General features: G+C 40.1%; 2 protein-coding genes across 2 annotated transcripts; both read left to right on the top strand.

Moving 5' to 3' along the window:
- Positions 1 to 20,385: 20,385 nt before the first annotated feature.
- On the top strand, positions 20,386 to 24,025 carry LOC114648967 (zona pellucida sperm-binding protein 3-like). The gene is made up of 9 exons (XM_028798329.2): positions 20,386 to 20,771; positions 22,357 to 22,475; positions 22,612 to 22,715; positions 22,799 to 22,973; positions 23,047 to 23,167; positions 23,252 to 23,343; positions 23,418 to 23,533; positions 23,616 to 23,741; positions 23,893 to 24,025. Exons 1-9 carry the CDS (start codon positions 20,427 to 20,429, stop codon positions 24,006 to 24,008), a joined length of 1,314 nt encoding a protein of 437 aa, XP_028654162.1. The 5' UTR covers positions 20,386 to 20,426; the 3' UTR covers positions 24,009 to 24,025.
- Positions 24,026 to 31,744: 7,719 nt separating this feature from the next.
- Positions 31,745 to 51,681, top strand: LOC114648965 (uncharacterized). The gene is made up of 9 exons (XM_028798326.2): positions 31,745 to 32,594; positions 36,648 to 36,751; positions 37,431 to 37,534; positions 39,946 to 40,123; positions 42,679 to 42,796; positions 44,349 to 44,440; positions 47,850 to 47,944; positions 50,003 to 50,143; positions 51,326 to 51,681. Exons 1-9 carry the CDS (start codon positions 31,806 to 31,808, stop codon positions 51,448 to 51,450), a joined length of 1,746 nt encoding a protein of 581 aa, XP_028654159.1. The 5' UTR covers positions 31,745 to 31,805; the 3' UTR covers positions 51,451 to 51,681.
- The last annotated feature ends 20,408 nt before the right edge of the window (positions 51,682 to 72,089 follow it).

Below are 72,089 nucleotides of genomic sequence, written 5' to 3'. Positions count from 1 at the left end.
ATACTTCCAGGTAAGTTGGGAGCCCTATACACAAGGGTTCAACAATCCTTGCAGCAGCCCCTGGCAGTCCCCATGGACCTCAACCGGGCTGTAGTGTACTTCAACTCCCAGCATTCCCTCTGGGAATCAATGGAGCCTGTTGCCAGCTAATGGTTCTGGGGGACTGGGTGGGGGTTTGGGTGGGTGAGGGGGAGCATAAGCTACCTCCCCCTGTCCTTCCATTTGGGAGGTGTCCCTTCCAGGCAAAAATGCTGACTGCCTCTTACAATATACTGTATATATATATATATACACACAAACATGCACACACACACGTATACACACATCTATACAAAAACCTGCCCCCTTGCATGGGACCCTTCATAGATAAGGGAGTGTTGGCTTTGTTTATGTGAGAAATTAGGCAGTGGCTGCTCCTGGTCACTTTTGTTTTTTGACTAATCTCTCCCCAAAATTATAATGTATGACAGCCTGAATAGAACCACCACCTGGACAGTGGTGGGATATTTCCAGGTCTTGCTGTGTACATAAGAAAGACCATCCTCATTAGTATTGTACTGTTGCAACAGGATTTAGCGGTCAGCAACAATGAACATGTTACTCCTGATTTCATACTAGGCCTCCACAGTGTGTCCAGTTAATTGTGCACTACCTGAAAAGAGAAAGGCTAGAGGATTACATGTGTTGGCATTACAAAACTGTTTTGTAATGTTAACTACAAAGAGGACTATTTCATTTATGTTAGGTAGAATGCCCAAAGGGGACTGGGCGGTCTCGTGGCCTGGAACCCCTACAGATTTTATTTTTTTCTCCAGCCTTCTGGAGTTTTTTTTTTGTTTTTTCTGTCCACCCTGGCCATCGGACCTTACTCCTTTTTATGTTAACTAAGGTTGTCTTATTTTAATTTCTTATTTGTCTTTTATTCTTCTTTTCTTCATTATGTAAAGCACTTTGAGCTACTTTTTGTATGAAAATGTGCTATATAAATAAATGTTGTTGTTGTTGTTGTATCCACAGTCTATAGAAACCCCCAGAAGTGGGCAGTTAGACATTAAATGCCCCTTGCTCCCTGAACTTCTAGCACTGTATTGGTGCTGGTGACTGATCCCAGTTCCTGGTCCTTGGGTGTTTTCAGCTTGGTGGGCTGTTGCGGTTTTGGTAATTTTTGCTTGTCTGACCTCTCATACTGATGGGCCACTTGGTGATGCTTCAGTGTCTCTATCAGACCCTCCATTTTCTCCCAGGAGTGTTGACACACCGGCCTGTCCAGATAGTCTGGGAGGGTGTATACAAGGCAATTTCAGACAACCAACTCGCTCACCTGCTCCATGGTATTCTCCCCAATCTGGAGCCAGTGTACCATCTTAGCCCACAGGTTGAACACCTGTGCTCAAGCAGGCTGGTCTGGGCCAAACTGCATCTGTGGGCCAGGGACCTGCTCATCATCCAATATCAGGCCAATATCTCCCCCTTCAAAACAGGGAAATTTTTGGTAGCATGCTCATCCATGTCGTATATGCACACTGCACATTGCCTGTCAAAAATGGGGCCAATATCTGAGCCCATTCTTCAGGTTGCCACCTCTGTCTTGTGGTGGTGTGCTCAAAGAACACAAGATTGGCCTCACAATCATTGCAGGGCTAAAGGAGCAATGGCACCTAGAAAGGACCCTGGGCATGCTGTTCATGAGGTGCCAACCTCTGTAATCTCTTCTCATTGGGCCACAACTAGCATTCAGAGTAGAGCAACATTGTCTGCTAACTACAGCACCATAGCCCCGAGGTCCAGCTGATGTGCCTTGTCTCTAGGCAGTCCTACTGGCTATGCCAATGTGGAATAATCTCCAGACTTGGGTGAAAATTTCTGAGATGCTAGACGAGTGGTTCTCCATTTTGGTGCTGGGGGCCCAAAGTGGCAACAGGTTTTTATTCCATCCAGAATCGTAATTGGAATTAGTCATTTAACTTGATGAAAAGCACAGCAGTATGATCTTAAGACCTTAGGGAGCTTCTGTCTTTGCTATTGCTTCGACTGTTTCTCTTGGGTTTTATGTGTAGTTTCCTCTTATTGTATCATAAAGCAAATTTAATAAATGTGGAGATGCCCTGAAAGATCAATGCAGCAACTACTTCAGCAGAAGACCCACTAATAATGGACTAAAATGGAGCACATGCAGGAGGAAAATATTAACATTAGTACAATATACTGTAATAAGCAGTTTTATGGGGATAAACATTTACATTGAGAACATTTCATTAACTATACTCAAACCCCCAAAACCCACCCCCCCCACCCCCCACATTCTGCAACCACAGTGGTTCCCCAGGATGGAGTATGGGAACCACTGAGCTTGGCGTTAAGACTTAGCTTAAATGCGAAAAGTCAACACTTTTTGTTAATTGACAATAGTGTCACTCAGCTGTGTATGCTATTAAAATTCATAGCCCATGGTGAAACTCTTGTCATACTGTAACATTAATAATCTGAAATAGAGAACAGTATAGTTCCTATTGTGGGTGTTGCATAATCGAGTGGGAATAGCAGAACTAAAGAGCTGTTGCCCAAGATGTACACAAATCAGCCTTCACTTTCTTAGGCAATTATGTTAATGAAGGCACAATTGGTGCAATAAACAAAATGAAGCTTCATTATAACAAGGAAAACAGGTGTATATCAACCACTAAGCTGGACTGGACTTTTTTCTCCCCATCTGTTATACTGTAAAGAAGGTACAAATGTTGGATTTCTTTTGTTGCTTAAATTTCTCAAGAAGGCTCATTCCAGATTTGCATTTAGGTGATTGGAGGTATAACAAGCAAACAAACTGCAACAACTTGCATTACAAACTATCTTGGAACCAAAAGAACATCTGGTCTACTTCTTTCTGTCCACTTAGTGGAAGGTAGGGACTGGGCAAAGCATCACCTCCTTTCTTGGAACTCAGGATGATTGTGTCTTGCCTTTGTTGAGGGGTTCTTTTGTGTAGTGTGTTTTAATTTTTGCTCATCCTTGTGGTTCCTGGTTGTACCGCAGTTACATTCCTCAAGGTTTCCCATCTAATAGTTCTCTTATGCTAGTTAAAGTTTTCTGGGAGTAAGAATTGCTTTCATTTATTTATTTATTTACTTTTTGGTGCTCCTTATTGAGTCTGGAATCAACTTGATGCCATCATCTTGAAATTCAAGTTCAAGTAAGGGTCTCTCTAGCCTTTTGATAGAAGCCAAATCCTGGAAAAGAGCAAAAGTTAAAGCCAGATTTTCAACAAAACAAAAAACACAGGACTAATGCTGGAGGTGGGTTATAAAGAAGTAGTTGACATTGGTGTCTTGGGTGCATAGGTCTAGCTTTTTGTTCCATAATTGGTACACAGGTAGTGTTATGCTTTTTTCCTCACTGATCATTGTGATAAATGATACAAGATCCAGATATCTCTGGCCTGTGGATATGCCTTAATCAGTGTGACTGACCCTGTAAACTGCCATCTGCAGGTCTCTCTACAGATGTTCTAAGGGGTTTAAGTCGGGACTTTGTTACTGGGCCACTCAGGAATATTCAGACTTGTACCAAACTAACTTCAGTGTTGTCTGGGCTGTACTGCATGTTTTGGGTCATTGTCATGCTGAAAGGTGAATCATCACCTCCGCCTGAGGTTGGATACCTGCTTGAGCAGGTTTTCTTCAAAGATCTCTCTATTTGGCTGCATCCTGCCCCTGAGAAGCATGCCTACAGTCTGATACTGCCACTATCATGCTTCAGCATAGAAATGTTATTAGAGTAGGATGACCAGTCCCTGGTGTTTTCCAGCCAGAGTGCTTGAAGTTCTGCCAAAAGTGTTTTTCTCATCAGACTAGATAATCTTTTCCTTCATGCACTCAATGTTCTAAAAGTCATTTGGCAAGTTTTAAGTCTGAGGTAACCACTCTCCATAAATGCCTGATTGATGGAATGCTGCTGAGATGGTTGTTCTTCCAACAAGTTCTGCCATTTCAGCAGAGGGCTTCTTAAGCTCTGTTAGAGTGACTGTTGGGTTCTTGTTCTCCTCCTAAACTAAGGTCTTTCTTACCTGGTCATTGGTTTGGCTGGACAGTCAACTCTATGAAGAGTCCTGGTGGTTCTAAACTTCTTCCATTTCAGTTATTGAAGCCATTTCACTCTAAGGGAATGCTTAAAAATGTCTTCATCCTCTTGCCCTGATCTGTACCTCACAACAGTTTAATCATGGAAGTCTACAGAGAGTTCCTTAGATTTCATGGCTTGGTTTTTGTCCTGACATGTAGAGGGAATTATTGGACTTTATATGCACATCACATTAGTTTGTCATAGCTGTACTCCAATCAACTTCTAGAAATATCTCAAGGAGAATTAAACTAAACAGCACAGCCTCCTCCATTATCACAATTTTGAGTGCCACAGCAAAGGGTCTACATATTTACGGTATATAAATGAGAGTTTTCACATTTTGATTTTTAATCAATTTGCAATCCTGTCTGAAGACATGTTTTCACTTTGTCATTATGATTTATTGAGTTTGAAATGAAGGGCAAAAATTTATCTGTTTCAATAAAACCAACATAAAGTGTGCAGAAAGTGAAGCGTCTGAATACTTTTGTATCCAATGAATATTTAAGTTACAAAAATGTCTATTCATTTAGATATTATAGTGTTTGGGTATTTAAAATGTGTGTCTTAAAAAGTGGCAAGCTGGGGCAAACATCTAGAAGGGTCAATACTCACAAAGCCACTATTTAATTCTCATTAACACATGAGCTGATGTGATTATTTTGCACTGTTTTTTTTTATTTCCTCCTTTAAAAACTTGCCATAAGATTTTTAACATTTGTATTCTTTGACCAATATGATCTGATAGTCAATATGATTTACAGTATAGCCCTTGCACTAATTAAACAGCGCAAAGGGCACAACATGATAATGATTAAAATGAAAAATTACTTTCATTTTACACAGCATGGTTTTATTGCATTTCAAATTTGCTTGTAAGTTTTCTTGCTAAACAGATCACGACCCTTTCTCATTAGTAGTGTACATAGCTGGCTTCCCTCAGATCACTAGTGTCACAGATAGCCGGGGTCCTTGTCCGGCCAGGATGCCTCTTCACTGTATGGACTGGAGGAACAAGCCAGGCCAGGCCAGGACAGTACCTCCCCTGGAATGCTAGATGGCAGCCCACCTGGGTTGCAATGGTGCCTAGGACTCCCGCAGGGCTTCATGGGAGTTGGAGTTTGGTGAAGCCCTGTTGGGATCTGTGAGCGCCGCCAGGGGATGCTGTAGTTGCTGCTGAACCCTACAGAGCAGCTCTTCCACCACACCTGGAAGTGCTGCCAGAATTAGGTCTTAAAGCACCTGGAGCACTTCCGGATGCGTTTTAAAAGAAGCCAGCAGCCACTACTCTGGGAGCCAGAGTAGGGAGGAGGAGGACAAAGATTCCTGAGGAGGAGTGGAGGAGAAAACAAAAGGACTGAGAGAAAAAGAAAGAATAAGAAAGTAAAGAAAGAAAAGTGTGTGATTGGGTTGTTGGGGATACTTTATATAAATAAATTCACATGTGCTTTTTGGACTTGTGCCTCTAGCACCTGTCTGTGTCGGGTTAGCGTGTTATAGTGCCATCTATCTTCCACACTAGTTACGGAATCTGCCTTCTCTTCTCAAAGCTTGGAAGTTGGCTGAATTTGAAGTGGGCTTCACCATGATGTCTTACAGCCTTCTAGCTGTCAAGAGAAATTTGCATCCGAGAATTCTGCCTATTATTAATAGTAGGCTAGGGACCAGAGTATCCCAACTAGATACTGGAGTTAAATTGAATCATGAGCTCCTTTCAATCAGGCCAGCTCCAGCCAGACTGGGGCTCTTAGCAGACTTATCTTCTCCACTATAGTAGTATTTCTTACAACAGATTTAATATAAACAATAAATAAATAATAAAGAAACAAAGAAATACAAATCACAGACTTAAGTGTAACTTTTAAAATCACATACAAATACTTTTTTTTTCAAATAATAACTTTGAAAGTGAATATTTAGGGGTTTCTTTGGGCTCTTTGTTGTATATCACAACAGCACATGTCATCACATGACAGCTTCTGCACGAGGTCTGAGGTGCTGGTAAAGACAGCCAAGCTGTTTGTACATCGTTGTGCCATGGATGACCTCAAATATTTAGTTTGGATATACTAATAACTGGAAAGGTTACTGCAATCTGGAGGGCAAACCAAAAATTTAGATTTCAGTGTATTTAATAGCAATGATATGCCAATTGATTTGCTTCCATTATAAATGAAGGCTTAATTACTAGTGATGATGATGATAATAATAATAATAATAATAATAATAATAATAATAATAATAATAATAATAATAATAATAATGGTTTACGTTATCAGTGTGTTGTAACTCTTTGTTACTTGATAAATTATCACTTGTAACATGTGATGCAACAACAAACAAAATTTTAAAACTACTACTACCACTACCACTACTACTACTACTAATAAAAATAATATAATAAAATACAATTATCACTACTACCAATATATAAAATACTACTACTATTAATAGTAAAATAAAAACTACTGCTACTGAACCTGATTAATAAACTTACTTAACGCAGTAAATACAGGGTCAAACTAAAGCTGAATATTTAGATATTAAAAAATCAACATGTGGGCAGCACGGTGGCACAGTGGTAGCGCTGCTGCCTCGCAGTTAGGAGACCTGGGTTCGCTTCCCGGGTCCTCCCTGCGTGGAGTTTGCATGTTCTCCCCGTGCCTGCGTGGGTTTCCTCCGGGCGCTCCGGTTTCCTCCCACAGTCCAAAGACATGCAGGTTAGGTGGATTGGCGATTCTAAATTGGCCCTAGTGTGTGCTTGGTGTGTGGGTGTGTTTGTGTGTGTCCTGCGGTGGGTTGGCACCCTGCCCAGGATTGGTTCCTGCCTTGTGCCCTGTGTTGGCTGGGATTGGCTCCAGCAGACCCCCGTGACCCTGTGTTCGGATTCAGCGGGTTAGAAAATGGATGGATGGATGGATGTGAATATATCACCTACACTTACGAATTTATCTGTACTTCATTTTGTCTTTCCAATGACAGCAGATAGCAATAAAGCTTTGACTGAATTAGTGATGTTAGCTGCCCATTAAATTAACCAACAATTGAAGTTAATTGGAGCTAACTGCTGTTTTTGTTGATCAAAGGTGCTTGTGTGGTGTTATCCCACAATTCGTCCAATAAGTAAATAGTAAATAAGAGAGCTGCCTGTGTGTTGGGGAAATTTTCAGATGTGTCCTCTATTGAACAACACTCATAGCACTTCATATGTCCTCTAAACTTAGCATTCTTTAACAATGTGTAGAGGTCCTGAGGTCTGCATGGTGGTAAAAAATAATCCTCAGCCATGTGTCAGCTAGGCACTGTAACATCAGATAATATCTGTTAAACACTCAAGATCAAGACTATTACACATAATGCTATTCCAAGGAAAACGATCACAGCAGGCGACTGTCAATGACGTTAATTTACTGTAATGATTAATGGAACAGCAATAACCCCAACAGTGGGTCAAGCTGCCAACCTCCAGAATTCTTTGCAGAGGTTGTTGCCTTCCTCAGTGATGTTATGTGATGAGCCCAGTTACACTATTCTTCTATTACCGTATATCTGATTTTAAAACCATATTCTCTAGTCTTGATGTACATGTCCAATATGATGGTATCGATGATTCTGTCTTAGAATTTAATTCTTCTTGTAAAACGGTTTTAAACTCAATTGCTCCACTCAAGATACGCTTTAATAAAGGAAGACCTGCTCTCTGGCTAAATGAAACTACGCGACCACTACGCCGCACCTGTCGAACTGCAGAACGGCATTGGAAAAAAGATGGACAGATTGTTTCTAAACAGATTTTTAGGACTTCTCTATTCAACTTCCAGGTTGCAGTTAAGAAAGTTAAACATGATTTCTTTGCTGATTTAGTATCCCATCATTCTAAGAATCCTAGGATCTTATTTAATTCAATTAATGCAGCCATTCACCTTCATTTTGTGATGGGATTAAATAGTACTGTTCTTTCAAGTGAGCAGTTTCTTTCATTCTTTGTCAGTAAAATTGATAGAATCCGCTGTGGTATTGTTCCAAGTGGCTACCAGTCCATGGTCATGAAGCTGGAACTGAGTCTAAAGACAAAGCTCTTAAAGCTCTTAGAACTTAATGAATGTGATTGAAAGGAAGAGTGATAGAACCTAATATGCTTTTAATATTAGTAACAGGAAATGTTTTATAATTGCCCTTTGTTTCCTTGCTTGTGTCACAGGTGTCTGGTCACACTTATAGGTAATCTAACTTAGACACCATTAAAATATCCGACTACGCCACCCAGTTTTATTAAGAGGCTGGGAACTCCTGAAATTTACCAGTAATAGCACACAGGTTTCTTTAAATTGGGCGGTGAGTAAACACACAATGAAAGACACAACAGTAATTTAGAAAAAAGCAATAGTAAGTTCTATTACACAAAACAATATAAGGTACATTAAAAAGATAAACGAACATAACAAAAACTAAACATATCAGAAATCAATTTCCCTTTTTTTAAAAAGGAAAATACACAGTCCACCCTCTAAAAGTCCGTTAAAAACAAGAATTGGAGGATACAACCTTTAGTGGTGCAGAGTCCAGTTTGTGCACTGTGTTACCCCAACACTTAATTGTTCAACTGTCCATGGATGCACTCTGTTCCCCGGATACTCGTTCCCCTACAGAAGTTGTGTCAGATTGTTGAATCCCTGTCAGTGTCTCTTCGTTGTTCCTTTTTCTTCCACTCTGGGCTCCTTGTGTTGCTGGGACCTAGGCACGCCTCATTTCTCGTCTGTTAGCTTCGCTTGGTCCTCTCGTGCGGCTTCCCTCTTTCGCTGGACCCACAACTGGCGTCTCCTTGTGGAGCTGTCTCTTCCTCCCTGGAAGTAAATGTTGCCGTCCTTGTGCCTCACATCGTGCCAGCCAGGTACACTCGTCTGCCTGCAAGCCCCTGTGCTCTGTCCGAGTGCCTTGGCAGCATTTTCTGTGGACTGTTCCCTCTGCCTTCTGCTGCCAGGAGTTTTTATCTACTTCAGTCCCTGCCATTATCAGTTCTGGACAATCAGATTAAACAATGATACATCTGCATTTCACAAACAATCCTGACACAATCAGTAACTGGATTATCCAGGATCCTCCAAGGAAGCAGCAGTTCTGTTATCACACGTGGTATTGCTTGTAAATCTCAACCAGCCATAAACTTCAAAGTGGTAAGTCCTTTGCAGTACAGCAAATAAATACACCCTGCAGACAGCCTTTTAACTTCTCACCCCCAAGTCCCAACAATGGGTGCCTAATGGAACCACCCAGTGCACAAAAAAAAATGTCCCCCTCTGACATCTGTGTTAGACATATATCAGTCTTTTTATTCGCTTAATATAATCAAGATCTACCAGACAGAAGAAAGTTGATTAGAAATGATGACTTGAGCAGAGACATTTGAGTAATTACAAGTCTGTCTGCCTCCTTTAACTACATACCTAGCATTTATCAGGTTGTATGGTTGCCAATATTCACATGTACTTTGCTTCATTATTATTATTTTATGAATATTATCAATAATACATCATTTAAAGTTGTAAATTAACTCCTGCTTGTCCTTTTATTCTGTGTAATTGCATGAGGTTACAGATGTAGAAGGGAAGGTGGGGAGAAGTTATGAAGTACAATACCTTATAAACAGTGGTAAGTCTAAGGGATATGAGGCATTCTGATAAAGTCTATAAAATAAGGAATACAAAGGGGAAAATAGAGTAATATAAGACTCCCTCAACCCCCCATCTCAAAACTAAACATTTTGTCCATTAGTTCATGCAGCAAAAACTGGTTGAATTATTCTTGATATCTTCAAGCAGTACTGGACCTGTCAACCCATGCACAAGGAAGATAGCAACACAAAAATAAGAACAAAATAATGCCCAGAATGAAACCTACATATCTTTCTATGGCATGATACCTTTTAATTTTGGATAAGGATAGAAATCTACAAACTAAGTTGGAAGATTGTGGTGAAAGTGTGACAACAACCAAGCTAAAAGCCATTCAAACAGAACTTGTCCTCCACAATTCATCTCTGCTGCAAAAAATAAATAAATAAATAAATAAAATAAATAAATAAATAAAAATAAAAGTCATCATAAAAGAAAATGAAAATTATAAAACTACTGAAGCTAATTTTTATCACACACACATAAATGAAAAAATATTGTGTTATTACTGCTGCCTCCTGTGACCCCAAACTGGGCGGATTAAATTTACCCCATCAGCACATGCAGAATTACTTACTTTTCTTCAGTTCTTGTCTCTTGATTGCATGTGTTCACATCCTTAAACTGTCCCTCACTTAGTTGCTACAGGATGCCCGTAGCATGAGCATGCATGGTGATACCGAGTACAACAGGCAATATCTTTTATATAGTAATGCATTATTTTTTGCCGAATAACTTTTTTAATGACCTAAATAAGTTACTAAAAAAAGTGAGAAACAGAAAATACAATCTGTCTTTTAATAATCAACTCCCTCTGTGGAGTTATTCACTCTACAGCCTACAGGACAATTGATTACACTTTCAACATTTGAGAAAATGAGTGCCTCTGATTAGACCTTGGTTATGGATACATGGATGTTATGTAGTTTCTCTTGTTAGCAGCTTAAAACAAGTTAGGAAATGTAGACATGACATAACATTCGGGTGCATTTGGCAACTAAGCTAACTCTTATGAAAGTTCGAAGCATTTCACATTTTATGTTTACTTCATTCAAGAGTTAATTATTAACTTTTTGTTTATTAAATAGTTTTGCAATAGTGAGTGATATTCAGAAATAATAGTGATAGTAGATTAGTGTTAGTAGCACCTCAGTAACCTGTAACTCAAGGCAAGGCATTGGCCCATAGAACCAAAACACTGGCCTGTGACACTGTGCCACTGTCTTGTGCATGCGTGACACTGTCTAATATGTGTGTGCCAGTGGCCAATATGTGAGTGAGACTGGCTCTGGAAAAGTAACAGTACAGCACAATTATTGCTCTAACTGCTGCTGCAGCTCTCCGTGCCACTCTCTGCCCTCCACACTACAATAAACAGTTCCTCAGCCTCCAGGATTCACCCCAGCCAGAATACTACAATACCATTATTGCTTCTGTGTTGTGTGTTTATTGCATCATACACAAACATATTTGAAATATGGCGGTGTCCCACTGGTTAAATTTCATTGGCCACAAAGTCCCTTTGTAATGGTTCAACACATTCTAGATTATATGCCAGTCACACCTAGCTTGGTATCATCTGCAAACTTAACCTGCCTGTTACTTAAATTCCTAACCAAATCATTTATATATATCAAAAACAGCAGTAGCCCTAGCACTGATGCCTGTGTGACACCTGTTATATCTATAGGCAGTAATATTGCATTCACAAAGAAGAGAAAGATGGAGAAAGGTTTAAAGTGATACATTTTAGCAGGTTCTTTTTACTAAGGTCATTGCTGAGTACATGTTACACAATATTAGCATTTGTTACAAAAGCCACAGCAAGCAGCCCAACTCTGTGAGCCCCTCCCGCACACTCCCTGGCCTCCCTAGGTTGCCTAGGTAAGCATGCCAGGAGCGAAGCCTGTACTGGGTCTCGCCGAACCACGGGACACCCTCCCCGCTTGAAAACTCGGCCCCGGTACGCTCCCACCTGGGTACATTGCAGGTCCTGTCCCCTTCTCTTCCGGGACGTTTCCATCCTGCTGACTATGCCACTGTCACAAAAGCCACAAAGAGCCATAGCAAGGTTTGGGACAGCCACCCGTATAATTGGTATCGTGGCTGCAAAGTCGTGAGTATATTACACAGCACTGATGTGCACAAAACCAAGTCCAAAACAGAACTGAGGGAATAGGGAAAAGGTGGAGGCTTTTAAAGGGGAAGACAGGAAGTGAGGTCAAAGGGATCAGGCTCATGAGGGTCTTCAACCATAGGCTCGAGCCCGGATGTGACATCACAGGGGCTGGAGCCGGCAAGGTCTTCTTCCATAGGCTCGGACCCGGAAGAGACGTCAAGGGGGCCAGGAGGAATCTCCCATGAATGGTCTGCAGGAAAGGGAGAAAAAGAGTCAGTGCACTCTGCCACATCCTGGTCTGATTCGCATGTGTGTGACACATTATAATCTACTTCATACTAGCTCCCCTATACCCATAATCCCTTATTACTATGGAACCCTCAATTGTTCAACAGACTTACAATATAAAACATAATCCCCCCCCCACCTAAAAATTGTGAATGTGGCTAACAAGTAACAAAAAACATCTATTATGAGGAACAGGAATATCAAAATGAAACAGAACACATACTGTTGTGAATGCAGCTTCCATTATAACAAAGGATAGAGGGCAAGCTACCTCTAAATCCCACTAACACAGTTAGCTCCTTCCTCTGTTAAAGGTAAGGCTGAACCTCAGACAGTTCAGGAAGGGTGCTAAGGTTCCTGCCCTCTGACAATCCAATCGAGTAGTTTTGAAAGTGTTGGATTGCCCTTGGTTTCCTGCTTAATCTGATGGGAGATTACAGGTGTATTTTCCACCATCTGTAAGCAGAAAATTGTTTGCCCTTGTTTTCTGTGTTGTTCAGGTAGGGGGAATCTTGACAGACTATCAGCTTTTCTGTGTGCCTCAGAATGCCTATATCTGATCTCATAATTGTGAGCCCCAAGGAGCAATCCCCAGTGCTCAAGTCTGCTTGCTGCCATAGACGGCACACCATTATGTGAGCAAAAAATAGATGTCAGGGGTCGGTGGACTGTTAGCAAAGTAAATTTTCAATCAAACAGGTAAGTGCGGCATTTTTTTTATTCCAAAAATTATGCTTAAGGCTTCTTTTTCAATCTGAGGAAATTTTGTTTCACTTTTACTCAATGTTCTTGAGGCAAATGCAATTGGTTGCTTCTCACCTATTGACATAATATGTGACATAAAAGCACCAACACTGTAAAGGGGAGGCATCACGTGCTAGCTGAATTAATAAGGGTTGGCCAAAATGTGTTATAACTCTCTTAAGGCGCTATATAAATAAAATGTATTATTCTTATTATTGGTGGCATGGTGGCGCAGTGGGTAGCGCTGTTGCCTCGCAGTTAGAAGACCCAGGTTCGCTTCCTGGGTCCTCACTGCATGGAGCTTGCATGTTCTCCCTGTGTCTGCGTGGGTTTCTTCTGGGTGCTCCGGTTTCCTCCCAAAGACATGCAGGTTAGGTGGATTGGCGATTCTAAATTGTCCCTAGTGTGTGCTTGTGTGTGTGTGCGTGCCCTGCAGTGGGCTGGCACCCTGTTCGGGGTTTGTTTCCTGCCTTGCGCCCTGTGTTGGCTGGGATTGGCTCCTGCAGACCCCCGTGACTCTGTAGTTAGGATATAGCAGGTTGGATAATGGATGGATGGATTATTATTACCAACCAGTGCAGCTTTGGCTTTGCTGAATGCCATTTCACACTCCTGTGAACATTTCCAGGGTCTACTTTCACAAAGCAACTCGTGTAGTGATTTCAGCAATGTTTCTAGCTGTGGTATGAAAAACCCATAACAGTTCAGGAGACTCAAGAATGATCTAAGTTGGCTGATGTTGCTTAGCACAGGGACATCCACTATTGCTTTCACTTTTGAAGGACCTGTGTGTAAACTATCAGCATCAATAACATGCCCTAGGCACTCCACAGACATTTTGAAAAAGTCACATTTGTGAATGGATGAGCAGACTGCATGTGCCTTTTCTTTCTTGTCTTTATTGAACAACAACTAACAAAATGTGCAAGGCATTACCAATCATATCACTAGCTGTCAACCCACAATTAGACATCAATAGCTGAACTGAAATGCACACTTATACTGATATATAACAATTCCTCCCTTCTAAAAATTAGAAGTAGTTAGCTTATTCCCCCCCCCTTTTTTCCGAAGAAATCAAAACATTGAATTCTAACTATCTATATATATAATTCACTAGGGCAGCCGACTATGGCAGGCAAGACACAAGACAGAGCCACGCCCATAATTCACTAAGGCAGTCGACTCTGGCAGGCAAGACGCAATACAGAGTCATGCCCGCCAACTCATAGAGCCCCACCCACCAACAATTCACTAAGCAGCCGTGCGCACCGATGATTTCTGCACGTGTTCAGTCTCTCCCTGTGCATTCCCTGTGCAGCGAGCGAGCGAGCCAGAGAGAGAGAGAGAGAGAGCGCGACACACACACACAGGCGTGCGAGAGAGACACACACATACAGGCGCGCGAGAGAGAGACACACACACACAGCCGTGCGAGACCATGGCAGGCAAGACACAAGACAGAGCCACGCCCACCAACAATTCACTAAGCAGCCGTGCGGGCCGATGATTTCCGCACGTGTTCAGTCTCTCTCTGTGCATTCCCTGTGCAGCGAGCGAGCGAGCTAGAGAGAGAGAGAGAGCGCGACACACACACACAGGCGTGCGAGAGAGACACACACATACAGGCGCGCGAGACCATGGCAGGCAAGACGCAAGACAGAGCCACGCCCACCAACAATTCACTAAGCAGCCGTGCGGGCCGATGATTTCCGCACGTGTTCAGTCTCTCTCTGTGCATTCCCTGTGCAGCGAGCGAGCGAGCTAGAGAGAGAGAGAGAGCGCGACACACACACACAGGCGTGCGAGAGAGACACACACATACAGGCACGCGAGAGAGAGACACACACACACAGGCGTGCGAGACCATGGCAGGCAAGACGCAAGACAGAGCCATGCCCACCAACAATTCACTAAGCAGCCGTGCGGGCCGATGATTTCCGCACGTGTTCAGTCTCTCTCTGTGCATTCCCTGTGCAGCAAGCGAGCGAGCCAGAGAGAGAGAGCGACACACACATGCACGCGAGAGAGACACACACATACAGGCGCGTGAGAGAGACACACACATACAGGCGCGCAAGAAAGAGACACAGACACACAGGCGCGCAAGAGAGAGACACACACACACAGGCGTGCGAGAGAGAGACACACACACACACAGGCGCGTAAGAGAGACACACACATACAGGCGCGCAAGAAAGAGACACACACACAGGCGTGCGAGAGAGAGACACACACACACAGGCGCGAGAGAGAGAGACACACACACAGGAGCGCAAGAGAGAGACACACAGACACAGGCATGCGCGAGAGAGGGGGGGCGGGACGCATAAGGCAGAGAAGGTTTTGTTTTCACTTCTGTTTACAGCGATCGGTTCGTAGCGTGCATTGTTGCAATGTTACTTTTCTTGGTGGTTTATTAAATTACGGATTTTTCAAATGTTCATTTTTTTCCCTGTGCTTAAAACTCATTAAAAAAGAGTTTTTAGTGAGTGGTTTGTAGTGCTATAGCTCAAACTCTTGCAGTGTTAAGTTTTCTCTGTTGTTCAAGGTTTTCTCAGTGTTATTCAATGTTTTTACATTTAGTTTACTATTACGCTGTGCATTCTATGGTATAATCTTCTATCTATATATATAATTCACTAAGGCAGCTGACCATGGCAGGCAAGACCCAAGACAGAGCCAGTTTTCAGTCACGGACAATTGTATGTTGCTCTCTCCAGAGTTCCATCTTTTCATTCACTCATAGTCGTATCCTCAAACCCACCCCATTTGGACAATTGTGTCTTTCAGGAAGTGTTCACATATCAATAAATAATTATGCGGCGTATGCTACGCCACGGGTTGGTCCTGCAAAGTCGATATGAAGCCACTGCCAAGGTAATGTAGGCCATTCCCATGGTTGAAGTGGTGCACATTCCGGCTCATTCTGAACCATCTGGCAGCCACTTTTCAATTAGTCTCTGTGGAGGCTTGCATATGCGAATTGGGTAACGTCTCTGTTCACAGGGTAATTTTTCTTGATTTGTTAAAGCAGTATTAGCCTTTGCAGAAGGTGATGGAGATAATGCACATGGGCTCTGTACTTGTGCTGTTTGAGGAGATGGTAAGTGCTCTGGACAGTTGATAGGAGCAACAGCAGGGGAGTCAACAGGCAGTGTGCGTATCTCTTCAGCTCTAACCAACCCGGACTTTCTCAACTGGTTGACATGACGTCGCCATATGACACTTTGAGTAACCTCTACCTTATAGGACAAGGGACCAGTTTGCTCTTTGACTAGTGCAGGAACCCATTTCTGGTCTCCTGGTAAGAACTGATTGTCCAATGGCAAAGTTACGTGTAACCTTGTCAGTTGCTTTATGACCTTGTTTGATTTGTCTGTCTTGCACAGTCTGCTTGAGATTTGGTCGCAGCAGGTCTAATCTAGAGCAAAGAGGACTCCCCAAGAACAACATAGCTGGAGTCTGGTTAGTTGTAGCATGAATGGAATTCCGATATGCAAATAAGAAGTTGGCCAATTTTTGCTGAAGGGTCAGCTTCTCATTTGTCATTGCTCGAAGGGCTCTTTTCAAACTTTGCACAAAACTCTCCACCAGGCCATTTGTAGCTGGATGCCATACCTGGAAATCTGTTGCTGTGAACTGGGGTCCATTGTCACTCACTAGTTTTTGTGGAACTCCAGTTCTAGCAAATAAATCCCTCAGTACTTCAATGGTGTCAGAAGAAGTGGTGGAGCTCATAACGAAAACCTCTGGCCATTTATAGCATGCGTCAACTACCACCAGGAAGGTTGTCCCCATGAATGGTCCTGCAAAGTTGATATGAAGCCACTGCCAAGGTAATGTAGGCCATTCCCATGGTTGAAGTGGTGCACGTTCTGGCTCATTCTGAACCATCTGGCAGCCACTACATGGCTGCGCTATATTCTTGATGTCTTCATCAATACCTGGCCACCACACAAAACTTCTGGCAAATGCCTTAATTTTCACCACACCTAGATGACCCTTGTGAAGCTCTTCTAATACTCTGTGTCGGGATGAATTAAAGTGTATGAGGACTGCATCAAATGTCACCAGTTTCTTTGCTTCTTGAAATGACTGTTGACATTCTTTGGACCATTTCCACTGTTTGCTAGCTTATAATAGCTCATTGAGTGGATGTAGCACAGTTGCCAGGTTTGGATGAAACTTATTAAAATAATAATAATTCATTACATTTATATAGCGCTTTTCTCAGTACTCAAAGTGCTATCCACACAGGGAGGAACCAGGAAGCAAACCCACAATCTTCCACAGTCTCCTTACTGCAAAGCAGCAGCACTACCACTGTGCCATAATTCACAAACCTCAGGAAGGATCTTAGCTGTGAAACATTTTGTGGTTGTGGTGCCGTCAATACAGCCTGAATCTTGTCCTGACATTTGTGCAAAACTTGGGCATCTATAGTGTGCCCACAATACCTGATACTGGGCTTCAAGAACTCGCATTTGCCTCACCTGGCTCTTAGTCTATACTCTTCTAACCTTTTCATGACCTTTTTGAGGTTTTCTAAATGCTCTTTATCTGTCGCTCCAGTGAGAATAATGTCATCTAGATAGCACCGCATGCCTGGCATTGACTGAAGGATCTGATCCATTGCTCTTTGCCAAATAGCTGGGGCAGAGGCTACCCCAAACACCAGCCTGTTGTAACAATAAAGACCCTTTATTGTATTAATGGTCAGGAGCACTTTAGAGTCTTCCTCTGCTTCCATCTGGAGGTATGCATCCGTTAAATCCAACTTTGAAAAACGTTGCCCACCTGACATACTGGTAAAAATGTCCTCAATTCTCAGCAGAGGATACTGTTCAGCCTGCAGCACAGGATTAATGGAGACCTTAAAGTCCCCTCAGAGCCTGACTGTACCATTTCTCTTTACTATTGGGGCAACTGGGGTTGCTCAAGGACTCCAGTCTACTTTAGAAAGTATGCTGTCTGCCTCCAACCTATCCAATTCCTTTTCAGCCAGGGGTCAGATGGCATAGAGTACTGGACGTGCCTTGTGGAACCGTGAGGTCGCAGCACTCTTAAGTACAATTTTAGCACTAATGTGCTGAAGAGTCCCAATGCCACTCTTAAATACAGGGGTGGCATTTCTTAGTATCAGCTCCAGGTTCTTTTCTGTGGTCTGTTGCACAACAGGCAAAGCACAAAGGCTTTTAATATCTCTCCAGTCAACTCCCACCTTTCTTAACCACTCCCGGCCCCATAATGGTGCACCACCATTCTGTATTATGTGTTAATCAAGTACCTCTTTCCTTCCATTATACTCTACTGTCACATGCAGCACTCCAATACGCATAACCTTTTCACCTGTGTATGTTCTGAGAAGAACAGAAGAGGGGTTCAGCTTCTTCTTCTTGAAAAGCACCTTGTAATCTTTCAGTGACATAACTGAAACAGCTGAGCCAGTGTCCAATTCCATTTTTACCACCTGGCCATTTATCTTGGGGGTAAGCCTGATTGCCTGCTTGTTTTTTCCACTAAAGCTAAATAATTCCAGACTGGCTAATGCATCTTCACTATCAATGTCAGAGACTTCTGTAACATTATACACATTTTTCTTTTCGCTGTGATGCATTTTGTTTTCTGCACTCCACTTTGCCTTTCCCCTAAGACAAACTCTTTGAATATGGCCCGTTTTGTGGCACTGTCTGCATTCTTCATTTTTAAATCTGCACTGTGAGGGAAGATGGGACTCGCGTCCACAGCAATATAGGGCCTTTTATGTATTTTGTTTATCGTGGCCGCTGCCATTTTATTCAAGCTGCTCGTATTCACTCTTCTTTGTAGTTCAAGTGCATCTTTAGCTGCAGTTTCCATTGAAATAGCAATTTCTACTGACCCTTTAAATGTCAAATCTGCCTCAGTTAACAGCCTTTTCGGGATTCCCTCTTGAAGGATTCCACAAACCAAACGATCACGCAATGAATCGTTTAGCCCGTTACCAAACTGACAATATTCTGATAACATTTTTAGTTCTGCCACGTAAGCCGCAATTGTCTCTCCCTCGTTCTGATTACGCTTATGGAATCTGAAACGTTCTGCGATCAGTAATGGCTTTGGTGACAAATGATCCCACATTACACGGAATCAGTTGTTAAAACTTTTCTCAGCGGGTTTGTCTGGGGCAGTTAAACTACGGAGGAGGCCATAAGCTTTCCCTCCCATGGCACTCAGCACAGGAACGTGTTTTTCAGCTGGAATATCATTTGCAGCGAAATACTGTAGCAGCCTTTCAACATAGGCCTACATGTTCCAGTCTTCAGTGGTACTATCAAAAACATGTATCTTTCCGATGTACGACATGTTTGCAACTTATCGTACTTATCGTATCGCGTCGGGTCCTTGCTTTTGTGCTTACTCCATGCGGTTCTCACTGCAGTTATTCAGTGTCACGGTGCTCAAAATTATCTTCTTGATCTCATCGCCACTGTCATGTATTTGTAATGAAGTACACTATCGTAGCCTTTTTTTCCTTTGATAAGAACGGACGAGCAGACAGCCTGTGCCTTTTCTTTCTTTTCTTTATTGAACAACTAACAAAATGTGCAAGGCATTACCAATCATATCACTAGGTGTCAACCCACAATCTGCCATCAATAGCTGAACTGAAATGCACACTTATACTGATATATAACCGCTCTGAAAGTTGCCCAAAGCTGTTTCAACAACGCCATACCGTTAATGCAGATTTACTATCACTAGAAGTATAACATACAATGCTGTTACTACCATAAAACGACAAATCGTTTTTTATGAAAAGCGCTATATAAATGTACTTATTATTAATTAATTATTATTATTATTCTTTACGCTTCGACAGCCCAGTTTTAGCTCTCCTCCTTCCGCAAATGCTCTTCAACAGCCTCCCTCCATCACTACCTGCAGTTCATTGGAGATACATACAGTCGAAGATGACTGCATTTTTGCGACCAGTTAGTAATTAAAGTTTAATAAAAGAACTGGATTTATAATTCTGCAGATCGCAAGAAGATTTTTTTTTTTTCCCACATTATTCATCGGTTCAAGGAGGAGCGCATTCTTAGGGGCACATGCAAAGCACATCACTCACCGTTTGAAAAAAAGCGAAATTGACCTGCAAACCCCGACCGCGGTTGCTTAATGAGTGGACAGGCACTGCCACGACTAGTCGAATTAAACTGTGATGGCTAATTGCATTCATAAAATGTTAAAATTACTGGTTGAGATAGATTTACGCTTTGGTGCACTTTTGATTCGTGTTTGTTTTCCTCTTGCCGTAATTATAGTATTTCATGAGTTTTGATTATTTAAACTATTGGTGACTGATTGACAATCTTTTTCTCCGCACGTGTTATCAACGGACTAAGGAGCCGGACGCCTTAATTCGTGTATATAAAAAGACTATGCTGCGCCTTGAGTTTTATTGAGTTTTACTAACTATCTTCCTTTGTTATTTCAAAATGGAGTGCAAAGGTCGGATAGTCTTAATGTTGCTGTTTATTTTCTTATCCGATGCTTTTCCTCAGCCCCGTTTCAAAGGACGGGGTCCTTCCCCCAAACAACAGAGGCCCGCGGTGGTGCGTTATGTAGCACCTATTGAGCCGAGAGCTGGCACTCCGCAGACCGTAACCGCTCAGTGCACCGCGAGTGCGGTGATAATCACCATTAGTCCGGATTTGCTGGGCATCCAAAAGCCGGTCCAACCTTCTGACCTTTCAGTAGGTGAATGTGGAGTCACTAGCCAGTTCGATGCTCAGCCCTTCGTGATTGAAGCTCCTCTGCAGGCTTGCGGGAGCACAGTGGAGGTGAGTCGCTTAAGGAGCGAAATTCTATTATGCCTCCAGTTCTCGTCTTTAAGGTTTTACCAGTGCACTGAATATTTTGTGCACGCTTAACAATCTATAAGTACTACGATGTAGTTACGTCTCTGACGAGTGTGTGCGCTGTTTGAACTCTAACGCCCCCCTGTGGCTCTGTAAGAATGATGTAGAGAGCTTTAATGAATAGACCAGCGGTGACTATCTCCGATCGTGGAGAGCCGCAGTAGCTGCAAGCTTTTGTTCCAACCCAGTTGCTTAATTAGAAGCCATTTCTCACCAGTAACAGATCTTATTTAATTTCATTGCTTGTTAGTGGTTTTTATCTACCATGTCAGTTGATTCTTAAATCAGATTGTTTTTCCTTTCTAATGATACACGTATTATCCAAGTGCTTTGAAAATTACTCATCCGTTTTAGGCTTCAGTTCTTAACTTTCCTTCTGAATAGTTAATTTAAACCAAATGGAGAATGAATACAGCTGGTTGGAAATGGAGACAAGCTAGATGTGGAACTGCTGGTTCCTTTGACATTAGCATCATATTGCTAATAAGGAACAGTTAAGATTTTGAACCCTTATTTTACTCCTAAACAGCTATCTTCATTGTTTTAACAAGCACAACAGCTAAAATGAAGCAGAACAATGTCACTTGAGCAATGATTGTGTGATCAGAAATGATTTCTCATGAAGCAATTGAGTTGGAACTAAAAACTTGAAGCCACTGTGGCACCTCGAATATTGATTGTTGCTCAGCCCTGATTTAAAGGGTTGATGTCTTAAATATCAAACAAAATGAAGTTAATTAGCAAAAACTAGTCACTAAGAAAATAGAATGAAAACCTGTAGCCATTGTGGCTCTCCAGGATGTAGAGTTGGCCACACCTGGTGTAGAATTTGTGGACTGTAAAACAGAAGTTTTAGACGGACCTCTCTTTTATGCTCCTGAGGACTACTTGAAGTATTGTGTGTACTGGGAAATTCTTTCTTGCATATTCCACCAACACACAGTTCCCATATTAACTAAACCTAAAGGTTAAGATACAGTGCAAAAATCTTCAGCTACAGTATAAACATACTAAAACAGCAAATTTGGATTTTTGATAACCCATAAACACTTATATGATATGTCTGGGCAGTATTAAACAAATCTTTATAGCCAAAAACAATTTAGGCTGACTTTTTTTATAATATTAAAATTGAGCAGACACAGGAGACATGTCCCTGAGACACTGAGCCCCTAACACTGAGCTTTAAAAGGAAAAAGTCCAGAGTAATAAAGCAATTTCCAAAAATGATTTAATTGGATGAAATCTGTGATCTGACTCTCGAACACGAGATGGTTGGTGTCTCTTGAACTGTTAATGTTTTCTACATTGTGGCTTATAGTACCAATCGTCTATGAAATGACAGTAGGAAGCGCTTAACCATAATTCAACTTAGAAGTATTGTGGTTCTGCTATGAACAATGCATAGTAGTACTATACTGACTATGAAACCCACTATTTCACCCATTCATCTCCCATGTGCTCTAGTGTGGAAATTAAACTAAACCAAATTGCTGCTGCTTCACAGATGCTGGGAGATGAAATTGTATACAGCTTCACCCTTGACTACAACCCTTCTCAGATTGATGGTCTTCCTATTGTAAGAACAAATCCTGCACTGGTACAGGTTGAATGTTATTACCCCAGGTAAGATGTTTGTCTAAGGCTATGGGAAGGTTGATGGAATGGCTTCAATCCATGGGCAAATGTGGCCTCAGTATTTTTCTCTAAATGGCCTCTTCTAAATGTTTAAAACTGTGTTTCTCCCTCTATTTCTCTATAGGCGACACAATGTAAGCAGCAATCCTTTAAGCCCAAATTGGGTTCCCTATACCTCCACAAAATCTGCTGAAGATATTCTGAGCTTCTTGCTTGTTGTAATGAGCAGTAAGCTGCTTACATTTCTATTAGGAGACAATATTGTAATGCATTATTTGTTGGATGTTCCATTAAAACATCTTCTGCCGTAGGTGACTGGAGTGGGCCGAGTCTATCCAACACCTTCTTCCTAGGAGACCTCATTAACCTTCAAGCCTCTGTGGACACCACTAACCATGTGCTTCTACGTATCTTTGTGGACAGCTGTGTGGCCACTCCTGGGTCCAATGCATCTGCCCCAGCCTACACCTTCATTGGCAATAATGGGTGGGTGTGAGCATTGTATTTTAAAATGCAAATTTTCTAGAGCTGTCACTATGGTCCCTCTTCTGTATTGCAGGTGCTTTGTGGACAGCAAACTGACCAATTCCAATTCCCAGTTCATGTCCCCCAGAATTGCACCTTCTCTTATTCAGTTTAAGCTGGATGCCTTCCGGTTTTATGGCCTAACTACTAGTTCGGTAAGTCTTTCTCCCCTCTTCTGTTGGAGGAATAATTTTAAAACAGCCAGATGTGATGGGAGTGTCTTGCATCTCTACTTTCAGATCTTCATTACCTGCCAATTGAAGGTGACTTTGGCATCCGGTAATGTTGATGCTTTGAACAAGGATTGTTCATACAACTCTGCATTGAGCCAGTAAGTGACTGGGGAGAACGGTGTACCTGTAGAAATGAGCTGGGAGGCTTTGATTGCCTGTTGTGCTTTTTTAGGTGGAAATCTGTAGATGGGAATGATGTTGTATGTAGCTGCTGTGATACAAACTGTGCTAGCCCCCTCTCTTTTAGGAGGGGCTCTGGGTCACAAAAACCCAGACCCAGGAGAGCAAGTAAGTGACCTCTACAGCAGGCTTCCATGAAATCCAACCTTCAATACACAAGTGCCAATCTTGCTGTATATTTACCTTCCAGGTAAACTGAACCTTTCAGCTGGATTGGAAAAGACTATTTCTGTGGGGCCTTTTTTTCTGGTGCATAATTCTTCTCTGGCCTTGACACCTCAGTCACCCTCTTCCCATCAAGAAGAGGTTTCTCCAGGTAACATGAATCTTGATATGGGCATTTACTCCACATGGTAAAAGGAAAACAGTGGCTCCTTTTGTTTTGGACTTGTGCAGTGGCAATTGGAATCTTCTGTCTGTAGGTTGCTCCTGTCTTGTGTTCCTCATGCTACAATCTTCTGTTGCAGGTTCCTCTTTCCAAGATTCAGTTCTTGGAGCAGTTGTGGGTGTCCTGACTACATCCTGTGTTGCTGTGCTGATTTTCATTTACAGAAAAGCAACTAGAACTACAACCATGAATTAATAAAGTTCGGTTTGTGACACTGTCTGGAGTGGTCTGGTTCTTACTGAATTAGACCTGCATTCATAACAATACTGGAGTGCAGTTGAAGGTGAATTTGCATCCACTGGCTTACTATACAAGGGTCTCAATGGGATGTGCATTTGTCATTGACTAGAATTTTGAAACCGTGCTTAGTTTCTCTGCAGTCAAACTCTTAAATGGTACTTTATTGGCATTTTATGGTTCTTTACTGGGTTGTGTGGCTCCTCAGACCTACAGCTTGACCAAGCACTATTTCATTGCGGAAGGGATGTTGGTTCTTTCTGATTTGAAAAACTTTCCTAATATGTAGAAAAGTTGAAACCTTTAATATTTGGTAGGCTAACTACAAGAACAGGAACAGATTAAGAAAATCTGGACTTAGCCTGTGTACTTGTATGTAGCAAATGTCCTTTTTAAAAGCATGACCCATTTGGTATTTACAAATCTGTTACCATCTAGACTGGCTGCAGGTTTTTGTTTCAATCCAATTGCTTAATTAGAAACCAATCCTTGCCAATCTGAGATTTAGTTTCACATCTTGTTAGTCTGCAATGTTAGGTTCTTATATTTTTAGATTGTTTTCCTTTCCAAGGATATCATCCAAATGATATGAAGCCTTAAAAGGATAATTTTCACTCCAACATTTTTCTTTTAAGGGTTAAACCAAATAGAGCATGAAGACACCACACAGTTGTAAAAGGAAATAAGTTAGATAGAGATTTGCTGGGTCTTTCATCTTTTTGCTAATATGGAATCATTAAAAACACGATGCAGCTGTTTGACTGAAATAAGCAATTAAGGGCGAGGAACTTTAACAAGTGAGATCACTAAAAGAAGAGGTCTCTTCTCAGCCTCAACACCGGGACATCGCAGTGTTGTGTGCTCAGCCCGCTCCTCTACACCTTCTACACATATGACTGTGTCCCCACTCACCATAGCAACAAGATTATAAAGTTCACGGATGACACGACGGTGGTCAGACTCATCTCGGGCAAGGAGGGTGAGCTGGCATACAGGGATGACGTGGAGCAGCTGTCAGAGTTGGTGCAGTGTCAATAACCTGCTCCTCAACACCACAAAAATGAAGGAGCTTGTTATTGACTTTAGAAAAAACAAACTGACATCCAGCCACTCATCATTGGTGGGGCCTGTGTGGAGAGGGTCCCGGTGTTCAGGTTTCTGGGCATTGAGCTGGAGGAAAATCTGACCTGGAGCGCCAACACCAAGGAGCTGCTGAAGAAGGCGCAGCAGAGACTATTTTCTGAGAATTCTCAGAAAGAACCATCTCCCCAAAAATTTGCTCCTTGCTTTTTATCACAGTTCCATCGAGAGAGTGCTCACGTACGGACTGTATGTGTGGTATGGCAGCTGCACTTCCTCAGAAAAGAAAGCACTCCACAGGGTTGTCAGGACAGTGGAGAGAACAATTGGTTGTACCTGCTCCACTCTGGAACAAATCTACACCTCTCGATGCCGCAAAAAAGCAATACATTTCACAGGATTCATCACATCCCGGTCATTGCCTCTTCCAGGTTTTGCCATCGGGCAAGAGATACAGAGCAATGAAAACCAGGACAAACCACCTTAAAAACAGCTTTTATCCAAAAGCAATCATGGCCCTGAACTCAGAATAAAACTGCTCCATATCATTCTCCCAATGTGCAATATCGACCTTAAGTCAACAAGTGCAATTTGTATATTTTGTAAAGTACTTTTATTACTATTCAGTTTTTAACTGTTATGCCTCACACTGAGTTGATTGCACCTTCAATTTCGTTGTTCCTTTGTAAAAGTGACAATGACAATAAAGATCTATCTAAAATGAAGCAAAGCAATAAGTGCTTCATTAGTAATAATTGACTTCTCCTTTAGAAACTGAGTGGGAACAAAACCCTGCAGCCACCGTGGCCCTCCGGGACTGACGTTGCCTACCGCTGATCTAGACATGATATGGAGTCTATTCCAGGTCTAAAGTGTTTTTTTCTGGAACCTTTATTTGGATGGGTCTTTTGGGAACCAAAAATTGTTGTTCTATGGAATCTCACTGAAGAACTATTCTGGCACCTTTTAAGAGTGCATAGGCATAGCTCTTCCTAATCCATCAGGAAGTATGTAGATGATGGAATTCAGTACCCAGAATAAATATACTGTTAAGAATGGAGATTCACCGTTTACCACTTGAAGTAAGGTGAATGATAAATACTAAAGACTGCTCATCAATTTGACTAGATGCTAGGTTGTAAGAGCTTTCACTTATGCCATCTTCCAGGACTTTCTGTGTGTTTTATCCCCTAAGTAGTTCTACAGGTTGCAAACCATTTCTTATCCAGGGAAATGTTGCCTGCTTATAGGGTTCAGGGGAGTTTGGGAATCAGAATTCACCATTATCAGAATGAGCTGGAGACAGTTGTAATACACTTGTCTGACTCTCAACCATGTAGTTTGACACACCCTGTGACTCACTTTAACAAAATCAAACAGGTTTGCTTTTGTCTTATTTCGTATGGGTGGGATTTGTGAGCACTCGGCTGGAGGTAAAATGCATATAATTCACATAAGAGAAATATGGAATGCAAGTGTTTTGGACCTCAGGAACCGAACAGAGGCTCATTTGTCTGATGTCTCATCTTTTAAATACTATAACAGATTAGAAAAGTAAAAAATAAAAATAAAAAGACAGATTGCAGTTAAACTTGCTGTACCTGGAAAGCATTTGCACAGCACCAACACTGTTAGATAGCATCATGTTGGCTGTCAGAAAAAGGTATTTGCTTATGATACTTTGGAAATGTGAAACTGAAACATTGGATAATGGATGAATTGATGGATTTGGATTTGAAATGACCAGTTCATATTAAAAACCCAGAAATGTCTAGATGTAGTTAAGTCATTGCTGTTGTGAGTACTTCCACCATTTTGTAAACATGTGTCTCTAAATTACCCCAGAACGAGCAAGTACGGCTGTGTGGAAAATTGTGCATGGTGATACGCTGGTGTCCTATCCAGGTTCAGTCCGTGCCTTGTTCTCATGACCCATGACCCTTTCAAACCATTATTGAAAGAAGTGGAAATGAAAGTGTATGAAAGTGGATTTTGGATAGATGAAAGGTTAAGGTAACTTTGAATAGGGACATACATAGTGAAATAAAGATAGTGTAAGTAAGCATAAAAGGACCTACAGTGTCTTCCATAACGTTTGGGACAAAGACACATTTTTACTTGATTTACCCTTCTGCTCTACAGTTTAAAATTACAAATCAAGTAATTCAGATATGATTAAAGTGCACATTGCACACTTTAATATTTGCATACATTTGGATCACACCATGTAAAAATTACAGAACATTTTCTAGATGTCTAGATAGATAATAGAAAAATTGCAGTCTTGCTGAAATATTGTTTTTGGATAACAATTCCTTTTCCTGGCACACCTCACATGCAGGTCAAATCTGAACAATTTTTTTCTGATTGTAGATACATGCACTTTGCTATAAATTTTGGCAGAAGTTGCCTGCAGCTCCCACAATGAAATTTTAGAGTTCTTGGAGATTTCTTTCAATACTCAAATAGTCAGTTCCTGGGATGAATTTTCCATACGGTTGAAGGATTGATTTCAAGTAATTTGGCAAACATTTTAAATCCCTAGCCCAACGGTAACCATAATCTTCTTTCTAAGGGCTTAAGAGTGCTCTTGTGATCTTGACATGATGGCATCACATCAATAACAAAGGCAACACTAGACTGTAGATATGTGAGGTTTAGATAAGACATGTTCTCCTACATATTCACTAAGGAGATTCTAACCACTGGCATTTAATCTGGAACACCCGATTCTAAGGTGGCAGTATATGAAGAGGATTACTTATTTCATATGAAAAATTGTTTTTTGCTTATTTAGATTATGAGTGAATACACCATGTCAATTTTATGTGCCATTTGTTCACGTTTATCTCCATTATATGTAGACACTGTTGGCATGAAGATCTAATGTTCGCCTCTTCAAATATTTTGAAAAAACTATATAAAAACCATTATTTCCTGCTTAAAAAGATTGGAAAATGAAGATTTTTTTTTAAATTTGCAAGATACTTGGACTTAATTCATGCATTTGTTTCTAGTAGGTTTGACATGCTTGATCAACATTCTCCATACAACTTGGTCCTGCACCTCCTCACCAGTCAAGCTGTTTACTTTCAGTTCTTCTTTTATTTTATCCATCCACCTCTGGTTTGGCCTTCCTCACTTTCTCTTCTACTGTACTTCCATTGCCATCACTCTTTTGCCCATATATTCATTGTTTCTCCTCATTACATGTCAATACCACATCAACCTACTTTCCTGTACTTTCTCAGATATCTCTCCCACATTTGTTGAACCTCTGACTGTCTCATTTCTTAATCTGTCCCTTTTTGTAACTCCACACATTCATTTCAACATTCTCATTTCTGCTAAATTTAATTTCTTCTTCTGTGCTTATGCCCGTGTTACAGCTCCAAACATCATTGCTGGTCTTAACACTGTCTTAAAAACCTTTCGTTTAACCTTCAATTTAATTCTTCGATCACACAATACTCCTGATACCTTCTTCCAATTGTACTCTGTGGGTTATCTCTGAACCTAATTTTTCATTTAGGGCTACCCACTGATCCTAAATATTTAAATGTACCCACTCTTTTCAGTAGCTCTTCCTGCAGGCTACCTTCTGAGACCTGATCATCATTAAACCTCAAATATTCTGTCTTCTTCCTATTTATTTTCAATCCTCAATCTTCCAAAGTCCTTATCCATTCTTCAGGCTTCCTCTTCACTTCCTCTTTTCAGGTGCTACACAAAAAAATGTCATCAGCAAAAAGTATGCACCAGGGGGACAGGCCATTTATCCTAGGACTGAACACCTCAATAACCAGATCAAAGATGTAACAACTTAAAGAAGACCACTGGTGCAGACCTCCTCAAACTGGGATCTTTTCTGCTACCCCTACTTTTAATCCGAGTCCTCACTCCGCAAATAATATCCTGGACAATCCTCATGTTCTTCTCTAGTAATTACTTCTCTCTCATGCACTCTTGATGTGATACTATCATAAGACTTTTCCAAATTACTAAACACCATATGAAAACCTTTATGCTTTTTGATTACTGTAATGCACTCCTCTCAGGACTACCCAAAAAAGACATCAATCGTTTGCAACTAGTGCAGAATGCAGCTGCTAGAATCCTAATCAGGAAAAGAAAATCCGAACACATTTCTCCAGTTTTGATGTCACTACACTGGTTACCTGTGTCATTCAGAATTGACTTTAAAATTCTGCTTATGGTTTATAAAGCCTTAAATAATCTCACTCCATCTTATATATCGGAATGTCTGACACCTTATATTCCAAATCGTAACCTCAGATCCTCAACTGAGTGTCTCCTTAGAATTCCAAGAGCAAAACTTAAAAGAAGTAGTGAGGTGGCCTTCTGCTGTTATGCACCTAAAATCTGGAATAGCCTGCCAATAGGAATTCGCCAGGCTAATACAGTGGAGCACTTCAAAAAACTACTGAAAACACATTACTTTAACATGGCCTTCTCATAACTTCACTGTAATTTAATCCTGATACTCTGTATATCCAATTCATTATAATAACTATTCATTCAAAATCTGTACTAACCCCTACTCTCTCTTCTGTTTCCTTTTCTGGTGTCCTGTTGGTGGTGGCTTGCGCCACCACCATCTACCCAAAGCACCATGATGTTCCAACAATGATGGATGGATTAAAAGCCAGAAGTCTGTATGACCATCAGCATCAAGTGACTCCGTGAGAACCCGAACTACAAAGAGGACTATTTCATTTATGTTAGGTAGAATGCCCAAAGGGGACTGGGCGGTCTCGTGGCCTGGAACCCCTACAGATTTTTTTTTTTTTTCTCCAGCCTTCTGGAGTTTTTTTTTTGTTTTTTCTGTCCACCCTGGCCATCGGACCTTACTCCTTTTCTATGTTAACTAATGTTGTCTTATTTTAATTTTGTATTTTGTCTTTTATTTTTCTTTTCTTCATTATGTAAAGCACTTTGAGCTACTTTTTGTATGAAAATGTGCTATAAAAATAAATGTTGTTGTTGTTTTTCTTGATAATCCTCTATGAGTTGTTTCAATGCAAAGACTACATCAGTTGTTCCATTCCCTGGCAAAAAACCAAACTGCTCCGTCCATATGGTGGTCTCTTCCCTATGCCTTCATCTTTAACCATTTCCCAAACTTTTATTGTGTGTGACATTCTTTGTCAGTTTGTTATTTGAATGTGATGTTGTTTTATGTTAAAAGCTGCTCCAAAGTTACTAAGTTTAAATTCCTGTACATTAAAGCAAATAAAAGAGACTGAGTTTGTGATATACATCCCTAGTGGTCCCTGCATGCTCTCCCCATGTCTGGTTTCATCTGGGTGTTCCAGTTTTCTTCCACAGATATGCAGGTCAGGTGGATTGGCTTAGCTAAATAGCATTTGATACTTGTTGTTTTATTTTATCTGATGTTGAACTCAGTATCTGTTACTGGACTGATTTATTCTCTGACATGTCAGTACTACTTTCAGCAGTGAACAGCAGTCATGCAAGTTTAAAATTTCACAGTACTATAAACACACGACAGTGACCTTGAACCAGATAAACGGCAAGTTTTTGTGAGATTTTGCAATTACAGTATTTACAAAACAGAAAAAAACAATAACCAACTTTCAGAATTGCTGTTTACTACACAAGATGGATGACCCTATGATAGGCTGCCAGTCTGTCCAGGTATTGTTCCTACTTTGCACCTGATGATTGCTGGGAAAAACTACAGCTGCCCCTCAACCCTGCTCTGCATAAGTGTGTTAGAAAAGGCAATGCATTGTTTGTCTGATGACTAAACATCAAAATCCACCAATGTGATGTGCAAGGGTGTCTCTTTTTGCAGCATGCTTTTTCTATTTAAGTCCTGCTACACATACTGAACCCAGCTGCCCAGAGCTTTGGGGCAAAAGCACCAAACACTGTGCCACAATGCCACATTCACCACTACTCTACATGTAAAATTTCTTACAGAAGTGAATCAAACATTATGGAATATTTCTGCCTGTGCTTTTAACCATTTCCTTACTTATATGTGTAAATTCAACAAGTATGGGTTGCTTACCATAAAGAAAAAAAGAAAACAAAAATAACCTCACAGAAGCCAGTGTTTACTCCCTCTGATGATATTTTAAATTATCATTCATCGAAAATGACCATACGGGTAATAGTATTGCCATACATTGGACTAGGAAAAACAAATTCAAGCTTACGTTTTTTAAGTGTCCTTTAACCAAGCATAGGAATAAAAAATACAAAAAGAGATTTAATTAATATCTTTTTGGTTACTTCTTGACAACAATGAGATCAGAAAAAATAAAATGGAGACCTTTTTTTGTCTCATGCTTCTCACATCTTTCTTCTGTGAAAAAATGCTCAAAAGTATCCCCTCTTGAGTTTCAGCAGAGATCTCAGCAAAGTCAGACAGTGAGCTAAGATCTTCCAAGTAGAGTTTGAATGTATTTTACAAATCTTTCCAGAGCATTCCCGATTCATGATTGACATCAGCTGGACAAAAATGACTCCCATTAAATGAAACAATCAGGGCGAAATTACAAATGACTTAACCACTAATCTCTTCTTAATTAAACAGTTACTGAAAAAAAAAACCGATTCTTTTCGCTAAATAGAGGGCGCAATTGCCAGAACTGTTTTCTGTGATACGGTAGTGATTCACGCACTATGCCAATTCGCGTTAACATGAAAACATTTTTTTTGTTTCTTTTTCTTTATGTTCTAAGTATGGTTAGCGCTCTCGAGGAGCCGCGGCCAACTGAGGTGGACGAGTCCCTGCTTGGTAACGTTTCTGTTGAAGGTGAAGTGTGGGTGAGGAGTCCAGTGAAACCGTTGTTGCTCCGAAAAACCTCATACCAGTTTTCGGCAAATCGCTCTCGGCACGTACAAAGACTGCGTCTACAACCACATTTCTTCCCCAAGGACATAGCATCTCCTAAGGCACCCCGCTTTCCCATTCGACCAAAGGATGGTATGCAGAATGTAGCGGTTACCCCGCTGGTTCGATATCGACTCCTCACCCCTGACTGGGCAAACAGACCCCGCGAGTCTCTGTCCGAAGTTGGCTTCGAAAAGTCGGGTCAGTCCGCGCGGGCATTTACTAAGAAAGTAGAACGTCAACGAAGCCGGGTGCCAGATGGCGTGCCATCCTTGAAATTTGACTCGGTCCGAGCTGAAGAGGCATGGGATCCCCACATTAATGTGCTTCGAAAAGGAATCGTGAGCTACCCAATTGTGCGCCATAAGGGGTCCGCACTTCTACAACCCGTACGGATTAAATGTGGAGACCAGACAATGCGGGTGGAGGTTGACCTGGCCTTTTTCGAATCTGGGGACTCGGGGCAAATGAGAGATGTTTTACTGGGGCCTGACTGTTTGCCAAATGGCAAAAGTGCCTCATCCAGCCGGACTGTCATTTTCATCTATAAGCATCACGAATGTGGCAGCAAGCGCACTGTGAGTACCGGAAACCAGACCACCAAGCGTACAGTTACATTAATAAGAGATGACCAAGTATTTTGGGGCGCTCTTTTAATAACACGAGCATCGTTTCATGGTTTAAGCGCCTTGAGCGTGTATGTGTGTATAAATTTAGTAATTCTCTTGATTTAGAGCTCTTAACGTCATGCATGCTTGAACTGTTGCTTGCCGATTTCGGTATTTTCGGTTGGGCCACGCGGAGCTAACTAATCCTTCTTTCCTGTAATCCTTAAACTTGTCCGCTTTGTGAAGAGTGTTAAATAAAACACAGACCATTTAATGAGACTTCCTGTTAGGAAGGAGTTGTTCATACAAACTTAAGGAGCGCTCTTTAGCACACTAGAAAAATTTTATAATATGAATTATAATACGAATCTTTTTGAAGCTGTTTAATCTGTTGTGGGTGGTGGGGAGCCAGAGCTCGTTTTCTTAACGGTAGAATTCGCGAACATTGTTCAGTTGTTGTAGATTTGTATTTAAAAGGGACTTGGTCCACGGATAAACCAAAATGATTGTATAATGGTTATAATGAGTCGACTTTATAAAAATTTTATATACAGCGCCTTTCAGAGAACAAATCATTCCGAGACCGTGGCACATAAAGGATACAAACAACTGTACTGTTAAGATGTATTTTTAAAGTACATTAAAGGCAGGGGTGACTGGCGAGAACAAAAACCTGCTGATCCTAAGGCGGCCAGTCATTTTAAAAGTAAATTGTTCATGAATAATTTAAGCTCAATTTTAGTTTAACCGTTTTTAAGCTTAATAAAAGTAATTTTCTGATTTTATACATTAAATTCAATTGGCTGTTGCAGTTGCCAATCTAAAGCGCAAATGATTCAAAGGTTGCTTTTGCATCTGCATGTGTTTTCTTTACCCACAAATACATACTGCACTTTTAAATAAAATCCATACTTCAATTTCTGAAAATCCCCTTTCTAAGAATTTCTGTGGACAGATGCAAAAACAGTAGATCAGTGCTTAACTTGTCAAAATGAGAACTAATGACCTATAATTGCATGATTTTTTTTTTTTTTTTTTTTTTAAACAGAATTGACTCCTGCAAAAACGGTTTGAAGTGAATTGCCCAGTACTGTGGCTCTGCAAAAAGCCCATTTCAGATCACTGTTTTACAGTTTGTGTGTTTAAGTTTCAGAAAACTTAACCCCAGATTTTTTAGAGGCTTATGTGCACGATCAGGCATTCCCAACCTGGGGTGCAAGAGAGCATTTCATGGAGTGTGTAAAAGTTGCGTCACAATTTTTTAAATTTGAGGAGCATTGTCTGATTTTTATCATGGCGCTATCGGGGTCTTGCAGTGTGCCATCATTTGTAGGTCATACGTTAGTGTTCCTGTTCTGTTATATGAAAGCAATCGAGCATTGAGCACACATTTATCACCTGTGATTGAGTCGCAGAAATGCGCATACTCGCGGGTTCCTTGCTGTGGGCCGAGTGTGGAGTTTGGACCTTTTGGGGCGATCTGTAGAGCAGGCCTAGGCCTGGTATTGATTTATGTGTAAGCCCCGATCGTGAAACGTCACTGATTTTTGAGGTTCGGTTGACATTTTTTGCTAGGTAAGGGGGATTTGAAATGGATGCTGGTGTTCCTGGCAGTAACTCGGCAATTTCAACTGTGGGTCACATTGGTTTTTGAACTGCAGTGCCGGTGTTCTGGGAGACAAAGCTTGTCGACTGTGCTTCATTTCTTAGTGATGCACTGACGCCCATTCCTTCACAGGGACCTTCAACCTCCAAAAAAACAAACCCCTTGATTGTTGTTCTTGTCACTTCCTCATTGCGCTTGATGCTTTGGAGGATACCCCAAACCTTTGATTATAAATCTTGTGATTGTAAATAGAATGCCAAAGATTCACAGGGGGACACAAAGGAAGATTGCCCAATTTTATATTGAGATTTTATGCACTTAAAAGCTTTTTAATTTTGTTCACCCACAGTTCAAAAAATCAGAAATTTGATTTGAGCGTGAATTCTTTTGTAGGGGGTGCAAACAAATTTTCAAGGGGTGCCTTGCATAGAAAAGGTTGGGAATTACTTGGCTAGACGATATGAAGATATTTTAAAGTAGGAGTTTTGGGCACCCCAAGGAGCTCCTGCCTTTTGTTCCAGACAACTCACTAAATTAGGGTAGGAATCAAATTAATAACGGATGCCGTTTCCCAATTTGTGTGTTTTGAGTTCAAAATAGAAGTTAGGACATTTGGCAAATGATTAGAATACACCATGAATTGATACAGGATTTGTTTTTTATTCTTAATCAGTTTCATTCTGCTTTTTCCAGTTTTTTTTTTTTTAATCCATTAGTTACTAATCTACACACTAGTGGGTCTGACACTGAAGTAGTTGCAGCCTTTCAGCATTTTTTTTGGGTGTCTGCTCCCTTAATTTTAGTCTAATAATGACAGTTAAAAGTAAACACAAAGTGAATAGGAAAAAAGTTAATTTGACATCTTTAAATATTTGTATTTTAGCTTTAAAGTTAAATCGCACTGTTTTCCAAAAGTAGAATGAGGAGGAAAAATGACAAGCTTTTTATTAAATGTGATTAAGAGGAAAAAAGTCACTGGTTGTTAAATCTGTGCTTCTGTAACTCACTCCTGGGAACCACTTTGCAGGTTTTAAGTATTCGCTTGAAAAGTGGCATAGGGTCGGTAGTACTGGGGATGCTGTGGTACTGTTGGGTGGTTAGTACTGGTTGAAGTTGCAGATCCTGATGTTGGCAAGGTCCAATAGTTGGCTAACAGTTTAAAGAAAGGACTTCTAACACTTGCAGGCAAAGTTGACCACCTTACCTTGTGTATGTGAAGCCTGCGTTATAAAAGACTGCCTGTTCCTTTAGGCCAGCCTTGAATAGCAAGGATCGTCCTGCCAAAGAATAGTGTTGCCATGAATATGAAGTGTGACACACAGGCTGTGCTTCGCAGTCGCACAAACTACTTCCTTTCACAAATGGTATAAAGCTGTTTTGGCCTTGGAAACCCTGCTGGTGATTTTCCTCCAGCATCTCGTTTCTGGTGTGTGTGGTAGGTTTCCCTGTGTCCTTTCTGGCCATTGAACTGTAGCATTAGGGACTTGGAAAACCAATCTAAAAATAAGAACTCAACTTTATTACCTGTAGGTGCTGTTATTTTTTTATTTACTACTTTAGGTATGCCATTTTATTTCTTAATTGATTTTTCTTAATTTCAATGTCTTGCAAACTACTTTGAGCTATGTCCTTTGTATGGAAACGTGCTATAGAAATGCTGTTACAGTATACAATAACGATGGGTTATCAAAACTCCATCTTTCAAAAGGAAAGGTGCTATATAAATTTATTTCAAGTAACCTGTTTTTTAAGTCCTTTCATCCAGATAATGGTGTGAATAGCTTGGCCATTTTCAACTCCTTTCCAGTTGTATTGCACTTGATATCCTCCTCTTAAAATAAATCAACCTGTGCCTGATGATAAAGCAACAGTGAAAGTCAGAGGAGAACTTAAATGGTTTACAAATGTATGGCTTAAGTAGTTCAGAAAATCAAGATTAAAAATTATATGGCTGTCTTAGAACATGTACAAAGCTGCAGATTTAATTCTGTTTATGATTCTTCATCAAATGAAAAACATTCAAAGTTATACAAGGTAATTCTTACAAACTCGTCTCTTTAATAAGTTCAAGACTTAAAGGATTTCTGCAAATTGAATTTTTAAAATTGGCACCAGCCTTCGTTAAACAATACCCAAATTTCTCTGTATCCATAGTTTTCAGTTTGTCCTTTTTGGGGGCAAGGTAATGGCACAAGGCAAGATTTCCTTCTTCACATGCTTTATGGGATTCTGTGAGAATCCTACAGAGGAAATCTGTTTTCTAACCACTCCTTTGAGCCCTATGCAAAGCGGACATATTTTTGTATTTAAGCTTCATCTTGGACTGACCCTATAAAATGTAAGATTTAATATAGAGATATTAAGCTACAAACATGTGGCTTCCTCAGTTTTTTTTAATAGCTTTTGTTTTGATGCAGGTGACAGAAACTGAACTGATCTATTCAAATTTCATTCATTACAAATCCCCATTGAATGCTGATACTGGTGCCCCTTCGGTTAAGGTGGAGTGCCGCTATAGCAGGTGAGTATGGGATTGAGAAGACTGTAGATCCTGAAGGTTTTATACATTCTGTGTAATTTTGCAGTGGCCTACTTTAAGTTTGAGAGCACAGTATTGAGGATGTAGCTTGTGTTTTTTGTTTAATGTTTCCAATAGTTGGATTTCTCCGGTACTCCACTATAGGGCATAATAAAGGCTGGTATACTTCTTTTGACAGCCTGGTTCTTTAAGGTGCCCTTTTTGATAGCAAGGATTGCCCAGTGTTAGAATGGTGTGGTGCTCATTAGTTGCACAAAATGAGAATATACAAAAGGCAAAGATTTTTAGGGTTTCATTTGTTCAATTAAAATGTGTTTTTTATCCTGGTTTATCTACTTCTGTTCATGTGCATATTTCCTAATAACAGCAGGGTAAGAAACGGGATCTGCAGAGTATGTCCATCAATAAGTTATTTAAAAATGTAGATGGAATTATCTGGTTCAGAGTACAAATGGGGTCACCTTTAAAAGAATGCACCATAGTTTACCACACTTTTTTTTTTTTTTTTGTAGTAAGATCAAACAATTGTAGACTGTAGATTTATCGGTTGACTTGTCTAGTGGAGTAGCAATACTGCTGGCTTGTCAGTTTTATCTGCAAAATCCTAAACTGGCATCAGTTGTCCTTGGTTACCTTTTGAGTCTTTGTTGTTCTTCTGTAGGTTGACATCTGTGTCCACCCAAAATGTAAAGCCAACTTGGAAGACTCTGACCTCGACACGGTCTTCAAAGACTGGATTTGCTTTTTCATTTAAATTAATGTCTTGTAAGTAACCATGTGTGTGTCTTACTTTTTATTTGTAGGACTGAGAAATTTTAAGATTGAATTACAATAATCAGAAAATGTAACTGAATGTTATGCTATGCATACGTTTGAAGACTCTGTAGGTACTTTAGACCTCAAGGGACAGATTTCAGTAAGTCACTTTTGGGATTTTCTCAGTCTAATTCAGGGTTTCGGGGGGCCAAAGGGCTACCTTACCAGGATGAGGCAAAAGGCTGAAAACGGACCTGGACAGTACTTTAGTACAAGAGGACTACTCTCACTCGCATATGCACACCACTCCATTTGCCAATTCCCAATTAACATGTTCACACAAATGCCAGATATAAATGTAATTTGTTCTTTAAGTTTCAAGAAATGGAACTTGCAAAGCTTTTCAGTAATCACAGGCAAACTATTGAAGAGACTGACCATTATGAATATTGGGTGAATGTGAAACTCTGGAAATCTGGTCACCCTATAATTTACTATCGGATTCCTAAACTGGGACATGGGTAATAATAATAATAATAATTAATTACATTTATATAGCGCTTTTCTCAGTACTCAAAGCGCTATCCACACAGGGAGGAACCGGGAAGCGAACCCACAATCTTCCACAGTCTCCTTACTGCAAAGCAGCAGCACTACCACTGTGCCACCTGTGAGGGTAGCATGTATACCACACATAAAACCTAACCTTATTTGTTTAATTTCTGCTTTTTCATCATCCTCCCCCGCCCCCCCCAAAGTTTTGATTCCTTGGAGGAACTTTCACAAATGACCATGCAGGATTCCATGTTACACGGTGCTTGATGTGGAAACAATTGACAGTATGTCTGGTTTTATCTGCTTCAGGACCTACTTGCAATGCTGTTCAGATTTAAGTTTCATAATGTACCTCCCTCAATTTTTACCACATTATGCATATTACATTAAAGAGACATTGGGGTTTGTCGTGGTCCCCCAGGACCTTCATATGTTGTGAACTTATTTTTTGGAAGAGCAATGTTTTAAAATCTGGACAATTCGATATTCTTCATAGCTTGAAATCTGGACTGATGTCACCAGAATATACGGTCACTCTGTAATTACAACGAAATAGTCAATCATAAACCGGAGAAAATGGTATTAACATTACACTAAACCAACCTCCTAGCTCCAAGTAAATATATAGTTTTTCAGATCTCCATAAGGTAGTTAATTTCATACTAGGTAATTGTAAATGTACTGTATAAAATGCAAAGAAGGAAAAGTTGTAACGGTTAAATTGTTTGGAATGCATCAGGAGGACTGAGGTGCTGATGGACTAGTTCTTCTGCTTGTGGTCAAGCCACTGGAAACTTTTGCATCAGCAAGTTGTTTCCGCTTTATGAAGAGGTTTTAGCATGTGCCAGGTTAAAGGATTGCCTCAAACGGCCGGAGACTGTGAGTTGTACTGTACTCTGCCACTTGCATCAATAGTGGCTGTCGGAGGTGAAAGAGGAAAATTTATACAAGTTGGTGGAAGAGCTCTCAAGGTAAAATTAAAACTAAGAACCCCCCCCCCCCCCCCAAAATGATTTTCAAAGGGGGAATTGGGAATCTTGAACAGATATCATGGTGTACAGTTTTAAGATCTCTCCATAAAAATAGAATGGTCAGTAAATTTGCTTGAACATGAAGTGTGCCATATGTCAACAAAATTCATCCATGGGTGGCAGAGTTTTCATACAGACAGAGCAGCTTGGGGTTTTGCTGTCTGTGCTTCACACGTGTGAATGTACCTTAAAACACCCATTTAAACAGGTCTATGAAAGTCCTGGAGTAGAGAATGAGAATCAGAATAGTACTTCAGTTTGTCATGTTGGAATAAATGGTGGTTAATGCTTTGGACTTCAAACCCTAAGGCTGTGGGTTCAAATCCTGCTATGGCACTGCACGATTTGAGCAAGTCACTTGACCTGCCTGTGCTGCAATTGGAAAACCAAAAAAGAAATGTAACAAATTGTATCAAATGTAAGCTGCCTTAAATAAAGCTGTCAACCAAAGTAAATGTCAATATTCCATTTGAAGAAATTAGAGTACAAGCTGGATCTGATCTATCAAGTTTTTAAAAATTTTTTAATTATCAACCTCTGGTATAACATAAACAGGTCTGACTTCCTCTTACTATCGATAATGGGTTTATTGGTGGCAGAAGCAGCTCTTGGTTATCCAAGCCAGATGTTTTGTTTTGGGCATTGTTTGGGGACCGGACTGGTTTATTTAGGAGGGCTTCTATAAAATTCTCCTAGGGGACGAGAGCACTTAGATAATACTTTGTGTTCCATAGATTGGTAAAGCTATCTGTTTTTACTTGTTGCTTACTGTTGGGTTTCATACTTGAGTAATGTAATTCTTTGTCTTGTTTTCCACATCTTTGTTAATCGCAGCTAATTTTGTTTCCGAGTCTCTCTCCAATGTTTACTACCTGGGAGAGTTCATTTATTTTCAAGTATCTGTGGATCTTGGGAATCACCAGCACCTCAAACTCTACATTGACAGCTGTGTGGCAACTACGACGAGACACATAAACTCAAAACCTATTTATCACATTATTCAAGATTATGGGTAAGCAGTTTCTATTAACAGAACCTTTTTTAAAATCTGTTTTGTCTTTGCCTAAACTTTTATTCTTGTTAGGTCTTGTCCTTCCTAGAACTGAAAAGGAAGAAGGGAAAGCTTGAGTAACACAGTTAAAGTGGGGTGAACACAGGATGGGGAGACATGATGCTTAAAGGTCAAAGGAAGGTTTAATGGTGTAGTTGGCTACTGGAATGTGAAAAGAGAATGGATAGGACTACTGGAGCTGAAACAGATTCCTTTTCAGATGCATCTTTTTTTTTTTTTTTAAGAATATTACATGCAAAGCAAAAGACCTGGGCCACCAAAGAGAATTTTTAAAGATGGTTCTGGTTAGTCTTTTCACAAGCAAAGCGCATGCTAACAATCTAAAATTAGTATTTAAACAAATTCCTGGTACATTTTTATTGTGGAAACATTCATAAGATAACTGAGTGAGTAAGTTGGGTTTGGTTCACAATTGTCTCATTAATGCACCCCAGCCATCCCAAGTATTTGTTGAAATCAAGAGTGCTATTGATAGAATTTAAGTTAATGAAATAGTGATCAAGCCAGGTGTGATAATGGTGCAATTTCAATGGGTGAATTTAATGGTGACCCCAAATACAGGGGTAAATTGAGAAGAGCTTTGAAAATTTGCAGTGTTATGTCTGAATGATAGATTGCCAAGGCTATACTTGGCTAGCAGTAGGACAAACTATATTTTAACAATGTTCAGTTCAAGCTGGCCTAAAATTTTAATAAACTGGGTAAACTGAAAGGGTGAAAATGCATTGAAATACCCAAAAAATATTTACCTGAAATCATTTAAAGGTTGCTTCCCGTAGGAACAAAGGAAATCTGAAGTACTTATTCACTCCCTGCATAGTCCTCTGGCACCAAAGTATGTCTTTTGACCTAAAAGATGTCTTATTAAAAAATCTCGATGAAAAAATCTCTTGGCAATAGTCTCGTCTCAAGTCCTGCCCTCCTCTCAACCATTATTGGTTAACGGCCCATGCTCCTCACTTCTCATTCATGTGAATGCTTTTGTCAGACAGTTCCTGCACACTCGGATCTTATAAATTTTTTATGTTTAAAGTTCCCAATAAGACTTTATTAAATAATTTCATCCAAAGAGTTATCAACAGAAGAAATAAGATTTGGAAATGAGTATATGGGCAATCCTAGTACCAAGAAACTAAGTCAAACAAATTAACATGTTGATCGGTTACATGGCAAATTGGTTAAATGCGTATCAATAGACTATGCAGAAACAGTTGGTGTTAACGGTTGTAGATATTGTACAGGATATTGTAAGTTGATGTTTTCATGTTCCACAAGATCATCACCATCTTGTCTTCCACCGGCCGAATTACAATTGAAAGTTGCGTATGAGTGATGGGCTTTGCAATAGTTTAGTTGTAAACTTTAGTTGTATTCAAAATTGGTCGAGCAATTCTGACATGTACTACATTACCTTTGTCGCCTGTTAAAATTTTTCCATCTTCTGCGGATAACATTAGACACCAAAGGAGATCTTGATATGTCATTCGTATTAAAACATTTAGTTTTCCGTTTAGCTTTTGATATGACAATTAACAAATTACAGGGACATGCATTCGAAAAAGTCTATTAGAGCGAGAGAAACAATATTCACTCTGGGCAGTTATACCTTGCGTTGTGACGATGCAAGTCCAAACACAGAATCAAAATTCAATGCAATATTGACAGTTAATTCCAAATTGTTTACTGAAGTTTTACAGTAAAAGTGTAAGTTTTAAAAAGTGTATGCGTGTTAATTTCAAAGCCAAATGGAACGAAAATGTAGAACGCAACAAATACCTCTAAAGCAACATGAAATATAATTTTCTTTCAATTTATTACATTTTACTATTTTTTACTATTATGCATATAACCATTCTGTTTAAATTGAGTCATGAAGTGGCTAGCGCATAGCGCCCGCCTGAGGGTTGGCAAGCGAAGCGTAGTGGTTTTTTTTTTTTTTTTTTTTTTTTAAAGAAATAAACTGGTTTCTTGGCTACAACAAGCATATAATACTCTAAAGTGCATATGACTAAGCACTGAGATACAAATAGTTTATACAGCATTCATATGGTTCACAAACAAGAGCTGCTTGTTGAGTAGAAGAGTCACTGTGGTGACTCCGGGCATTTACTTTTCTGTAATTGAACAATAGTGATCTACTCAAAAAATTGTCAAAGATCGGAGTTCCTAGGGAGGACATAGCACCCAATGCTAGGTGCAAACATAAGGCCTCTAATATTTTGGTGTTTTAGGCTGAGATTCCAGTGGAAGTTTTGTCCTTTTGCAGCTTTAATATGTATATAATTTAAGTGGCTGGTCTCTCATGCTAATCATTTGTCATGCTTAGGTTAAGTGTGATAAGTAATTTTGCTTTTTGCAGTAGTCAAATCTAAACTTTTTAATCTCTGTAAAGATGGTCACCGAGTAAAATGGCTGACAGAACGAGTAACTTTCTAGTAAGGCTTTGCTATTTATGCCCTCTGAGATTAAACATACCTGCTTTTTCACTTTTTCAGATGTCTTGTTGACAGCCGAACAGAAAATTCATTTTCCACCTTTGTCTCTCCCCGCACCAATGAAGTTCTTAGATTCCAGATGAAAGCCTTTCAATTTGAGGACCACCCTGCTGATCAGGTGAGATCATGAAATCTGATTCTAGCCGCCACTGGTTTCCCATCCCTTTTAATTATTTGTTGTCTATTGCTGGATGTGCTTCAAGTCTCTGGCTACCTGCAGCCCTGAATTGGAATAAGCCTGGATGAAAATAAGCAGATAATCGGTGAAGTCCATTTCACTATGTGACTCTTAATGCTGGCTGTTTATCATAGTCTTGCATTAGTGCTTGGAGATAGGTGCTGTATCAAATTCACTACATAGATGTAGTCTTTCCTAGATCAATTTTATACTTTGCTCCTTTTTAAAATTGGGATGAGAAGGCTATTCAGCCAGCGAAGCTTTTCTATCTTGTTTGCCCAAGTCCTGCTGCCCACCACACTGCTTGGCCATTTTTTCCCCTGTATCTGTGGTTCAAGTGACACAACGTTTTGCAAAAATCGGCATGCATGTCCCTGTGTTCTTGTGAATGAATGTATTTTAATGTAACCTCTGGGATTCACTATACTAATTCCTTTAATTTTAAAAAACTGTTTGGTTTTCCTGAAAGGATTGAACTCCAATTTCACCTCATGGTTTATATCTGTCCTGAATCAATGTAGCTGCTAAGTCTTTTTTGTAATATTGGCACAAAAATTGTACACAGTACTCCAGGAGAGGCCTCACTAGTGAATTTTATTTAAGCATAACCTCCTCCTTTGACTTGTATTCCACATTGTGCAGTTATATCCTGGCCATTTTCTTAATGGTGTCTGTACAGATTACCAAATTACTCCTTCCTTAGTGTTACGGTGGTCATCCCTCTTCTCTGTAAAGTGGTGACCACCCGCAGTTGACACAAGTTTTGACAATTTATTTATTTATTTATTTATTTATTTTTTTTTTTTCTCTCTTTATTTTATAAAAGAGAACCTGTACTTCTCGGATATCTAGACACCTCATGCATTTCTACTTCTATTTTCATAAACTTCTACAGGTGTATTTTGGCATCCATTGTCACTGGTGGCATTACATTCTGGTATGGTTCCTGCTCAAATCAAGAACGCACACCACTGTAGAGGGTGGTGAGCTAAGCAGCTAAGAACATCCCACTGAAATGAGCTGCCTTCTGTTTAGGACCAATATGACCCTTCCTGCCATAGAAAGGCAAACCAAATCATTAAAGTTCATTGCCACCCCGCTTTATCGTTGTTCACACTTTTTCCCTACAGGCCAGTTGATTTAAGTAATTTTTACCAACAGGATGTGTGGCTGCTGATCTAACAATCACAAGAACCCATTATGATATACCCAGAAACATGTTTGTAATGTTAAAGGTGAAAAGTTTCATACTGCTTGAGTTTGTGTGTCTTTTGGTGGGGTTATTGTCAACCAAACTGTGGAGACATTCAAGTAAGAATTCCATTATACCTTGTACACATAATGAACTTGGAAATGGACTACTTTTCAGAAGTTCAACGTGTACGTAGGTTTAAACTTGGAAGACATTCCAGTATGGGTGACCTTTCTTTCGCTGACTTTAGTTCCACTAAACCTTCAGTATCTTTACGTTTAATGCTCTTAATCCTTGCAGATTTTCATCCATTGTCATGTAAAGTTGAGTGAGGACAGCAGTGAGCCCAATGAATATTTGAAGAGCTGCACATTTAACCCAGTCACAGAAATGTGAGTTATGTTCCTTCTGTTTGAATTTTGTGGGGAGTAGTAGGTTTGTGGATGATGGGAGAAGAATCTGGTGAAGAGGAAGCTACATTCATGATATCAATCAAATTTAAATCTACACAAGTTTTTAGAACAAAAGTTCAGTGATAACAAATGTGCAGTTAAAACTAGCCTTCCTAAAATAAAGCATACTAATTTAGTGCATGGTTTGTAGAAAAAAAAAAAAAAAGTTTGAGACCCAGGAATCAAACGCATTGTGTGTGTTTTTTTTTTTTTTTTTTATAATATAAATATATAACAAACACAGAGGTATATACAATACTGCCTGGGGTGTTAAACTCACAACCTGGAGGTCTGCAGTGGCTGTTAGTTTGCCCTACATAATTAATAAAATCAATAGAAGGAAAACCGAGGGGCTAACCTTAACATAGAAAAGCCCCCAGCCCTCCCTGTCCCACCCTGATCCATGGATAAATCTCTATCCTTTTGCAACCAGATTTTCCCCAGCAAGAATCCTGAATAAGCCACAACAGAAGAAATTTAAAAGAAAAAGGGGCCATAGTTGACAGAAAATCCAAGTCAAGGCATTGTAGGAAACCAGGATTTACAGTATTGAGCAGCAGCAGTCCAAGGTTGCATTCCTGGAGGCACCATTATCTGTGCTATGGACAATTTAAAATGTATTAACTTATAGAATGATGACTGCCAATTTTCTACAGTGAACTGACCAACTCTGATCCTGGAGGGCTATTGTGGCTGCAGGTTTTCCTTCCTGCTACTTTTTTCATTGGTGACCAATTTCTGCTATTAATTGACTCATTATTTTTTTTTCTCTTCATTTTAACTGCATTATTTTTGAAGACTCCTCCTGAGTTGCTTGCTTTTTCCTTAAACAGTCAAACAAAAGTGAGATGTGAAGCAAGCCAACGGATGACCAGTGAAGTTGTGGCCTTGAACTCCAACTCTGGATTTCTTAATAGCAGATTCTTGTTAGTTAAACCTGTTTTTTAATTCCATGGTTTGTTGATGCTCTTTCTGCCACAGCATATTTCCAAAATAGATGCCCTAAGAGCATTTTAAAAATGTTTAGTGCTCCTGAACAGATGCATTATCTGAAAATAAAAGTGAAAAACTCAGTATTGTATTATAGACACAGTTTAGTTGGTCATGTGTTGACACAATTAGTATCGCATTATTTGGATGCTAATTAAGGAAAAACAATTGAGGAGGCAGAGTATTAAATAGTAAGCAGATTGAAAAGTAAGGAAAAAATGGCAAACTGGTTACTAATTAAGAAAATGGTTAGAATGTAAAATTTGCAGCCATGGTAGCACTCCAGGATGGGAGTTAGACACCCCTGTTCTTTGTAATGTGGTTAGATGCCTTCCAGTGGTGGGCAATAGTTGGACTGCTAGTGCCCTAAAACAGAATAATTTTCTTTCAGGAAGTTTAAGTGGAAGCCTAGAGTGGTCTTAAAGAAGAGAGGGCTTAAGGCAAATATGGAATATTTAAAGAAGATAAGTGACATGTAGGTCCAAAAGAGACCAGGACCTGTGCTAGAACATGTAGAGAAGTGCCAGGTAACAACGGAACCGAGGCCCATCAGTTGCCGCTTACATAGCGCAGGATGAAGTCTATGTAGAATTCTGAATTGGGTGTGCTCATAGTTTTGATTTCCAGAACAAAACCTTGCATTGGAGAAAATCTCCCATGAGAGAGCTCTGCCAATCATGCTACAAACTTTTTTTTTGTTTTTTGGTGGGGGAGACCGACAATAGAATACAATGAGTGGTTATGTAGACTAATTCCTGTACTCTGCCAAGTAGATGCAAGAAGGAAATACAAAGGACTGGCTGCCAATTAGGGAAGAGGGGTTATGAATATGGGAGTCAATTGATAATTAAGTACTTGTTTTGTCTTGGTAGAGTAATATATTGCTCTACTTTCCCTTTTGTGTTATGTAGCCTGTGTCAGAATTCCTCACATCTCCCAGACATACAGTACAATACCTTTTATAAACAGTGGTAAGATATAACTCCCCACCCTCCCTTCTACATCTCTAACCTCAGGCAATTAGGTTTAGTAAAATACAGGCAGGAGTTAAGTTACACATAAAATAATGTGTTGATGATGATCATAAATAACAATATGCAAAGTACGTACTGTATGAATATTGGCAACCATACAACCTGATAAATGTTGGTGTAGTTTCAGGCGGCACACAGACTTGTTAGTTACCTAAAAATGTCTCTAGTTAAGGCATCATTGGTGGTCAGCTTTCTTTAGGATGGGCTGCATGCCTGTCTCAGTATGGCTGCCGAGCTGTGCTCTTCGTTGTGTTGTCCTTTTCAGTTCATGGTGTGTGAGATGCCACCCCATCATTTGGTAAAAGAGAGAGAGCAAGGTAAAACAAGCAAATTTTATAGGTTTTCCTTCCAACCCCTAGCGCCAATAGGGCGTTGTGGTACTTAAAGGCTTCTGATACAAGCCAGTTCCAAACAGCCATATTTCAAACAAATGGGGGAATAGCAGTTTCACACCTGCCATCCCACAAAACCATATGTTCAGGTAAGTTTGGCAGTTAGGCAGTCTGGCTTTCCTATGGGGGTTGACTGAGAAACAGCAGAGAAACATTAGCCAAACTTGTTTGAGGCATCACTCCCCCGTCCCCAAACCGTGTCCTAAAATTCAAAGTCACTATTTCCAAAAAGGGGGGTGGGTGGGATATAACACGAATGCTTTTCACTAATGTAACACTAATATTACATTGCCTAAATTAAAAATAGACATACAAAATATTTATCAAGTTGTATGCAAAATTTCACATCACACCACTATTGCTGCTATGAAAACATGGTAGTTTTCCTTCGTTTTGTCCTTTTTGTTTTTGCAATTTGTAAACCTTTTGAATGTCCCTGAACAAACGGTCTAACTTATGCAAAGCAGAACAGATAATTGGCCAACTCTGGTTTCTGAAAGTCAAACTTATTCTATTTCTGTTTAAACATATTTCATTCTGCCACTGATTTGCTGTAATTCTTCCAACTATTTTAACTGTGTTTCTCTTTTTGGATGCAAACTTCTTATGGACAAGATCAATGTTCGTCAGATCCTTTTCAAATATTTCATGAAACATTGTATGCTGGATACATGGGTGTGTAAATGTGATCAAGTAAGCTGGTCATCTATTGGCTTTTTGTTTTCCTGCTGGTCAACCTGAAAAGGAATTAAGGGTTTTGAATTCTCAAAACAACCAATTTTAAGGCTAAACAAGTTTCCTCCATTTGCAATAGTAATTGGGTTAAGTGGCTGGAACTTGCAGTCCTCCAGGATCTGAATTGGCCATCCCTGCTGTAAGTTATAACACCAGCTGTTAGGTGCTTGACCAATAGAGGTGCTTGTTTTCTTTCAGGTGGGAAGAACTGGAAGGCTGGTCCCAGGCCTGTGACTGCTGTGAGATGCGTTGTGGGAGGACCCCGCGAAATAAACGGGTTGTCGGCTTTGCAAGTAATTTTTGGGTTTCAGTTGCCTTTCTCCATTTTGTTAGTGTGGTGGTGGGAGGTGGCTCTGCAATATATGGAATGATCCCTGCCATTGAGTGGTTATGTCAAGCTCATTTCAGGAGAAAAATAGGCTTTCTCCAGGGCCAATCTGTAAAGTGCAGTGAAAGGTCCTCAGTTCCTCTTCCTTTTTATCCATGTACTCTGGTTATCCTATGATGTTCAAAAAAAAATTCTGTGAGCTTAAATGGCTAAACAGGCCCAGTTTTGGGGTGAGTGGGCCCTGTGATGGGCTGATTTCTTGTATAGGGCTGGTTTCTGCCCAGAGCCTGATGCTGCCAAGACCAAACAATCCAATTCAGGGTCATGATGGACCAAAACCTGTTTTGAGAATATTATGAGATTAATGGGTGGCACAATAGAGATATTTAGCTCTTTAAGAATACTGGACATAGATGCGTGTTCTTTTAACATGCATTTGAAATACATTTCACAATACAGGGAACAAATTTTATTGCATTAAATGATCATTCAGTTGAAGGCAGTTCCTTATAGACACTCCGATCTCCTATTTGGGGATTTCCTCCACATGTCTTTGTGTACAGGGGCTCAGTGTTGCTGGATTAGAAAACGGACTTCATTATGGCATGTTCATTTTGTGGATTCAGTAAGCCAGACCTGCTGTAATGAAATGTCTTTTAAATGTAAACTTGTGATCAGTAGCAAAAGGTACCACAAGACTGACGGCCGCAGCTCTCCATTATGCAAGCCAGAAGTTCTTGCATGTGGCTTTTTTTTTGGTGGGGTTGTTTTGAGGTTGTTTTGTTCTCTTGAGCTTCTGTAAAATGTTAGTTTTCCCCAACAGACAAAGTAATCTAAAAGGGCCTTTTCCAAACTGTTGCTAAAACATTGGAAGTACACAATTGTGTAAAATGTCTTTAATGCTCCATAACAATGCTACAGCATATGTTCGTTCACTGGAGCCTAGCTCAGACACTGAAACCTCCCCAAACCTCTATCCCTTCTCCATCAAACTTAGCCATAGGTAATGTGCAGTCCAGAAGGTAGATGAATCTGGATTTTGCAGATGCCTGGAGAACACTATCAGACTGTAGTGATGAATCATGCTTCAGTGTCTGGCAGAGTCCAATGGTGGCATACTTTACACCACTCCAGCAGATGCGTGGCATTGCACATGTAGTGATCTTATGCGTTGTGTGCAGCTGCTTGAACAAGGAAGCCTGTTTAATGAAACGTACAACATACTGTTCTGGTCCTAACGTTGCTTTCACTGGCAGTTTGGACCACTGTGAATAATACAATTTTAAAAAAAGAGGTTCTTAAGTTCTATGTACTTCATGCAGACTCAGTATTACCACAAAGTGCTGGTCTACCACTTTTTTGGCTAAACTGTTTCTCCTATACTCCACAATTATAGCACTTGCAAATGACAAGGGCAGATCTAGCACAGCAGAAAGGTCATATTGTTTTGGCCATACAGTATATATTGCATTGGATGATCTGTTCTTGGGTGCAGTATAATGTGACAGCACATTGTATTTCATGAGGGTTTTTACAATAGTACACTGTTGTGAACCTTTTGAACATCTGTGCTCAAGTCAAAGCAAGCACAATTTCAGTGTAGGATTTCTTGAATGAGAAATGATTGAGTTTGGCAAGGCTCTTGTACTAGCATTGTCAAAGTATTCAGTTTCCTCTTTACTGTTAGTTGCATTGGGAGGAATTATCTGCACGTGGGCTGAAAGAATATCTCATATGCTTAAAATGCAAGATGCCATCTTTTAGAATTTTACAAGATGGAAAAGGCATCCGTTTTTATTCCTGTGTCAAAATTGTAAAATGTGTCAGAGAGTGGTAAGTTCGAGGACCTACTGAAAAGTAGGCCAATGGAAAATGGTTGCTGTGTTAGAGAATATAATTCTCCTTTTCTCCTTGAAGCTGTGTGTATAAACTGTGTGTGAATGTAATGTTAGTTTTTAACAAGATAGTCAGTCTGTCTTCCTGTGTGTGTTTTCTTTCACCCAATCCCTACATCTGGATCAAGACTTTTCCCAACTGGACACAAACTTAATAGTTGGACCGCTTCAAATCACAAAGCCTAATGGTAGCTCCAATTTGATATTGAGCAGTGGAGGCAATCATGAGAACCACACACTTTGGAGTCATATCCGGGAGCATCTAGAAGGTAAAGGAATGCTTCATGTTAAAGTATAGAAATGAAACCTTTGTTGAAATGAAGATCTGAAGGGAGCACTAAATACTTCATTTTAACCAATATATTTTAACGAAGTGGCACAACATGTATCTACAGTATATTATCATGCATTCTGTATTGTAAATTGCAATATTTTTCCTCTAGTTTTTGTTCTTTGATTAAAAAGTGATTCCTTTTTATTAATGATACATGGATTGATATTGGAGCTGTAGCTGATATGAATCCTAATATTTTTAAACTTTGGGGAACAAGCACTCATTGATGCATAATAGAGATTTTGGGAGACTAAATTGGCATATAGTGTTGGAGGTTTAATTCGAGAGTCATGTGCTATACTTACTAGCTTAAAGTTCATGCACCAACCTTCCCAAAATGGGCAGGTTCGTGTTTAATGCTTCTCCATTTCTGAAATGGGTTAAATATAAGGAGATCATCTGGGATAAATCTATTTTTAGAAGATGTTGCTTAATCTACAGTCAAAGGGATCATAAATTATATGTTGACATGTAGAGGCATAAACTGTACACTTACATTTTGGTAGCCCGCCATTGGTTTTGTCTGGAACTGCAGAGCTAAATTCTGACTCTGGGATTATAGTGACAGCATGTTTTCGTTCCAGCCTATTCTGTAATGCAGTATCAGTCTCTTAATTGAAGTGCTTGTTTAGCTTTCTCTCCACATCTACCTCACAAACGAAAAATGACTTCCATCTGCCATTCAGAGTGGGTTTTATGAAAGTCATGACAGTATGACGAGCAATCAAGAAGACAAATAGAAGCTCCTATTACAGTAATACAACTAACATCATACAAATACAGAAGTTAGTTCCCTTGTCATTTGCAGTTCTATTTTCCACCTGTGCATAGATGCCTTTAAATTTTAAAGCCCCTCAGATGTGTAGTTTCCCCAACAATGAAGAATAAGGATACAGGCAGCATAATTTTAAATAGTATGTTTTCCCCATAAACAATTTTTGGTTTCTGAATTAAGAAATTTGGAAACCAAGCCTGAGCTTCCTCAGGATTTCCCACCGGTTTTAAGAGCTTGTCTGACAGCTTGACAGCTGTGCCTTGTGATGCAGTGCTAGGTTTGTGTTACTCATATCATGAATGTGTGCATATCGAACACTCTGCCTTTCTTTTGCTCTCTTAGGTACCTTCAACATGGGCATTATTCAGATCTTTGCTATTGCAGCAGCGATGTTGAGTGCTCTTGGATTCCTCATTGGGGTTCTATGTCTCTGCTCTTTAAAATCAAAACCATCCTCAAAGACGTGACAATAAACTTTACAACACATACTTTGTCTGATTTCTGTTTATTTTAAAGCAAATTGTTGCTGATAGTGTTAATTCCAATAGTTCTTATGGGTCATTGGAATATATTTGTGGGGTGTCTGGAGTTGCTTGCTTTAATAAAGATTGTATGTAATGCGCTTACACTAATGAATCGAACCTTTTTAAAGGTGAGATGGTGGCTTGAATTGTATATAAAGGTTTTCTGAACTGTAACTATTTGTTAAAATGGTTTATTCCTCAATGCAGTCTATGGGACTTTATACATGGTGCATAAAGTTTTTGGGATTAGAGCTGGTGTCAGTTTGCTCCTCATTTAGTGAGTTAAAGGTTGCTAGATAAAGCCCCCGCCTTACAAGCGTATATTTAATTTAAAGCATTAACTGAGACTTCTGTTAAAATATAAACAAGACTGGTATCCAAGTCTCTCACATGGCTCTCAAAATTTGCTCAGGTGGCTACTTTCCCTGCTGGTTTTCAGTTGAACTGATTTTATATTGACCTTTTACTTTAAGTGGTTTTCCAGTGTGTGTTGTGTCAATCCAGAAATTACTAAACTGCACTTTTTTTTTATTGGAATGCAGCAAGCATGTATATAACTGCATGAGGACAGACTGAACTTTTGTTTTCTTTTTTTTTTTTTTTTTTGGTTAAAACTTGTTTTGATTTTAATAAAATTTAAAACTTTCGTAAAAAATACTATAGATGGGTCATTTATACACATTTAGGTTGCTAACTTGCTTTGCTTAGAGTTATGAAGAACTGAAGGGTAAATTGGCATCCTGTGCAAAGTTCAGTCCCGATCTATCATTCAGTAGCCACACCACCACACACACACACTTATTCACGTCATTATTTAACCAGACCTGAGTAGCTTTGAGAGATAGTAGTGCTGCCGTAATACAGATATCTGACCAGTTCAGGATTAAATCTGTGATCTGCACTAACCAGAATAACCTACTTTAGGAAGAAAAAATGTAATACTTTGTAGCCCAGCCTTGGGACTATTAAAGGCAAATAGAATGAAGCATATTTTCTTACAAAAGATGTGGCTCAATGTTTCAGAGGATGATAAAAATGTTATCTTTTTATTAACATTACAAAAAAAAAAAAAAAAATAGTATACAAAAAGTGAATGACACACATTTATATGACATATAATTAACAGAGGTAAAGTTTTTAAAGCTAGACCTGTAAATCTTCACACAACTGAATTTGGGGATTTTCTGTCATTCTTCTGCAGGTCCTGACTAGCTTTGTCAAGTTGGATGGAGAGGATTAATGGGCAGCTATTGTCTGGTCTTACTGGAGGTGCTGAATTGGGATCAAGTCTGGCTCTGGCAGGGCCACTCCATGACATGCAAAGAGTTGGCTCTTAGCATCCTCTTTGTGTTGTGCTTAGGGTCTCTACCCTGTTGGAGGTTGGCCCTCAGACTGGGCTGAAGGTCTAAGTGCTCTGGTGCAGGTTTTCATTTAGGATAGCTCTATTTTTGTCGGTTCAGCTTTCCCTCGATCACATCTAGTCTTCAAGTTTCTGCTGCTGAAAAACAACCCCACGGTATGATGTCAACCTCATGATTCATTGTTGGAATGGTATTGTGCAGGTGAGGAGAGGTACCTGGTTTCTTCCACATATAACACTTAGAACTAAGGCCAAAAACATAAGTCTTTGTTTCATTAGAGCAGAGAATCTTGTTTATCATAGTGTGAGAGTCCTTTAGGTGCAAAGTCCATGCATGTTCATGTGTCATCTGCCATAAACAGATTAGTGGACCGTTGCAGGTATGTTTGCCCTTCTGGAAATTTCTCCCATCTACAAACTGCTTCTATGGAGCTCAGCCAAAGTGCCTATTGGTTTCCTGGGGCGTCATGTATGAGGCCATGCGTAGAACTCCCACTATAACATGGAGTAAGCACAAAAGCGGGAATGTGCGTACGCACAGAAAAATCCAGATGCAGGAATCTGTGCGCACGCAAACTTTCACGTTCTTCCACTACATAAATGCCGATCAGTGTGAAAAGTAACGCATGTGCACGCGCCTTCTGTCCCGCCCCAACTCCTCCCAGAATTACGCCTCTTTGAATATGCAAATTGATATAAATAGCCTTCTGTGAAAAGACAATGGGAAAAGCACAGGGGAAAATATAAGAATTTCAGCGAATACCAAGTGGAGGCAAAGGAAAAACGTACTATTTGTTGGTTTAAACAGTGATATAATCAACAAAAGGAAGTTGATCGAGTGACATAGTGTCGGAGAAACTTGAAAGCTCAAGATCACAAAGTTGCACAGTGCCCGAAATAAAAAAGAAGTCACATATCAAAGTTGGCATGAAAAGGCGACTCGTAGCCTACCGTCTGAGTGTCATATGAAAGCTTATTAGGGTACAGAGAAAAAAAACAGGCACACAGTGGGGAAAAAAGCACGAAATGTCAACTTTAATCTCGAAATTTCCACTTTAATCACGTAGTTTATTTTGTCATTAAAGTAGAACATCATAAACTTCATCTTAAAATCGTTTATTTTACTAGTTTCTCAAGTAGCACGTTAAATGCTTTGTTCCGTATTTGATCTTCTATGTGCTCTATGTGCGTGAATCACTACGTGCTTCCGTTGTTTCTCTTTCTCCGACAGGACACAGAATCCATTGCATTCATGATATTACAGCTCTCTGAATAATTAAAATACTGAGATGTATACATTATATCTTTTTCATGATGATAGGAATGAAAGCATGTTATTAAACATGGGAACACGGTGGCGCAGTGATTATTCATATCTCATGCAAGAGGCTTGCTGCACCATGTGTGACCTTCGATGAAATAATTTATTACAGAAGTACCGTCTCTTTCAAACGTACTAACCTCCAATTCCTGTCCTTACTTTTCTTTCTCCAAATATCCAATCGCCACACAATCAGCTCTGTAATAGACGTTAAGCCATCTGTAAGCTTAGAACACCGATTCTTAAACTTTTAAGGAACATTGAAATATCTTCGTAGAACATGTTTAATTATTCTATCCGTCTATCCTTCCAGTGTCGCGTCAGCACCAGCAATAATACAGCGCAAGGCAGGAGCTATCTGTGAACTAGCTAGCGCTGCGGCACCGTGTCCTCACATGTTTAATTATTAACAATACAGATTATTTAAATGAAGTTAAAGTTTTATCTGTATACTATAAGCAACATATTTTGCTGCATTTCATCTTAAAAATGATATCGTCATCATCCGCGCTTTATAAAGTGGCACAGGTTGTGCAATATTATAACTGTAGTGTAAGTTTACAGTGGGGTAATTGTACTTATAAGTACAAACAGTTCTACAAGGAGCACTTGATGGACTGATTGAGTGCGTTTATAGTTCTTGGGATGAAACTGTTTCTGAAACGCGAGGTCCGTACAGGAAAGACTTTGACGCGTTTTGCCGTGGCTGAGGTAGTGTGTGCTTGAAACTGTATACCGATAATTATCTTTCCGATCAGCTGCTGCTGTGATTCCCCACTCGGCTACAGTGATATAAATACTCTGAGTCGTGCAGTGAGAGTAATATGGAAAAATGTTCAGCTGTGGCAACCCTTAACGGGAGCAGCTGAAAGATGAAGAAGATACAGTGAGCGTAACAACGCTAAAGCAGTTATGGTATTTGGAATACTATGGCTATTCCCTGGACCATTATATTGCTACAGGTTAATTACAATCAGATGCATTACACTAATAAACAATATGCAGTTAATTTCAGTGTATTTATAAAGCCGCGTCAGGAATGTGGGTCTAAGAAAGAAAGGGTAACCACACAGGAACAGTAGCACTGCTTTGATGCTGGGTGCCGCCAGTCTGCAAAACCGAGCGGAGAAATTGCGTTTGCCAGGGTATGAGGTACCGTGGAAATGTGCGTGGCTTTACGCCAAGTTTAGGTTTTATACATCGCGATTTGAGCGTGGAAACGTTCGTACGCACCGTTTATACATGAGGCCCCTGGTCATCTCTCTTCCCAAGGCTCTTCTCCCACAATTGCTCAGTTTGTTTGGGAAGGCAGCTCTAGAAAAAAAGTTATGGTTGTTCCAGATTTCTTCCTGGGGGGTATTTTCCGTACGTCGCTTAAATCATCCGAGATCAGGTGCCTCATCTTGGATAAGTTAACACCGGTGACACTCACCCGGGATAGGTCGGTTTTTCAAACGCAGCCGTGTATTAGATTAGTTTAGCTGGATCTAATCATCCGAGATGAATGCACACACCCTCGCTGATTGAAAAGCCCATATATATTGAGTCTAGAAAACATGATCAGCAAGTCATTGATAGGCTATAACAAAATGACGAAAGAACGGGCGCATTTTTTTTTTTTTCACACGCGCGGCGTAAAACCTTTTATTCAAAGGACATGAAGAATTTCAAGATTTAATATGCACAAGGGGTAACACTGCACAAGCAGCCCAGACCAGAAAAGATGTCTGGCAAAAAGTGGCCGACAAATTAAACGTTAAGTAGTGTGCATTGTACTTACTGAATGCAGCGTTTCATTTCCTATGTGTCAGATTAATTATTATTTAATATGTCATAATTCCGGATCAAACGTGAGCACAAGGAGAACATGGGAACAGGTTAAAGTGAAGTACAAGAATATATTTCAAACTGGTAAATAATTGGTATATCTATACTAATAAAAGGCAAAGCCCTCACTGAGTCACTCATCACTAATTCTCCAACTTCCCGTGTAGGTGGAAGGCTGAAATTTGGCAGGCTCATTCCTTACAGCTTACTTACAAAAGTTAGGCAGGTTTCATTTCGAAATTCTACACGTAATGGTCATAACTGGAACCTCTTTTTTGTCCATATACTGTAATAGAGTGCACCTCCATGGCCGTGGGAGGCGGAGTTGCGTATCGCGTCATCATGCCACCCACATAATCACGTGAACTGACTGAATGCAGTACGTACAAAACAAGGAAGAGCCCCAAAGAGTGCTGAAGAAAACATTCATTACACAATTGAGAAGACAGTGAAACAATAAGAAGCGACCGAGTGACGCATAAAAACATATTCATAAGTGCAGCTACTGCGGAAACAAAGCACGGTGTAAACCGTAAGTTTAAATTAAGTTTATAGAAACTCTCCCGCTGCCGTTTGCAATACCATATTCGCGACATACAAGTTTAATGAGAAGACACGAGGTATAAACGAGACTTTGGATCACTTTGTAACGGAGTTAAAATTGCTGTAGCGAGAAACTTTTAAGTGCTGGGTCTTAGCTAACATTAAATAAAGCCGTGGACATCGCAACATCACACAAGAGAGCGGCTCACATGAACATACGAAGCAACTGACGCATACAGACATATTCATGAGTGCAGGTACTTCGGAAACAAAGCACCGTGTAAACCTAAAGTTTAAATTAAGTTCATAGACCTACAAAAGGTTGCCATTGATTTGAGGCAAGATTGCTTTTCTCCTGTACAACTATACGTTGCATTCTCAACAGTAAGCTTGCACGGCTTGGTCATATTACAACCGGAGTGCTGAATTGACAACGTGGTATACAAAGAGAACTATAACAATCGTAATAAACGAACAAAAAAACAGCAGAGAACCCGTGGACTAAATAAAAAGGCTGCTTCCTTGGCGAAGCAAGGAAAAAGGAAGACCTTATATGGCGTTCGTTTATTAAACAGCGGAAAAGCTGTGTAAAGGCTGCTTCACAAAAAAACAACAGAGCGCCTTATATGAGCAGGCAGTCAGCTAAAGAAGGGAATCAATAAATAACTATAATCATAATAAACGAACAAAAAATAGCGGAGAATCCGCGGACTACATAAAGGAAATGGGTACCTGAACAGAAAAGTGAGTCTCAAATAGCTACACAATAACTATAACAATCGTAATAAACGAACAATAAAAGAATACAGAACCACTAAGCAAGGAGAAAGGACGGCCTTATATGGCGTTCGTTTATAAAACAGCGGAGAGGCTGTATAAAGGCAGCTTCACAAAAAAACAGATCCTTAGCGCAGGGATTTGTCTCTCTCTCTCTCTCTCTATATATATATATACTAGGGGGCTCCACCCCCTGCTCGCTTCGCTCGCCAACCCCTGGTGTTGTGAATTTACAAAGAGCGTGATGTATGAATGAGATATAGCATAGTGTGAAGGTGTAGATGACGCATATAGGAAGCAAATAAAGTTGTCCATGTACAAAAACGGGCTCAGAGAGGTAGATGCTAACTTTGTGTATGGTTTGTCCTTGTGATTTGTTGATGGTTATGGTCAAGGCAGGTCTAATGGGGAACTGTCACCGTTTAAGTGTAAAAGGTAATTCCAGGTCAGAAGTTGTAAGGTAATTGTAGGAATTAGAACAGTATTGTTAGCATGTGATTTTGTAAGAGGTTTTGCTTTAATAACATTGTGTGGCATGGTGTTGATGACTAAACGTGTACCATTGCATAAACCCTGTTTAGTGTTAAGGTTTCTTAATAGCATGATTATTGTTCCATTTTTAAGGCAAAGATTGTGTTGTGGTAATCCGGCTGGGTTAATAGTGTTGAAATATTCTAAGGGGAAATTAAGATGGTCATTGTCATCATCAGAGTCAACTTTGTCAGAGCTTAGAAAGAGCTGTGCCACTCCAGGAAGTAATGAAATGACCTGGTTATTAATGTGATCAACATTAATATTATTTGGACATAATCTAGTTCGTTGTGTTAAAAGGGGTATTTGGTGTATATTATTATTCATCAACGTTTGTAGAAGTTTATGAATGGTGTTGAGTAAGTGACTGGATGCCATTAGATGCAAAGGCAAATGAACAATTGTAGGATCTAATGCAGTTCATAAAGTTTTTACTTTCAGGTACTGCGTTAGTTAGAAGCTTCTGTAGATATGCAGGATATGAATGTAAAGGAGGCAGTCAAATTTGACCCTTCTGACAATAACGTGTAAATTCATTACTTGTATTGCCAGTTGTTTCTTTAGGGAAGTTAAGTGAATGACAATGATTGCAAATGACATTCATTAATCCCAATGAATTTTCATGAATAGTGGACTCATTATTGAACGCGTTGTGAGCTAACTGTCGCAATCGTTTAGCAGGTGTCTGTCGTTGATGTCCTTGCCGTTTGAGAGGCGAGTCGTTGTATGTGCAGGATTTGGGACGTGCTATTCTGGAGCTGTAATCGATTTGCCTGTGCTGTGTGAGAAGCCCGTTGCAGTTTACGGCGTTAATTGTTTGTATTGAGGCTTGCCCGTTTTTGTATGTCGGTTAGTCGTCCGACATGTATTTTTTTTTTTCATGCGGGTTCGTGTGTTTGGTCCCGTCACTCGAGCCGTATCGTTTTGTACCCGTGAGCGTGAATTCATGACTTGTTTGTTCTTCAGCGTTAGAAATATGGATAAGTAATAAGGAGGATCGTACTCACTGTTAATATGGAGCCTTTTCTGTGGTTGAACGGTTAATAGTGTATCAGTGTAATGAGATCGACCTATGCTGCATAATTTGAATGTGTTCAGATGATGTATATTTAATACGGACGGTTCGTTCAGTAATGGGGCTTTGTGTCTCATTTCTTATTTATGTTAGTGTGGTCGTGGGTCCGAGCTGTACCACTCCAGGAAGTAATGAAATGACCTGGATATTAATGTGATCAACATTAATATTTTTTGGACAGAATATAGTTCGTTGTGTTAAAAGGGGTATTTGGTGTAATGAGATTGTTGTTCCAAATGTCTCCGTAACTCTTTTGAAAGCAATGCCAATTGTCTGCGTATTTTAAGGTGGACTGAAGAATAGCCAAGCGCATGACATGTGGAACAATAGCTAAGCACTGTGTAAAATCTCCTAATAAAAGTACCTTTCCTCCAAAGGGAATATTATTAATCATCCATGTTTGTAGAAGTTTATCAATGGTGTTGAGTAAGTGAGTGGATGCCATTAAATGCAAAAGCAAATGAACTATTGTAGGATGTAATGCAGTTCATAAAGTTTTTACTTTCAGGTACTTTGTCAGTTAGAAGCTTCTGTAGATATGCAGGATATGAATGTAAAGGAGGCAGTCAAATTTGACCCTTTTGACAATAACGTGTAAATTCATTACTTGTATCGCCAGTTGTTTCTTCAGGGAAGTTAAGTGAATGACAATGATCGCAAATGACATTCATTAATCCCAATGAATTTTCATGAATAGTGGACTCATTATTGAACGCGTTGTCAGCTAAGTGGCGCAATCGTTTAGCAGGTGTCTAAATATGGATAAGTAATAAGGAGGATTGCACTCACTGTTAATATGGAGCCTTTTCTGTGGTTGAACGGTTAATAGTGCATCAGTGTAATGAGATTGACCTATGCTGCATAATTTGAATGTGTTCAGATGACGTATATTTAATACGGACGGTTCGTATAGTAATGGTGCTTTGTGTCTCATTTCTTATTTATGTTAGTGTGGTCGTGGGTCCGAATCCTGCTTTTTGTGTATCTTTCGTGTGCTATGTCCGTAGTCTGTCCCGTTTTGTGTCCAATGGGTTTGTGTGGCGCTCGCGTCTGACTTTTTTTTTTTTGTGCTAGGGGGCGTTGCCTCATTTGTGTGTTGTGGGTCTCAATTCTCTTCTTTGTGTGTGTTTCGTTTCGCGTCTGACTCCTTTTTTCTGTGTGCTATGGGCGGCTCATTTCGTATTTTACGTTACTTTGCATCCGGTTTCCGTTGCTTGGAAGGGGGGTTTTGTGGGGGCGCTTGCGCAGTACGTCTTTTGCGGCTACGGCCCATGGCCGGATGTCCCTGCGTCCATCCGGTTTACCATTCTCGGTTAGTAATATGGATATATATATATGTGTCTGTATATATGTATGTGTGTATATATATATATATATATATATATATATATATGTATGTGTATGTATGTATATATATATATATATATATATGTATGTGTATGTATGTATGTGTATATGTATATATGTATATGTGTGTGTGTATGTGTGTGTATATATATGTGTTTATGTATATGTATATATATGTTTACATAACCTCTTTAACACACTACTTCTCCGCTGCGAAGCGCGGGTATTTTGCTAGTAACTATATAAAGAATTGTTGACATAATCATATATAATATAAAAAACATTAATTTTAAAGCTAATAAGAAGGCAGACAAGCAAAAAACAGCTGGAGGTCCACATGGTCCAGACCTGACCCCTGCATAAGAGTTGGCTCTCCAGCAAAATGCCCATCAACCTGTTTCTGAGGGCATTCCAGGGGGAAGCACCTCCTCAGAACCAGTGGCAGGATGCAGTGGTCACTTCATTTCAGGTAAAGGATGGTCATTGCATACATTTGTCCTCCATGTGTGCCATAGGTATGTTCCATATAGCCCTCTTTTTTGTTGGGTCAGTTGCAGGGAATGTCATATCCCTTGAACCTGTGTCTGACCAACGAGATAATGACGAAGGTCAAATATTTGATGAAGACACTGTGTCTGATTATTCATCAGGAGGAGAGATACATTCTCTGATCAGTCCCATGTGCCCCAATCACATTTGGAAATCCTGGTAATGAGAATGTTAGGCTGATTGAGATTCTTCATGGAACTGTGGGGTTTTTTGCCTGTGTATTACCTACCTGCAATGGCATGAAATGCCTCTTTTATTGTCTGCACACGCAGGTGTCCAGGAAACACTATGAAAACCCGAAGGAAATATTTCAGAGCCAAACAGACTTTATGAATTGCCTAGCAAACTGCACTTTTAGTTAGATTTTCCGCATCGCCTACAGTATATAAAAAAGTGCAGCTTGTAAAAAACCTCAAAGCAATGCATACTGTCTGTGTGGTTGTGAGAGCCCAACTTCGCCGAGTTTGACTTCGAATATAAGGTGCTAATAAAACTTTGAGGTACAATATTCCCCCTCGGCAAAAGCGGTATCTTTCGAAAAGAATTTCCTCCAGGAGCAATAAAGGATCTTGCCGATCGCGCAAACCCCTCTCTTTATGAAATTCTCTTCTTATAATTTGCGCACCAATATCAATTGGTCGCTCATTCATGAACGGTGAAGCCATGACTGAGTGAATTCCACGCACGGACACTGATTACGTGTCTTATCTAATCCTTGTTTACATTGAACAAACCTGCTCCGAGCAGGTTTGAGGATTAGGATGTGCTGCTATGACAACACTTCCAGCAAGAGTTTGGAAAAACCGACAGATCCAGGATCAGACCAAATCGTCAACAATTACATCCGGCTAAACAACTAATCCACGTACGAAAATACCCCCCTGTTAAGAATTATGAAGGTCACTTTGCTCTTAGGAACTTGCAACAGAAATACTTTTTTTTTTTTTAAGCCTTCCCCAGATCTGTGCTTTCAACACAAATCTGTCTCTAAGCTCTAAAGGCAATTCCTTTGACATAATGGCTTGATTTTTGCTCTGATGCACATTGTTAGTGTTGAACCTTCTATAGACAGGTGTGTGTCTTTCCTAAACAGCTTCATCAATTGAATTGACCAGACGTGGACTTCAAACAAGGTGTAGAAACATCTTAACAATGATGAATTGAATGGGAATCAATCACCTGAGCCATATTTCAAGTGTCATAGCAATGGGTCTGAATACTTATGTCAATGTGATATTCCAGGTTTTATTTTTAATAAATTTTGTATAAGCTTCTAAAATACTGTTCTTGCTTTGTCATTCTGGGTTATTGGATGTTGCTTGATGAGGAAAAAATGAATTTAAATGATTTTAACATAAGGGTGAAACATCACAAAATGTTGCAAAAGTAAATACTTTCTGAAGACACTGAATATCAGTATCTGTGTGAGAACCTTGCTCCTTAATCTTCCAAGCTGCATGCTATTGTGCTACACGCTTAAAAAGAGGGAATGCAAGCATCTAAAGATTTCTTGTTTGCTTGAATGATCATTTTATATACCATGTTATGCTCAAGCTTTACAATGCACTGAATAGACCTTACCTGAAGTACTGTGTGCAGTTTTCATCTCCAGGCTATAGGAAGGACATAGCAGTGCTACAACAAGTTGAGAGAAGAGCAACTGGGCTGATTCCAGGGGATGGGTTATGAGGAAAGATTAAAAGAGCCGAGCCTTTTCAGTTTAAGCAAAAGAAGATTAAGAGGAGACATGATTGAAGTGTTTAAAATTATGAAGAGAATTAGTCCAGTGGATTGAGACTGTTTCTATAAAATGAGTTCATCAAGAACACAGGGACACAGTTGGAAACTTGTTAAGGGTAAATTTCGCACAAACATTAGGAAGTTTTTCTTTACACAGAGAACAACAGACACGTGGAATAAGCAACCAAGTAGTGTGGTAGACAGTAGGCCTTTAGGAACCTTCAAAACTACACTTGATGTTATTTTAGAAGAATTAAATGGGTAGAACTGGCGATCTTTGTTGGTCTGAATGGCCTGTTCTCATCTAGATTGTTGTAATGTTCTATCATTAAGTTTGTTTTGTTGTAGTTTTCTTGGGTCCCCAAGCCAGTGCTGGTTGCTGCCTTGCACCTGATGCTACTGATACAGCATTACTCTGTATTGAATTAAAGTGATTTTAAGAGTTGTTATTACATTCGAACTGAAACTTTCCCATTCAAGTAACATTTATTCAGGCCACAACCTGCAAGTGAATAATTGGGCGTACAACAGGAACTAACAGTGGATGGGACACTTCTAATCAGCATCACTAAATGCCCTAATAAGCACATCTCTGCAATGGAATGCTTGGAGGGAAAGTCAAAAAAGCATATAAATTAATTAATCAATTACTTTTATTCGTTGATCTCTAAAAATGAACTGCCCATAAGTTCAACATAACCAAATTAATACAACCATGAAACAAAAATACAATTCACGCTGATGTCAATGACATTTGACATAGACAGTTGGAATTCCTGAAGACAGACTTTGTTCATTTAGGCGATGGTGGAGACGTTGCAAGAATTAATTGTGTCAGGTTCATTTCCCATGCTGCATAGTTCAGATGAAACCTGCTTCTCAAGGACTGATTGGGCTCTTCTTTACACATCTTTAACTTGTGTGCTAGAAAAACAAGACACAAACATTTTACAGTCAGGTAACTGAAAGTTTAGGTGGTGTACAATTGAGTCTCCTATAACAATCACATCACCACTGTCTGCAGGCACGACGAGGGAGCGGGGAGTGCCAAAGTGGTTGTAAGTGGTGATAATAGCTTGTGAAAGTGGAGGTGACCTGGTTCCTGCTTCATTTGCCAATGTCCTCAGGTTCTATCATCATCGTCATTGTATGCAGGAGTTGGAGTAAAGCTGACTTGGGCCGGGGTACAAGCAGCATGAAATGGAGAAGAAATACCTGAATCAAGCTTTCTGATCCCTGAGATGCTTTCATCTGGCAAGGAGCTGTTATACCTACATCTCTAGGTGCTCTAATTTTTCCGCAACAAGCTGAAGCTCACAGTCCACCATCTTCACTCGGTAAACTAAATTCCCACTTTTTTTGTTTGATCACTAACCTTGCATGGGATACCTTATCAAAATTCTTCTGAAAATCAAAATTAATAATATCATATGCACCGCTCTGATGGTATTCTTTTGTTGCTCCCTCATAGAATTCAAGTATATTATTGAAGCGCGACCTTCCTATTCTGACCCATGTTGACTGTTCACTAATTCTCCTGCTCTAGACCTGTTGTTCTCTAGCTTCTCCTTAATAATTGCTTCCAATAATTTACTTGTTATGCATGTTAAGCTTGCTTGCCTAGCATTACTTGGATCAACCTGATCACCCTTTTTATACAACAGGATAATACTGTATTTGCTAGGCTTTAGAAACTAGAGGCAAGTTCCAAAAACACAGATAGAAAAATTGTTGAAGATTCTTCTATGTGTCTGGAGAAAGCAAACCAGGAAAGGAACAAAGCACTGCTTATACAAGAACTATAAGTACACCTATTTTTATTCCAAGGACTATTAATTGCAACTTAATAGATAGGATAAAGCCAGATAAAAAGTGTTGTGAAGGATAAATTCTGCCTGTTACAAGTTTCTTCCTAAATCCAGTAAGGAAGTTCAGAGCAGGAACCTGTGCAGACATACACACACATACACACACATGCACAACTTTTGTTTGGATGGAGATAAGGCAGCGCAGAGACTGGGCATGAGTAAATTAACACCACGATGCAAGCAATAGAAGCTTCATAAGCAGGTAAAGAACTTTAACCACATGAATTAAAACATCAGAATTAATAAGTTGTGTGTGTTTTATTATAGTAGAATAAAAGTTCAAGAAAGATTTCATAATGTTATGTTTTGTGTAGTCTGTTATTGTGTTTCACAAACACACATACACAGTCATCATTCATATATATATATATATATAAACGTCTACGCCTGGAAGTGTGTGTGTCTGTCCGACCCAGAAGTGAGAGGTGGAGTCGGGGTAAGGGCTGCGCCTCTGAGGAAACAGAAAACTTGCTTAACCGCTAATAACGCAAGCTGGGTTATCACGTCAGAAAAACGAAACCTCAGAAGAAAGACAAAGTCGCTTAGCCACTAACATCAGCAAAGTGTTATCCCTTTTACTTTTCCTCCTGCCGCTAATGCACAAGCGAGGCAAGCATGTTGGCAAAACAAATCCTCCTAAGAGAGGGACGGAGAAGTTCCTTTCAATTACCTGACATCTCTACATTTCATTTCATTGTCTACATTTTCTGATGATTTCAATAGTTTCTAGGAACCCAGGCTTTTTACAGCACGGGCTTACACAGCTAGTATATTATTTATATATATTATTTATATATATATATATATATATATATATATATATATTGTGAGGGATGGCCGGCCAAATATTCCGGTCCACACCTCCAAGCCGCTAGATGGAGCTCTCCCAACAACATGGAAGTGCCCCAAATTCCAGCAGGGCCATATGGACATTGTAGTTTTTATAAACAGCCTTGTTGGGGACCACTAGGAGCCGCTGGAGGGAGGCTCACAGAGTGCTATGTGCCCTATAACCCGGAAGTGCATCATGAACACATGACCGGAAGGAACGACGTGCTTCCGGGGTGAAGAACTGGAGTTTTTATATGACCTGGAAGTGTTCCTAGTCACGTGGACAGAGAGGGCGAAACACTTCCACGTCAAGGACTATAAAAGGACTATGGGAAATCCCAGACGTTGAGCTGAGCAGGGTGGAAGGGTGGCAACGCGTCTGGGAGAGGAGGATTGTATTGATTCTTTATCTGATTATTAATTTATTGGAATATAGTGGAGTGGAGGGTGCTTTGTGCACTTATTATTATAATAAATATTCATTTTGACTTTTATCTGGTGTCTGACGTCTGGTCTGAGGGTTCAAGGGGTCACGGGGACCCCTAAATCTGTCACAGTGGCGTAGCCGGCAGGATTCTCTAGCGTCGTTTAGCGGAGGACCTGTATTTATAAATTTTCAGATGACAGAGAACCCTGAGAAGACAACGTTCAGACACACTGCAACGTTGCCAAAACCTTCTATTTCCAAGAACGTCATGGAGAAGAAGATAAAGCAGGGCAACAACGGCAGCAGAGGGTCCACGCTCATCAAGGCCGACGCTTGGGATGAGTTACAGAGCGGCCACACGAATCAGGAAAAGCCTACAGAGGGAAATGACTACCACGAGGTATGTGCCGGCGACTCTATTGAAAATGTATTTAAAATCACTCATTTGGTGCCGTGCACATACCTCAAAGAAAGTCATCCGGAGGCTCTGCGAGATGCAGAAGAAATTCCTGGAGATGGAGGTGCACTCCGGTTTGAGCCCACGAGAAAGAAGGACTTCCGCATGTCGGGTGCTGGCGAAGGACAAGTGACCACCCCAGAAAGAGTGGGGAAAACCGACGGTACGCGTCCTGATGTTTTTGCCTTCACCCGTAAAAAGACGGTCTTGGCCTGTTCGAAGGAGAAGGGGGAGGCAAGCGAAGCACCGCTTGACCCACAAAAAGGTAAGGAGGTCCGGGAAATGGCTGTTCGGTCTGCCAATAAATTGAAACAGACAAATCGCAGTCAGCCAAAGATGGTGACCCGGTCCTCGTCCATAGAGAACTCCAAATCCCAGAAGCCTCCGCGAAGCCCGTCCGAACACGTGCCGACAGCGGACGTGCTCATTGGCTCCAAGCTGGTAAGTAGGCAGAATGAGGAAGTAAGCCTACCTCCGGCCAAATTAAATAACTTTCTAGACGTACGGGAGCTCGAAAAATTAATAGAGCCTGTACGAAGTATTTTTCAGGTATTGAATGAGATCAAGAGGATCGTCGGAGACTTGGGAACGACGGCCGAAGCCCCGATAAAGAAGGTGGAGGAATACCTGCGGCGGCTGGGTCGTGAGCGTCCCGTGTTACATAATTTGGCGGTACAGGTAGGTAATGCCAGTACCGTATATAATGAAATAGAGACACAGAGTGACACGGCCCCGTGCTTAATCAATAGTGGGTGCCAAGTAACTGCCAGCCCTTCCTAGAGAGGTGGAAACGATGACCGTTGGCTTAGTGGAAGGGTCGGTCGAACCGGAACAGCTGGATGGTGCTGTCTCCGGGAATGATCTGATCCTGAAGACACCGAAGTTGGTACAAATTAAATCAAAGGGTGTTTAGACAGTGAAAGGGCTCTCTTTTGTTAATAGAGAGACCCAAACTGTGAACAAACCCCAGATTAAGCAGGAGATCCCCAAAATAAAACGCGGGTCTCCTGACAAAGTAGAGAGAAGGGCGGAGTGTACAGAGGCGGCCTTAAAACTTCCCTTGGCGGAGAAAAGGGCGGAGTTGACGGAGTTCCCGAGGTGTTTTCAGTCTCGCAGAAGACGACAACCAGGACAGCAACGCCTTTGTTATAACTGTCGTCGTCCGGGCCACGTATGGCGAAGGTGTCCTCGGAGGACAGGGGATCGGAAGGACACCCGATACACCGTTCCCCCTAGGTTCTCTGGGGAGACTAGACAGCATAGCCAAGGTCCAACTGATGGGTTCTCCTGGAGGAGGACGTCCCTCGTGGGGCTGGCTGCTCCGCCCCAGTGGTCTTTGCTTAGGGGAGGGAACTGTGAGGGATGGCCAGCCAAATATTCCGGTCCACACCTCCAAGCCGCTAGATGGAGCTCTCCCAACAACATGGAAGAGCCCCAAATTCCAGCAGGGCCATATGGACATTGTAGTTTTTATAAACAGCCTTGCTGAATACCATGGGGACCACTAGGAGTCACTGGAGGGAAGCTTACAGAGTGCTATGTGCCCTATAACCCAGAAGTGCGTCATGAACACATGACCGGAAGGAACGACGTGCTTCCGGGGTGAAGAACTGGAGTTTTTATATGACCTGGAAGTGTTCCTAGTCACATGGACAGAGAGCGCGAAACACTTCCAGGTCAAGGACTATAAAAGGACTATGGGAAATCCCAGACGTTGAGCTGAGCTGGGTGGAAGGGTGGCAACGTGTCTGGGAGTGGAGGATTGTATTGCTTGTTTATTTGATTATTGATTTATCAGAATATAGTGGAGTGGAGGGTGCTTTGTGCACTTATTATTATAATAAATATTCATTTTGACTTTTATCTGGTGTCTGACGTCTGGTCTGAGGGTTCAAGGGGTCACGGGGACCCCTAAATCTGTCACAATATATATATGTATATATATATATATATTATATATATATATACACACACACACACACACAGGGATGTGGGCATGCAGCATTCCAAACTAAGTAACTTAACTCCAGCTTGTACCAAGATGTGCCTGGACAGATAACAGGTGACCTGACCTTTCTCCAGAGGTCCCTCTGCAGACCTCGTAAGCCAGAAGGTGCAAATTGGACTCAAGTAAGGACAAAGACCTGTAATTCAGGGGATGACAACTAGGATGGAAAGAAGAACTCACCTATTAGAAGACACTGATTTAGAAACTCTAAGTGACTTTAGTCCAATCAGGAGAAGGTTCAACCTTGCTTTAAAACCACATGCACCTCATCTCTCAAAAGAGTAGAGAGAGACAGAAGAAAGAGATGAGAGAATAACGGGAATTGAAAATTAAGAAAGGTTCAGGGATTATCTCTGGGAGGGGGAAATATGCAAAATGAATTTCTGAAACCTGGTAACTGAAACAAGTGGCAAGTTATGAGCCATTCTTCCTTGGTGAGCTGAATCCGACAAATTCTTCTCTTTGTGAACCTAAAGGTGAGACCCAGTCTGTCAAGCCAAAGCTGCACACCAATTGTGCGATGTGACTGAGAAGCCATCACTTCAAGGAGGGAATTTCAGAATCAAAACTGTTGATCCAGAATAAGAAATGCCCTTTCCCTAATGAGAAACAGTACACTCCAATGCATGAAGAATCTTCCACTTAAATACATGATATCTTAAAACTATTTATCTGGATCAGGATAAAGTAGAACTCTAAACACCAATAAACCATCAGCCTACATGCTATATATTTGTCAGTCTAGTCTGTGTCCAGTCTTATATATCTTATATATTTATCATAGTTCAATAATACTTGTGTTTATCAATAAATTTTATTATTCTGTTACTTAAAATGATTGTGCCAGAGAAAAGTAAGGTAAATATCGTAGGAGGCTTGCCAAATTATTTGATTAATTACAATTATTGCCAAAGGCAAAACTGATCATTAACCAACTTAAAATTTCTTTTTCAAATCCCACATTATTATTGGTGCCTTATTGATTGTTATTCATCAAAATCCTCCAATAGAGACTAGGGAGGGAGAGAAAGAGAGCAAGCTATCTGTAATCTATTCTTTTAATCCTTGTAATTATTATTACCAATGTATAACAGACTGCATGGCAATAACCCCTGAGGAAATTTTGAAATTAAGGTCAAAGCATTCTCACTTTTGGTTAAGACTACAAAATGACATCAAAAATTAAGAATCAATGTCTCCAAGACGGGACAGTTAATTTTGTGAGCTGGAATGTTAAAGGCCTGAACCACAAATTAAAAAGAAAGTATTCTCTCACCTAACAGGTCTAAACGCTAAAATAGTATTTTTACAGGAGACCCACTTATTGAGCAAGGATCAGCTCCAGCTGCAGAAAGACTGGACAGGCCAAGTGTTCCATTCCAGCTTTACAAAAAAAAACTAGAGGTGTGGGAATTCTTATACATAGATAGATCAGTCTCATTTGTAGTATCAGATGTTGTATCTGATCCTGAAGGGAGATACATTATTGTTATGGGTAATTTATTTAATTGTAAAGTGATTTTAATAAATGTTTATGCACCCAATGTGGACGATAGGGAATTCATCCAAAATGTACTTGCACCCATTCCCAATGTGAACACTCATAAAATTATAATGGCTGGGGATTTTAATTGTGTTTTAAATCCAGACTTAGATAGGTCTCCTGCCACAGGGGCGATGACATCTAACACTGCAAAGACAATTACACAGTTTGTAACTGACCACAACTTATCAGACCCCTGGAGATCCTGAAGGCCTTCCTAAGAGGACAGATTATCTCATATCTTTCCCACAGAAATTAACTGGAAAGCAAGCAGGAATCAAAGCTAACCAACAAAATTACTAGAATAGATGAAGAACACGGCAGGTATCCAAGTGAGGCTCTTCATAGGAAAAGGCAGGCTCTGCATTCAGAGCTCAACGTCTTAACAACTAAAGAAACTGAACAACTCATTTTTAAATCAAGACATCATTACTATGAACATGGAGAGAAAGCTAATAAGCTCTTAGCTCAACAAATCCACAAGTAAGAAGTTCGCAATGCAATCCCAGCAATTACCAACACAAACGGAGACATAATCATTGACCATAAAAATATAATGCACACATTTAGATACTATAAATCCTTATATTCTACTGCGTTTAAAGAAGACAAGACACAATCTAATGCATTTCTGGATGCATTACAGATACCACAAATAGATACTCTTAGTGCAGAGGAATTGGCAAACCTCTAGTGCTACCAGAATTACTAGATGCTATAAAGTCACTTCAGAGTGGGAAAGCAGCAGGCCCTGATGGCTACCCTACCGAATTTTGTAAGAAGTTCACCACTCAGCTAGCTCCCTTTCTATTAGCAACGTTAACAGAAGCTAGAGACAATAAAATTCTACCTCGAACTTTTCGTCAAGCATCAATCACCGTCTTTCCTAAACAAAATAAGGATGTATTAAATTGTGCATCATACAGACCAATTTCACTTCTGAATAATGATGTTAAAATACTCTCCAAAGTCCTAGCTAGAAGGATGGAGAAAGTGCTGCCTTCAGTACTATCACAAGATCAAACTGGATTTATTAAAGGCCGACATTTAATATCCAATCTTCGATGCCTGTTTAATGTAACATACTCACCCACAAAGTCAAATATCCCAGAGATTTTATTATCCTTGGATGCAGAAAAAACATTTGATATGATTGAGTGGAACTACCATTTCACTACATTGGAGAAATTTGGGTTTGGCCCAAACATTTGTGCATGGATTAAACTACTGTATACCAATCCAGAAGCTTCAGTTTGTATTAACAACATTAATTCAGACTATTTTAAACTAGAACGTGGTACCAGACAAGGCTGCCCCTTGTCACCACTACTTTTTGCAATTGCCATTGAGCCACTGGCAGTTCACTTTCGAAATGCTTATGAGATAAAGGGGATTATCAGAGAAAGACTTGAACAGAAAATTTCTTTATATGCAGATTATATGGTACTGTATATATCAGACCCACAAAATACTGTGCCTACAGTCCTAACAGCACTAACAGAATTCCAAAAGATTTCTGGTCTCAGAATTAATTTGACTAAAATGTGCTCTTTCCAGTGAATTCTCAAGCACACAATATTAAATTGGACACCTTCCATTTTATCATTGCAGATCAGTTTAAATACCATGGGGTAAACATCACAAGTAAACATAAAGCTCTTTATCAAGAAATTTTGCTGTCTGTATGGATAAAATCAAGCAAGACTTGCATAGATGGTCAACCCTTCATCTCACTTTAGCTGGAAGAATTAATGTTGTTAAGATGATTATCCTCCCTAAGCTTCTCTTTTTATTTCAAAATATTCCAATATACAGTACATCAATAAATCGTTCTTTAAGAAATTAGATTCAACCATAACCACATTTATTTGGAATTCAAAACATCCACGTATCCAAAGAGTGACCCTACAAAGGCCAAAGGCAGAAGGTGGCATGGCTCTGCCTAACTTCAATTTTACTACTGGGCAGCAAACAAATAACATATAAAAACCTGGACATTGACACAAATAGATGAACATATGCAGGCTTGGTCTGCAATAGAAATAGAATCCTGCAGTTCATCTTTATATTCCTTGCTTTGCTCCCCAATAAATGCAAATTATCGCCAATATACTAATAACCCAATAGTGCTTCACTCACTCAGAATATGGAACCAATGTAGGAAACAATTTAAGACAGAGAATCTTTTATCGGTGGCACCACTGCATGAGAACCACCTTTTTCAACCATGCAAACATATGCAGTTTTTAATGTCTGGAAAACATTTGGGATTAAATCACTTAGAGATCTGTATATAGACAACATCTTTGCATTCTATGAACAATTACATTCTAAATTTAACTTTCCAGCAACACATTTCTTTCACTATCTTCAAATTA

The sequence above is a fragment of the Erpetoichthys calabaricus genome, chromosome 3 (assembly GCF_900747795.2).
Source record: "Erpetoichthys calabaricus chromosome 3, fErpCal1.3, whole genome shotgun sequence".
Lineage (NCBI taxonomy): Eukaryota > Metazoa > Chordata > Cladistia > Polypteriformes > Polypteridae > Erpetoichthys > Erpetoichthys calabaricus.
This window is presented reverse-complemented; position numbering and strand designations above follow the sequence as displayed.

Excerpts from the sequence above, each read along its gene's own strand:
- LOC114648967 (XM_028798329.2), top strand. The coding sequence starts at position 20,427 with ATGGAGTGCAAAGGTCGGATAGTCTTAATGTTGCTGTTTATTTTCTTA. Across the intron at positions 20,772-22,356 it reads CTTGCGGGAGCACAGTGGAG|ATGCTGGGAGATGAAATTGT; the intron begins GTGAGTCGCTTA and ends GCTGCTTCACAG. Across the intron at positions 22,476-22,611 it reads GTTGAATGTTATTACCCCAG|GCGACACAATGTAAGCAGCA; the intron begins GTAAGATGTTTG and ends ATTTCTCTATAG.
- LOC114648965 (XM_028798326.2), top strand. The coding sequence starts at position 31,806 with ATGCCAATTCGCGTTAACATGAAAACATTTTTTTTGTTTCTTTTTCTT. Across the intron at positions 42,797-44,348 it reads AGGACCACCCTGCTGATCAG|ATTTTCATCCATTGTCATGT; the intron begins GTGAGATCATGA and ends TAATCCTTGCAG. Across the intron at positions 50,144-51,325 it reads TATCCGGGAGCATCTAGAAG|GTACCTTCAACATGGGCATT; the intron begins GTAAAGGAATGC and ends TTGCTCTCTTAG.